At 35.0% G+C, this 72,089-nt stretch overlaps 4 protein-coding genes across 6 annotated transcripts in view; 2 read left to right on the forward strand and 2 right to left on the reverse strand.

Annotated features, from left to right (window-relative positions):
* The window catches only part of LOC131633276 (uncharacterized), a 5,783-nt gene extending 5,329 nt beyond the window's left edge, over positions 1-454 (forward strand). Inside the window, exon 10 of the mRNA XM_058903992.1 lies at positions 1-454. This exon is cut by the window's left edge and continues 614 nt beyond it. Coding sequence (XP_058759975.1) covers positions 1-67 — 67 coding nt within the window. The 3' untranslated portion in view covers positions 68-454.
* Positions 455-10,555: 10,101 nt separating this feature from the next.
* Positions 10,556-13,461, forward strand: LOC131633286 (probable galactinol--sucrose galactosyltransferase 6). 2 transcript variants are annotated; one of them, XM_058904003.1, is made up of 3 exons: positions 10,558-10,770; positions 10,864-10,916; positions 11,004-13,461. In XM_058904003.1, the coding sequence occupies exons 1-3, from the start codon at positions 10,623-10,625 to the stop codon at positions 13,239-13,241; spliced, it is 2,439 nt and encodes an 812-aa protein (XP_058759986.1). In that variant the 5' UTR covers positions 10,558-10,622; the 3' UTR covers positions 13,242-13,461. The 2 variants fall into 2 exon arrangements, with proteins under 2 accessions (XP_058759990.1, XP_058759986.1); XM_058904007.1 differs by lacking the exon at positions 10,864-10,916 and having other exon boundaries at positions 10,556-10,770.
* Positions 13,462-14,338: 877 nt separating this feature from the next.
* LOC131633299 (uncharacterized) lies at positions 14,339-19,704 on the reverse strand. Its single transcript, XM_058904016.1, has 8 exons — positions 19,540-19,704; positions 18,981-19,059; positions 17,635-17,761; positions 17,227-17,340; positions 15,931-16,129; positions 15,773-15,818; positions 15,319-15,394; positions 14,339-14,871 (listed from the first exon to the last, which is right to left on the reverse strand). The coding sequence occupies exons 2-8, from the start codon at positions 19,035-19,037 to the stop codon at positions 14,684-14,686; spliced, it is 807 nt and encodes a 268-aa protein (XP_058759999.1). The 5' UTR covers positions 19,038-19,059; positions 19,540-19,704; the 3' UTR covers positions 14,339-14,683.
* A 9,087-nt stretch (positions 19,705-28,791) lies between these two features.
* Positions 28,792-33,311, reverse strand: LOC131633308 (zinc finger BED domain-containing protein DAYSLEEPER). Of its 2 annotated transcripts, none has more exons than XM_058904024.1 (2): positions 33,149-33,311; positions 28,792-32,150 (listed from the first exon to the last, which is right to left on the reverse strand). In XM_058904024.1, the coding sequence occupies exon 2, from the start codon at positions 32,124-32,126 to the stop codon at positions 29,109-29,111; it is 3,018 nt and encodes a 1,005-aa protein (XP_058760007.1). In that variant the 5' UTR covers positions 32,127-32,150; positions 33,149-33,311; the 3' UTR covers positions 28,792-29,108. The 2 variants fall into 2 exon arrangements, with proteins under 2 accessions (XP_058760007.1, XP_058760012.1); XM_058904029.1 differs by lacking the exon at positions 33,149-33,311 and adding an exon at positions 32,294-33,128.
* Positions 33,312-72,089: the final 38,778 nt, after the last annotated feature.

Here is a 72,089-nt window from a genome sequence, read left to right on the forward strand (position 1 = left end):
ACAAGAAAGCCAGGATGACATTAGAGATTCTGAAGCCATATTGGAGATGTTGAGAAAAATTATCTAATTGGCTTCTGAGAGCTGGTACTATGCATTGACGCAACTTATGAAGGGGGTCTGAATGCCTAAATTATTACTGAAAGAATTCTAATTTAACTTGTGTTGGTAAAACTTTTTTAAAAAACTCTACAGTTAATTTAGCAGGTGCTTTGCGGGGTGGATGGAGGAACCATGACCCTAATCTCTCTACTTTTCACTGTCTTTATAATATTTTTGTCTACTGTATTGTATGTATATAGCATACTCATCATCCAGTAAATTATTTGTATAGCTGTTAAAAATTATCATAAATAAATGAAGTTTGTGTAAAGGCTTAAATATGATTTTAGTCTGCAAAATTGACTCTGCTGCTTCAGTCCTAAAAAATGTATATTTTTTTGTTTGAGTCCATGCAAATTGCAAAAGTGCCTCGTAGTGAAATATAAGTCTATTTTTCTTCTTCTAGTTTTAAATATATGTTACTATTATTTTGGTTATTATTGAAGAATGTTGGTTATTCAGGTAATAAATTTGAATAACTTGGTTATTTAAAAAAAAAAATCTAAAAATCTCAAACTACGGTGTTCATTTCATTGATTGTAAATTTATTTTCGGAAGTGTGACTTTAATTTTTAAAATTTTCAAATTTGTTTTAAGTATTTATAAATTATGCCTTGAAATTTTTTATTCCTGAAAATTTAATTTATATTTGATTTTTTCAGTTTTCATTTCCATGTAAAATGATGGAAACTTTATATTTTTATGGAAACAACTTCTCTTTTCTATTTATTTAAATAATTTATTTTTTATTTAAAATTTTAAATTAAATATATTATATAAACATTCCTAAAAAAATTTAATTATTTATTAAATATAAGGATGGACAGAATATTCCGGTCTAACATCAAAATATAATAATTTCTTATACTCCATTTTCTCGTATATGTGAAATACACCAATAAATATTAGAGGTATTTAAGAATTATGAAAAATTTATTTTATTTTTAAAATTAATCATTTAAGCCGTAAAAATTATATGATTAATCAAATTTTTTTGGGTTAAGTATGTTTTTATCTCTATAAATATCTTAAATTTTATTTTTAGTCCTTATAAAATTTTTATGCATGCAGTTTTAGTTCTTGATATTTTTTAAAAATTTGAAAACTGTTTAATTATCCTTAAAATTTTAAATTTTTGAATAATTTTTTTCATACGTGTTTAGAATATTATAAAATATTTCTTTACCAAATTCTAGAATTTTTTAAAATGAGAAGAATTAAATATGAATTTTTTAAATTTCAAAAGACAATGATAAAAGTAATGCAAATCTTGACTTAGAAATCAAGTTTCGAGTTTCTTTTTTTTCAAGGAACTTTTTATAATATTCTAATCATGTCTGTAAAATAATCATTCAAAAATACACATCGGTTTAACAGTAGGGACTAAAACTACGTGCATAATAATTTTGCTGGGACCAAAAATTATTATTTTTTAATAGGGACTAAAAATGAAATTTATGATATTTATAGGGACAAAAAACATACTTAAGTTTTTTTTTTACTAAATACGATTTGAATTATTAAATTAGATTGAATTTGAACTATCAAATTAAAACAAATTGTTTGTAAATTTTAATCTAGATAAATTCAAATTGATAAAAAAATTGTAAAGATTTTGAATCAAAATTCAAATTGACCAATTCTTATTAAATCGAGAACTAAGTTCATTTTCAGCCTTACACCAAAATTATTCGTTAAAAAAATGGATACGTTTAATTAGGGGTGTATATAAGTTGATTTGAGTTTAATTTAGTCAAAATTATAACTCAACATGTACATGATACTGGTTTGGGTGAGGTAAAATAATCACCCATTATATCAGAAAATTACACCTCGTACCCCTACCATTATACCTCTACCCCTACATTTTTTAAAATATTCCAATTCTATCCTTTTAATTTATAAAATAATTTTATTATTTAATATTTACCATTTCACACCCCTACCAAAGTGCATCGGATAACTTGCACTCAAGTTATCCGGTTAGTAATTTTTCTTCACCGGATAACTTGCAGTCAAGTTATCCAGTTTGTAAATTTTTCTTCACCGGATAACTTGCAGTCAAGTTATCCGGTTTGTAATTTTTCTTCACCGGATAACTTGCGGTCAAGTTATCCGGTTTGTAATTTTTCTTCACCGGATAACTTGCAGTCAAGTTATCCGGATAAATCGTTATCTATAATATTACAAACCGGATAACTTGACTGCAAGTTATCCGGTGAAGAAAAATTACAAACCGGATAACTTGACCGCAAGTTATCCGGTGAAGAAAAATTACAAACCGGATAACTTGACTGCAAGTTATCCGGTGAAGAAAAATTACAAACCGGATAACTTGACCGCAAGTTATCCGGTGAAGAAAAATTACAAACCGGATAACTTGACTGCAAGTTATCCGGTGAAGAAAAATTTACAAACTGGATAACTTGACTGCAAGTTATCCTGTGAAGAAAAATTACTAACCGGATAACTTGACTGCAAGTTATCGAAAATTACACCTCGTACCCCTACCATTATACCTCTACCCCTACATTTTTTAAAATATTCCAATTCTATCCTTTTAATTTATAAAATAATTTTATTATTTAATATTTACCATTTCACACCCCTACCAAAGTGCATCGGATAACTTGCAGTCAAGTTATCCGGTTAGTAATTTTTCTTCACCGGATAACTTGCAGTCAAGTTATCCAGTTTGTAAATTTTTCTTCACCGGATAACTTGCAGTCAAGTTATCCGGTTTGTAATTTTTCTTCACCGGATAACTTGCGGTCAAGTTATCCGGTTTGTAATTTTTCTTCACCGGATAACTTGCAGTCAAGTTATCCGGTTTGTAATATTATAGATAACGATTTTATTTACTTTTGGCCACAGTTTTTCTTTGTTGCCTAAACTTTTTTATTTTTTATATTATTTACTTTTGGCCACGGTTGTTCCTTGTTGCCTAAACTTTTTATTTATTTTTTTTTAATTTTCAGGTTAGTTAAAAACTATGCACCATCAACACTACATTTAAATGGTTTTAGATTTTTTTCTTCTAACAACCCTTTTATGTTTCCATCATATTTTGACTTCATCAAGATTAAATGTAGTGCCTGCAACGCCCCAAACTACTTTTAGGATTACCGACTAACCCCACAAACCAACATGAGGCTTTTCATCATATGTTTGGAGCGTTACAACACTACATTTAATCTTGATGAAGTCAAAATATGATGAAAACATGAAAGAGTTGTTAGGAAAAAATCTATAACCATTTAAAAATGATGATGGCGCATAGTTTTTAACTAACCCGAAAATTAAAAAGAAATAAAAAGTTTAGGCAACAAGGAACAACCGTGGCCAAAAGTAAATAAAATAAAAAATAAAAAAGTTTAGGCAACAAGGAAAAACCGTTGCCAAAGTAAATAAAATCGTTATTTACAATATTTCAAACCGGATAACTTGACTGCAAGTTATCCGGTGAAGAAAAATTACAAACTGGATAACTTGACTGCAAGTTATCCGGTGAAGAAAAATTGCAAACCGGAAAACTTGACTGCAAATTATTCGATGAAGAAAAATTAGAAACCGGATAACTTGACTGTGAGTTATCCAATGTACTTTGGTAGGGGTGTGAAATGATAAATATTAAATAATAAAATTATTTTATAAATTAATAGGATAGAATTGGAATATTTTAAAAAATGTAGGGGTAGATGGATAATGGTAGGGGTACGAGGTATAATTTTCATTATATCATTGGGTCGGTTTGGGTAAAATCACGAATTTATGAGTTGGATTGGGTTGGGTAGTGAGTTACCCAATTTTCTCTCTTTCTTACATAATTATTAATGATGTGTGACATTTTTTTTTAATAAATAGTTTAACATATTACTATTATTATTTTTTAAATCAAATGTCTAAATGCACTATAAAATTCATCGTAAACATATTTGCAAAAATCAAAGTTACATTACACTAATACCTAAAATTGCATAAAATTAAAATACTTGTAATTTACACGAATTAACATCAAAATAATAAAAGTGTGACATTCTAAATAAGTTAAAATCATTACTTACAAAATAAAAGGTGTTCAAAAGGTCGAAATTGAAACAACTAAGATCAAAAACATGAAAGTCATCACTATATAATTATAAAAAAAAGCAAAAAATAGCCACTCAATGACCCATTAATTTTGTGGGTTGAGTGTGTATTTACCCACAATCTAATTATTTTGAATGAATTTTCATTTTTGAAAATCATATTTATCCAATAACCCGATCCAATCCACTTTTTTAAATCGGTTTAGGTGAGTTTTAATGAGTTTATCGAAACCATGTACACCTCCTAAGTTTAGCTATGTTGTGACAAATTAGCCACAAAGATGCTATGGGTATATTTGAATAAGTTATCTTCCAATTTTCAGCATGGCATTCTGACATCCATTGAATTGTTTCAATTTGATTGAACGTATTTTGATCACCTAGGCTCAAAGTCTTATCCTCTCCCACATGCCTAAACCATTTCCTCCAATAATTTAATTCCTTGAAATTTAAATCCAACAAAGAAATAAAAAATCTATTATCCAATCCGTTTGATACAAGTCTAAAACGACTATCAATCAATCTCGAACTTTATACCCAATTGGCCAACTAGATGGACCACATTCATACTCCCATCTCATGTCATTCCCAAGATTTTTCCTACTTGTCTCTGCAAAATCGTGTACAAGTCCCAACTCACTTCATAATACAGTACACTTTTTAATATTGGTGTTGTGCCGTACATCCCATACAATTAGGGTCAGGGATATCAATTGGCAGACATTGGACTACTTGTATAACATATGTTCTCATATTTTCAGTTTAAAATTTTTTTCATATCCGAATTCATATCGACGGGGTAGCAATGTATGTATCCGTATCCGTATTTCATAGGTATTTAAATATTCATATATATATATATATATATATATATATATATATATATATATATATATATATATATATATATATATATATATATATATATATATATATATATATATATATATATATATATATATATATATATATATATATATATATATATATATATATATATATATATATATATATATATTTATTTATTTATTTATTTGCATTTCTAATAAAAAATATATCAATTTATTTATTGTGTCATTTAAAGTTTTTAACCACATTAAAAAAAATTCAAGATGATATTGTTGAGTTAAAAATAAACAAACATTTATATTAAAATGCGTACAAATTTAATAGTGATATATTTTATAAAATTGATTAAATAACATGTATAAAAAATAAAAAATAAATACATATAAATATATATTGTGCTAAAATGGGACGAGGTGGACAATAAGGTACCCGTACCCGCGCCTACACTCGCGTCTGTGTCCGTATTCGTATCCATTTTGCGGGTTTTTACCCTATCCGTTGTAAGTAATTTTTGCGGGTGTCCACTAGGGATGAGTTCAATTGCCATCCTACATACAACCCAACCCATGTAATAATTATACATTTTATATAAACTCTAAAATATTGCGAATTTTAAAATTATTTCATTAGATTGATTCTTTTATTTTTGTAAAAAAAGGATTTTAATCTTTTATCTGCATATTTTTTTTTTTTTTTAAAGTTTCGGGTTTTAATCTTTGGATTAACTGCATGACATGATTTTACGCCTTAGACAATAAGGTAGAAGAAGTTTGACATTTTTTTTAATAAACTTTATGTTATAAGCCATTTATAAATCAATCACACAATAAACTATACACATTTGTCATTAAATAATAAGATCAAATATTCAAACAAAAATGTTACTAACCATACACTAGTGTTTATAAAATATGACGAACCATAATACAAAATGTCAAAATGTTATTATCAAAATACAGAGTAAAAGCGAACTATTGTTACATGTGACGCCCCTGTTCCTCCTCTCCCCAGTACTGTAATGCATGTCGTGCCCCTACTAAGATGACATGTGTTATTTCTCTATAATTTGAATTAACATTATGGTAAAACTAATATAGTAGCAATTAGTTAAATAGGATATATAACTTGTAAGAGAAAACAAGTGGAAGTTCTATTTGACAAAGAAACATGTTCAGTTGATTTGTTTCAACATCTGGGCAACATGTCGAAGAAGATGTCCTATGCAAGCCATTCGACATCGCGCCTGAATCGGAACTGCTGTTGATTGAATTCGACTCAGCAATTAACAGGAATGCAAAAGATTACTAACCAATATTATGCAATCATAGGTGGCGCATGAAAGATCTGGAAGAATCAAATCAGAATATGTTTGAATGAAGACTTTCTTATTTTGGAGATTTATTAGGAAGATTTGATTGAAGACCTATTTTGTAGGAGAATCTTTTGGAGATTTGTAACAACTAATGAAGCTGTGATTAGAATCCCAAGTCCACTTGGGAATAAGTTATAAATAGAAGCTTTGTAACCTAGGTTTAGTAGTCAACCAATATGTAAAATTATTAGGGTTGTGTTGGTAGGTGAAACCACCCGGTTTGTGGGAAAGTCCCTTTGTTCTCACTCAAAAGCCTTTAGGTAATGAGTTGAGTATTCTTCTTGGAAGAAGCTTTTAAGCAACTCCAAGATGGTGTTCTTAGTTTAGAGTCAAGGCTGAGTATGGAGGAACGTGCGGCTTCCTGCCCGACATAGAAGTGTGTCTCCTCATCATGGAAGTGTGTATTCTATTATGTGGATACATGATTGTGGAAATTAGGCCGTTGGTACAACTCATGGGACTGGAAACTGTACAACATCACTGAGGTGATTTGAAGTGGGATGGAGATATTCCATATCTAGGGAGGACCTAGGTAGAGATTACATTGGGTAGGGATTAAGTGGGAAGTTGTAAACCGAAGGTTGTTTAGCTTCAAATTGATACTACTGATAATGGATCTCATTCCTGGCTTGGTATGCCCCCAGAGTAGGAGAGTTGCTTTGAACTGGGTGAACAATTTTGTGTGTTTTTATCTTTTCAGTACTGTTATTTTCTTGCATGTGCTATTAATGTCAGATAAGATGTCTCAACATCCTTATAGGACATTTGAGTCTGCTGCACCAGAATTTCAACATGTACAGTGGTCATATAAGGAGTGTCTTCCTTAATCTCGCCCCTAGCTATGGTCTTGTTCTTTCTCTCAATAGCCATAATACATTGACATATCAACAACACATCAACAACTTGATCTACCCTTGCCAGCTCATCTTTTAAGATCTTCTGATGAGCTGACCTCGGGGAATCTCCCTCTACATCTTGAGCCATGTAAGGATATTACACTCTATAAACCAATTGAATTGACTACAAATCTCCTAATGTATCATACCTATAAACTATTTAATAATGCATGCATGTCAAATTATAAAAGGTAAGGGAATGAGTTAATTACCAAATGTTTGCTTTGTTTGTTCTTGGATTGACTTTAGTGTAATGAAGTAGAACTTCAGAGACATGCTAAGATTCAATGCAACGGAGTAGAAGTTTTAAGAAAGCTTGACAAATGCTGGAAGAAGGGTATGTTTACGAGCTCTGATTTGCTTTGTTTGGTGAAAAGAAAAAGGGATTGGAAAGAGAAAGGTCTGGGTGCGAATAATTAAACAGAAGCGTCCGAATTCCAATCTCTGTAGTAATTTTAAATATTGAAATCCACTTTTTTAAATGTGTGTTTGCGTGGTTCTAAGATTGAGCATATGTGTGGTGTGTTGAGGCGTGTTCAGAGTTCAATATCGGTAACTTACTAATTAATATTTTTTAACACTTACTTTGGCGTGTTCTAGTTTTCTAGAGAGAGTTGTTGTATATTTAGTGCGTCTGAGAATATTTTTGGAATTTTTTTAAAGAGAGTGAATAAGATATTAAGTGTATTGAACAATACTTTTATGTTTAAAAAAAGGAGATGCTCTTTCCACCCTTAAGTACATATCCCACACCCTCAAAAATTTGAAAATGTACTTTAAGCGTATGGAGATGAACCTCCGGGCGCACCCAAATCACACCAAAAGGCGCTATTATGAGATCCACCATAAATTTATCAAAATATGGCCCAGAGATGCATATCCGTATGCTATTTAGATGTGTCCGGAGATGTATATCCAAAATATTCCATGAAAGTTATTAGAAGCTTGTTAATTGCAAATGGAATTATTTCAAAGACGCATCTCCGAAAACCCCTCAAAATCATATCAGAGCAGCATCATTATCCAAACATTGCAATTTTTTGAGGCCAACTTATAATAAAGTAAAATCAAAGTAAAATGAATTTATATTAAAGTTAAATGAAAGTAAAAAGTCACACATTAATAAAAAGTCAAGACTGGACATAACATTTGTCTGAAAAAGATACATCCAAACATAAACTAACTACTAGACATGTCTAACCCCTGTCTCCTCATCTGTTTGTGCTGCATGGCATTCCGTAACTCGACAACGATGTTCTCCACGAGGGCAAACTAGGCACTGCCAACCTAAAATAGTCATGATTATACCTGCTCTACCCATCTCCACAACACGCCGACAAACGACAATCACACTCTCGATGTGGTCATCCTGAGCCTCAAGTACCTATTCGTTTTCTTAACTAGGTGGTCTTCCAAGAACGTCTAATATCATGATAGGGTTTTATACCCTATAGAACCATGTCAAGTAGCCACAGGCATGAGCTCACTAAAAAGGAGCTTGCACAGGCAATACTCCTCTAATACCAAGTAACTATTGAAATTATCCAGTCTCGCACCAAGATCTCTGCGGCGGACGCCAAAAGGAGAGAACTTATAGGGATGTCTCGGAATAATTTGCAAGTAGCCAAATTGGCGCATCGGTTGCTCGGGTATATAAGGATATATAAGAGATGACTCACTTGCAAACCACCCAGAGTATAAGGAAATGACTTCAAACAGACGTGTCAGGCCGTGACCCTCATATGGGCAGAATCAAACGCCATCTAATAACATACAATTGAGAAAGACTTTAAATGGTTCGACCTCACTATTCCCCCATATGGTCCTCGGGGTTGCGAAGTATATTCCCTTTTAAACGAGTTACCAGCAACTCGTGCGTGGTCCTCGTTGCAGCCCTTTCACGTTGTACTTACGTAGTTTGGGAATTACACCTGAGCCTAATTCGACTAGTGTTGTTTTTAGCCATTGCATCTGCATTAGAAACAAAGACAAATATAAACAACATGTCAAGAGAAATTCACAAATTTAACAAAATCAACCAATTTTTTGCCTGAGCCCAATCTGGAGATATATCTCCGAAAATAATGCAGAGCAAATTCGGAGATGCATCTACGGACAAACCTGCGATTGTCTCCCATGACAGAAACGCCATTTCTGCCCTACCAGTCCAAAAAACCTCAATGCATGTTCTTCTAGCCTACCAATTTCCTTTACGCTACTATCTAACGTACCTAAAACAACTAATGTAGCTTAAACGACTAACTACAAATCAAAACATAAAAGTAAATAATTTTTTTATAAAACTTACTAAATCAAATTGATGAAAAGTAAAAAATTGAATGTTTGAGATACTGAAAAAGAGTTGAAAGAACTCCAATGGTATAAGCGTGAAAGAATGGATGAGAAGCTTGAATGAATGGATGAAAAGTCTGAATGTTACAGAGCTCAAATAATTTATTTTAAAATTTTTTTAAAAAATGAATGAGGAAAAAAAAACGTCTGGAGATGCATCTCCGAACTACACAATTATTTGAATAAATGGTGTTTATGAAAATATATCTTCAGACACACTTTTAACGCATACAAATATGCATCTCCCGATTAAATTTTGATATAATAGAAATATGTCTTTAATTTAATATAAAAAATAACTAAAATAGACATCCAAAAATGCATCTTGGAGCTAGAGACCGTCTACATTTTTTTATAGTAGTGTGGGATAACACTTAAATATGAAAAGAGCAACCCAAAAAAAAACTAGTGGGTCATTTCTAATCATAACAACATTCGTGGCATAAGGTATGGGCCCAATGTCGTGTTCAAACCCCAATTATTTTTCCAAAAATTTCAACAAGCCACGGAATTATCCTCCTGAGTCCTGATTAACCATTAATTAAATATTTAAATTCAATCTCAATAGCTTATACGGAACAGTATACACTACTTAATACTTATTACTTAACCCTAACCAAAATAAGTAACGCGGTTATGTATTTAAGCTTCGCAAACCAAACTCGTAATATACGGTATTTCCTCTGCAGATACACGTATACAACCGTCAACAAAAAAAACCATTTATATCCAATGAAGATTATTCATGTGTCCATTACTGTAACATCTTCAACTATGACACATTTTCCCAATCCGTATACTACATGATAAAGTATCCAAGTTGAACTTAATTTACGTGGATCCAACGTGGCAATAGATCAACTTGGACCAAAAGCAATAAATTACTAATATTTATCTATTCATTTAATAACTTTCAACGTTGAAATCAGAGTCTGATTCTGATAGTTCTTGTCACTAAGAAGGAACATGTTAACAATGGTGTTTAATTCATGCTATACTCTTCGTTCCTCAATTCCTATAAATACCAAACTTCCATTTCTTTCCCTACATCAACGCATTCACAATTATCCAAAGATATTATATCTCAAAAACAAAAATCAGCTCTCGTTTTCTGGTACACACCCCTCTTTTCTTCACTCTTCTCAATCTTAACCTAATTTTTCTTTCATTTTGCATTTTATTCATCAATTCCTTGTTCATGTTTCAGAATTTACAAAACACTATTCAACTCCTACATTTCCATTAGTTTCTTTTTTTAAGGTACTATAGATATATTTCATCACAATTTCATCCTTTATTTTATTTTTTTGATTTTTAACTAATTTAGAAATTTGTTATTGGTTGCAGAAAAGAGAGGTTGAGTTTGAAGAAATGACGATCAAAGCAGCGGTTAGGGTTTCCGACGGGAAACTGATGGTGAAGAATCGGACAATTCTTACCGGAGTGTCTGACAACGTGACGGAGACATCGGCGGAGAGAACTGGACCGGTGGACGGAGTATTTTTAGGAGTGGAGACGGAGAAAGAAGAAAGCCGCCACGTGGTTTCTCTCGGAAAGTTAACGGACGTTAGATTCATGGCGTGTTTCCGTTTCAAGTTATGGTGGATGGCACAGAAAATGGGAGATAAAGGAAGCGAAATACCGTTAGAAACTCAGTTTTTATTGGTTGAAACAAAAACTGGGTCCCACCTTGATTCTGATATTATCTATACTATTTTTCTTCCTCTTATTGAAGGATCATTCAGAGCGTGTCTTCAAGGAAACGCTTTGAATGATAATCTTGAACTCTGTTTAGAAAGCGGTGACGTAGGCACCAAAACGTCGTCGTTTTCTCATGCTCTGTTCGTCAGCGCCGGTAACGATCCGTTTGCCACAATTCACAATGCTTTTGCGGCGGTTAGGAAACATCTCAACACTTTCCGGCTCCGTGACGAGAAGAAACTCCCCGGGATTGTTGATTACTTCGGGTGGTGTACGTGGGATGCGTTTTACCAGGATGTTACACAGGAAGGTGTGGAGGATGGTTTACGGTCGCTCGTCGCCGGCGGAACGCCGCCGAAGTTTGTTATTATTGACGACGGATGGCAGTCGGTTGCCGGTGATGGTGATGATTCTTCATTATTGCAGAGGCTTACTGGGATAAAAGAAAACGCTAAATTTCAAAATAAAGAGGATCCAGAATTAGGGATTAAGAGCATTGTGAACATTGCGAAGGAAAAGCATGGTGTGAAATTCGTTTACGTTTGGCATGCTATAACGGGTTACTGGGGAGGGGTTCGACCGGGTTTCGAAATGGAAGAGTATGGTTCAGTGATGAGTTATCCTGAAGTTTCAAAGGGAGTTAGAGAGAATGAACCTACGTGGAAAACCGATCCATTAGCGGTTCAGGGTTTGGGTTTAGTGAACCCAAAGAAGGTTTTCAGCTTCTACAATAACTTACACAAGTATCTTTCCTGGGCCGGTATTGACGGTGTTAAAGTTGATGTGCAGTGTGTTTTGGAGACATTAGGTGCGGGCTTGGGTGGTAGAGTTGAAATTACCAAACAGTACCATCAGGCTTTGGATGCTTCTATTTCTAGAAACTTCCCGGATAACGGTTGCATCGCGTGCATGAGCCACAATACTGATGCGTTGTATTGTTCGAAACAAACCGCTGTTGTTCGAGCTTCCGATGATTTCTATCCGCGTGATCCGGTTTCGCATACTATCCACATTGCTTCTGTTGCATACAATAGTGTTTTCCTTGGAGAGATTATGCAGCCGGATTGGGATATGTTTCACTCGCTTCATCCCGCGGCGGAGTATCATGCTTCGGCCCGGGCTATAAGTGGCGGGCCTGTTTATGTTAGTGATAAGCCTGGGAATCATGACTATGATTTGTTGAAGAAGATGGTGTTGCCTGATGGGTCGGTGTTACGGGCACGTTTACCTGGACGGCCTACTGTGGATTGTTTGTTTAATGATCCGGCACGCGATGGGGCGAGTTTGCTTAAGATATGGAACATGAATGCTTATGGTGGGGTGCTTGGAGTGTATAACTGTCAAGGTGCTGCTTGGAGTGATACTGAGAAGAAGAATGCTTTTCACCAAAGGGATTCTGCTGCTATTACCGGCTATATTAGAGGACGCGATGTTCACCTCATATCGGAGGCCGTTGCTGGAGACGGTGATTGGAATGGTGATTGTGCCTTTTATGCTCACCATTCCGGTGAGCTTGTGATTCTTCCTCATAATGTTGCTATGCCTTTGACACTCAAGGTGTTGGAACATGAGGTGTTTGCTGTTGCACCTATTAAGGTTTTAGGGGGTGGTGATGGACACAGGTTTGCTCCTATTGGGCTAGTGAACATGTTCAATGCTGGTGGAGCTGTTGAGAGGCTTGTTTACGAGGATGGCGTTGTTCGTTTGGAGGTTAAAGGGTGTGGCAAGTTTGGTGCTTACTCTTCGGTTAGACCAACTAGGTGTTTGTTAAAAGACAATGTTGTAGATTTCGAGTATGATAATGATTCTGCATTGCTGAGTTTCGCTATAGATTATTTACCACAAGAGGGACAGAGTGTTCACCACATTCAGATTGAGTTATGAGTTAGTTAATTGTCTTGTTAGTTATTTTAAAATAGCTTTATGCTAAATAGTGCTTGTGTCTTTTGTTGTATACGAAGAGATTATGAGGGGAGGATTTTCATTAGTTTAATTTCCCACATTTCACATCCATTGTTTGTACTAGCTGTGATTTATTATTGTCAATTGTGTATCATTATTGGTGAACCCTCATTTAATGAAATTCCACAAGAGATGATTAGTATTTTTTGTTTTGTTTTGTTTGAAGTTAATAAGTGCTTTCACTGCAACGGTGTTTATTCTTACAGTAAACAAGATACTAAATTTGACTGATCCAAGTTTGCAACTCTATTATATATATTCATTCATTCACAAAAGGTATGAAGTATTTTCTACCTCCAAATATCAAGAATTCAAATGGACTATGTATATCATGTGAAACTGCATGAAATACATGTTTGGCTCTCTGAAAAATTAAGCACAAATTAATGGAAGCCTATATTGTTTTCCAACTAATCAAATTGCACTTGGGTTATCTCGTGTAGGAACTCCTGGAACCAACTTCTTAGATTTCAGTTGACTTAAGCTTATAGAACTTAAGGTCCATACATCATAAAATTGGAGTCATTCCATGAGCATAATTGGATTTGAGTCTAAGTCATCTTTGTACTATGTTTTCTTCTTGCCATCTAAGATTGGCATGTTTGCTAGGAATCTATATTTTTCCAGCCATGACTTGATTCACTAAAATCTTTTGATCTTGGATGAGTATAGTATTTTACTTACTTTCTTCCCTTAGGTCAGAACATATGCTCTAATTACTTTTGTTAGAAGAATTGAGAGATAAGTAATTGATAAAAGTGATTTTACATTAACTGTGTGATACAACATAATGATTTTACATTAACAGTTAATTATAGGCTTATTTCAATTAGTTGGAGAGAGCTAGAGGTAGAAAGATAGAACTAGATATCTCTGTTTCCTTATTCTAACATACTACTTTAACTAATTAACAGTCAATTTGTTTCCTTATTCAAAGTGATCTTTGCAAACATTCACCATAAATAAATAAATTAAAAAAACTCATAATTGTGAAAAAGACTTGATGTACACTGCAAATCAAGGAAAACACAATAGAAGCTCCATTGGAAGAGTTCAAATGTAACGAGGTTGCAACGAATGGCACGTTTAATAAGAGCCAAATAAGAGTATTTTTTTACCCTGCTATAAAATCACGGCTTCCTCTTCGATTTCATGTGAGATATTTACAAAAAAAAAACTTGTGCTAAGCATTCAAATGTGATATTTTACTATACCTATATCTTCTAAGAAAAATGCATGCTTCTTTGAAATGATATACAATTTAAAGCAGGCTTAGTAATATTATGAAACTCCCTATAAGCTAGAAATTATGGCTCAGATGTTAGTCTTCAGTTTTCATTATGCTCATCATCATCATCTGAAAACTACTCTAGAAGAAGAACTTGCTCCAGCTCCTCAACAAATCCATCATCCTCCTCCAATCCTGTTTGTTTATAAAATGTTTGTTTCTGGACGTTCCAATCATCAGCAACCTTCTCCACAACATCTCCTATCAATTCCTTATCTTCTGATATGTGTTTTATGTTTTCGACATCCAATATACCGCTTGCTTCTGTAAGAGATTAAGACGGAGACATTGTCATTTGTTAAAGAGAAAAAAATAGCATCAACTCAAAAATAGCATAAACATAAGTTGTCATTCTTCAAACAAAAAAGACATTCTTTCAATAACATTAGGTAGGTAGCTTTTTTTCTTACATTGTTATCTAGGTTCAGATTAGTTTAGCAAGTAAAAAAAAAACATTAGTTTAGATCTGAACAAGTGACGAAAAACATTCATTTGTAGCAAATGTCTAGCATGAATTTACAGGTCTTTATATAAAGCAGTTCCATAGGGAGAAGGCAGAAAGAAAAGAAAAAAAAATTATTGTAAGTGTTTGGTTTCGGATGACAGGGAAAACACAAAGACTTGGCTTCACACAAAAAAATACACTTCCAAGATATGGAAAATGTTCCTTTCTTAAGCACCTGTGATATAGAGTACAAAAGGAACAAATACCTTTAATTGCTACATTCTTGGCCTCAGCATATTCAGCTGACATTTCCTTCAGCAAATTGAGGTCTACTTCCATTCCCTGGTGTGGAAAGGAGAAAGGAAATTATGTGAAAATAAATCAAACTAATATAAATACAGTTTATAGTATGAGATGAATGATGTACATTTACAGACATACTGATTACTTTCTTAAACTCATCAAGTTCTGTTACCAACAAATAAATTTTTACCCACCCTCAACGATCAAGCTCTCATGATCAGTTCTTATTGAATAGCGATCAATTAAGTTGTGTATCTAAACGCTCACATAAATGGTAATACAGATTATGGACTATTATTTTTGTCCCCTCTTAGTAGGAAAAAGCTTGATTGTTGTTGTCGTCTCCTAATGTTAACCATGTGTGAAAAAGATTAACAATTAAATCATTGTGCAAGTCAAAAAGCAACGGAAAATTACAAGGTCCATGCGAACATATGTTTCAATTGGCGTGCTATCGAACAACCTGTCATACACAGGGAACACATTCAAACAAATAAGTTGTTTGGTTAAAACACTGTCAGGAATGATAACACACAAGGAAGTATACTGAACATAAGTTCAATATGGTGATTTACTTTTTGTATGCAACTTGAATACGAGCCTTCTGTACATTTTGGAGTTGATTTACTGTTTCTGTGACAGAACTTTCTACCAAGTCCACAGCACCAAAGAGGAACGTGTTTCTTTCCAGCATTCTTTTGACTAAAGCAGGCACCACACTAATATCATTTGCCTTTGCATCAACAACAAGAGTTCGGAGATTCTTTAACTCTCCTGTAGAAACACACAAATTTGAGTCTTGAAACACAAAATCGTCTCCTTCTCATAAAACCACGTCGTCTTCATGTTATGACACATTCAAAATTTTCATTCATATTAAATTAATTATCATTAATTTCAAGTTAACTAATTATCAACAACAACAACAACCAAACCTTTTCCCACTAAGTGAGATCGGCTACATAGATCAAACTACGCCCTAATGTTCTATAAAAAACCATGTTTCTATTCAACTCATTTATCTCGAGATCTCTAAATGAAATTTTACCCTACTTAATGTTTACATTTCATAAAATTGCCTGTGTATTACTCATACTCCCTAGTTAAAAATGAAGGAATGTTTTAGTAATAACCACTCTCATTCCCATTTCATTAGGGACACTGAAACAATGAAGTGTGACTCATTGGGGACATTGAATAACATATTAAAAAATAAGAAAGATAAAGATTTCTTGTGTCACCGTGGTAGTGCCTATCATATAAAAAAGGCAGTATCTACCCTACCAAGTGCATGTGCAGTGTCAAAAAATATGAATAACAATGAAGATGTTTCACTAAAATAAAATTCCATTGGACACCCATATTCGAAAGCATTATCAGCACACGTTAACAATGTCTTCACTTAACAATGAAGTTCTTGAGAGAAAAATTTGGGCCCGTCATTAAAGCACAACAACGTTGCAATATGAATATTGAATGTTCTTGATTGGAATGGCCAGACTCAGTATGATGAACAGAACTTTTGAAGGAAGTTAACATGATGCAAAAGCAGGTATATGCCGTTCTACCATCCTAAGTATAAAAAGTAGACTAAATGCATAAATGCAGGCATATTTTAGTTTTACAGAACATGATTATTCAAATACTAAATCACAAATTAAATTGGCGAACCTATGAAACCACAAACAGAAAATAGAAAGATACATGTTTAGCTTAATAAAGCTCAATTGAGTCAATATAAAACCCTAATTAAAGATTATGTTATGAGCAAATCAAATAATATATTTCTTCCAACAAGCACAAATGCATAGGAATTCAGAAACTACAGTCACAGCTAAATGTGATTATGATTTAAGTAAAAATTGGCATACCAAGGGATATGTAGACCTTAAAAGGGGGTTTGAATGGTTGAGTCTCGTAAAGACAATAGAGGCAATAAAGGCCACCCAATCTCTGTGATAAAGAACCAGTGCTAACCATGTAACCTGCATAACAATATAAAGGAGTTTCTACATTGAAATAATAGATAAGGCCAAAATTAGCACCTCTACAATATGACAAAGTTATTGAATACTGTGGAATTTTCACCAATACATGGTGATGTTTAATTATGTTTGCTTCAATGCCTTCTACTTATAGAGATACTTTTCAGCGCAAAATAAAGCAATTCAACACCCAAATTACACGGAAAAAATCAGAACTCAAAGTTGCATTACTATTTCAAGATATAAACATAGTTAAGTAAAGATCAGAACTGCGTATCCCAGGGAAACATGTACCTATACAATGAGCATATAGAGACTGCATAAAGAAGGCCAAGTTGGTAGAAGGACTAGCATCATAAATGTAGGAAAACTTCTTAGAAATCCATACTCTCTTCATATCAGCCAAAGTTTTTGACTCATCCTGTTATTCACCAAAATTGAACAGTAAAAACTGATTGTTACTAATCAAATACTAGGAAACAAGTAGGACTAGTAGAAAAATGGATTTGAATCAAACAAAAACAAATTAGAACACACCTAAAAAAAATACTAGGAAATAAGTTCTTGAACCAAACTGGTTTAGTTTCAAATTTTGATTCAGCTAACCAGTTTTTTAAAATAACTTCACTAAATCAATCAAACCAGTCTCCTTTCAAACTTTAAAGATCAAAACCTACTCTCACAAGCCCTAATCTTCTTTCACACTTTCAAATCCCATCACCGTTCCCTTTACGTTCGGAGAAAGAGAGTACAGAAGGAGAAGGTATCACCTCTCGTATACTATATGTGATGACTTTATAAGTTCATGGTAACGAGAAGTGGTTTTCTAAAAACATTACTATACTAATAAGTACGTCGGGAGGGAACAAGGGCTCGGCTGGCACACGAAGACACTGTGACAATGGTATTCAAGGAATGAATTTCATGGCCCTTCTGATTGTAATATTTGAAATTTAAATTTTTCTCATAACACTTTACCAGTAGTATTCTTATTTTGAGCTATTTCGAGAGATTAAAGTGTGATGCTCTAAATAGCAAATGAGCATTCATAGAATTTCAATGCAAATTTTAAATTTTTTAAATGGATTTTTAATTTCAAATAAATCAGTTAATAGTTTTGATTGTTGTTGTTATAGAACCCAAGAATGAGTTAGTTACTAATACTTCCTAGTAGGTAACCCAAATCATGTTACATTTTGGTTTCATTCAGTAATTATGATATTCTGTTTACTTTAGAGGCTTATTTTTATGCTTCTTTGTCAGCATTTTTTAGTTCACAGGGAGATGGGCCTTTTTTTCAATATAAGAAACCAATCAGGGATATAAATATTTTGGATATATATCATCACAAATATTACAATCAGGGAATTTTGGTTATCTACAACTACAAGCACACCCTTGCAAGACACAGACAACATGGGAATAAAGAAATGCTCAGATAGAGTGCCTAAAGCTTTTACACATCTCAGTTTGTCTGACTATATATTTTACAATTGATATAATCAGTTCTAAAGTAATATTAGTTTTGAACCAAAAACAATGAACCATGTCCACCTCTAGGAACAAGCCCGTTGAATTAACAAAGAAACCAGCACAATGATGAAAACAATGATGATATAGATATATTATTAAAACAATACCTGTGAGAATTGAGCGATAAGTTCATCAATGTCCTGCTTGAATTTATCAATATTCATAGTAGAGAACCCTGATTTGCACCTGATAAAATATGAACTAGCAAGTGGTCAAACAAGATCAAAACTTACATCGTCAAAAAATACAAACTACATATATAAACCTTCAAAAGCAACAATAAGTATTAAAACAATATATAAGACCTAACAATTCTTTATTATGTGGCTACAACTACACCATTAGCTCATAAAACAAAGTGTTGGTCACAAAATCACAATTCAGAGCAAAGGAATATAGAAAAAGAGGTGCGTCATAACTGAAACAAAAGAATGACACTTGTAAAAGGTTGAATTTAATCAAACAGTTTGTGTGCAACACAAGACCGGTAACTTTTCACAATCTCTACTCACAATTCTAGATAAAAGAACAACTACGCTTACAAATAACAACAAAAATGCACAAAATACAAACCAAATTTTAATTGGAAACATATTGCAGCAAAAGCATTGCATACTACGGGTTTTACTTCTCTTATTATTCACACACAGTGAAAATTCAATTTACCAGTTTCCTGAGAAATTTGCGAAAATTCAGTGAGAAGAGGGTAGGGAATATGGGGAAGAGGAGTTAAACGTTTGTGTCGCCATCACCGGTGCCGTTAACTACTGCGTATCGAGTCTATCGACCCACCAGTTGTATTTGGTTAAGTTTTTGTTCTCACGTTAAAAGTTAAAACTGAGTTTTTTTATACTTAACAATTTCGATATTATTTTATCTCCTTCTAACAATGATGTGAATACATGACACCAACTCAACAATAATTAACTTATTATTATTTAATTTTGGGTATAATATAAACTATTACATTTAATATGAAAAAAAAATTTTATTTTACAAAACATTTTACTCTTATTTTATCATCTATGTAAATATTTGTGCTCAACCTAAGAGCACTTAAATGAGATGATAAGAAATTTCTGTTTAATCATAGGTCATGAGTTTGAATTCTGTCCCGGACACAGAGCTGTGTTGATGTTTCTTGAGGGAGAATTTTTTTGTCCATTGTGGTTATTCTCGTCTCATTGAATTAATCTCTACAGCAGCGCGCAGAGGATCCCGATTTTTATCGAAAAAATATTCATGTTCATTGTCTTCAACTAAACCTTATATTAGCAATTAACGACCAACAATTAATCGTCAATGTCATTCAACTCTCCCTATAGCCTTAGTTTGTCGTACTTCCTCTTCATCTCAATTTCATGTCTCACTATTCGAGTTCTACATGTGAGCTGGATCTCACTACTAGAGCTCTATGTGGGAGTTGGAGAGCAGGATGAAAGAGTCTTATCCGAAATTTTTTTTGTCAGGTAATTTTCGAGGGAGAAAATTCTTTTAAGAGGAGGAGAGTTGTAACATCTCAACTTTAATTTATCATTTTTACTAATTATTTGATTTAACTGAGTGATTATATGTGTCTTTCTTAATTAGTGTTATTATTTAAATTATTCTAGTTTATTGAATGTTTTTGGTGTTTTATGAAAATAGGAGTATTTTGATAATAATACAATTATAAAAAATATTTTATAGTGGAGAAAGAAATAGAATTATTTAATTTATTAGAAATAATTAAATATTTTGATTACTTAGAGATAATTAGAGAAATTAAATAAATAAATAAATATAAAATAAATATTTTATAATTTTAATTGTAGAATAGATTTTTGTTAAATAAATATTGGAAGAATCTTCGTTGAATAAAATATTTTTAAAAATCAAATACTTGGGCTAGAAAAGTGTGAGTATCATTGAGACTTTTAGATATACATATATAGTTAACGTGATGGATTTGGGAAGCTACGTGAAAAGTTGGAAATTTGGGAAAATAGACGGATCTGAATTGGAAAGAGAGCGGAGTTTGGAGCGATCGTGAGAAAAAGGAAAGAGTTTCATAAACCTTTAACTTCGAGGTAAGGGAGAATTTCTTTTCTCATGGGTGACTATAGGTGACTATAGTCAGTCAGAATAGTGAGGGGGTCATTACTCTCCTATCTCTGCCATTTTATTCTATGTGATTTTTGTTCATATTTGTGACCAAAAGGGTTTCACCAAAACCGCTGAGGTCACCAATTGATAGATTATTTGTATCTTGTTGTTATGATGAAATATATGTATGAATCTGTAAATGTTGTGTTATGCCCTTTTGGGATTTTTGTGATGATTGAATTATTTATGTGAAATGTTTTGAATTTTGATCGATCCCATTTGGTATGTTTTCCTAAATATCGTAAAATGTCAGAATATTCAAAAATTTAGAAAACTGGAACCTTAATCGTAAAATTAAGAAATAGGGCAAAAAATAGAAATCAGGATTTTGGGGGTAAGGGAGTCCGCGCGGCGTAGCTACGTCGGTCGGCGGCAGATGCGATTACGGAAGAAGGCTAGGAGTCATGCCGAAAGGCTGTGGCTGGGGAACGCGACGCGATTGACAGGCGTTGTGGTAGGCCGTTTCCGTGCATCGTGTTTTTGTGCGGTGGCGACAAGCCACGATGCGGTGGCAGAAGCTGCAGTCAACGGCGAAGCTCGAGCGATGCAATACCGCGAGGGCGCAAGGTTCAACATCCGAGCCCGATAAGGACATGGAGTGGTTGTCAATGCATGAGGTATGCCAATGAGACACCCCTGGCAGCTTCTAGGAAAAAATTGAATTAACATCCGAATAAGAGGGATCCCGAGGCTCTGCAGGTTTGAGATTGCATGGGTGAAGGAAGGCTTATAAGAGTTAATTGATACTACATATACCAATAAGATACATCTTCACTTCAGTAGCCTAACAGATAAGAACACCATAGTTAAGTATGTTTGACTTGGAGTAATATTTGAATGAGTGACTTTTTGGGAAATTTCTCGAAAAGCGTGTGAGTGGGGGGACAAAGCATGCTGAAAAGACACATGTTGGTTTGTGGGATCAATCAATAATCTTGAAAGCAGTTTGGGGCATTACAAATAATATAAGAGTTTAACCTCTCCCAGTACGTTGTGGTTTGGGGACAAACCAAGCGGAAGCTAGTGGACATGTAACACCCGAGGCCGACGAGGGCAGAGAATGATTGTTAGTGCATGAGGCATGGCAATGAGACACTAATGGCAACTTCTAGATGAAAAACCGAATTCACATCCAAATGAGAGGGATCATGAGGCTATGTAGTATAAGACTGCATGTTTAAAGGAAATCTTATAAGGATTAATCAGTACTACCTATACCAACAAGATGCATCTTCTTTTCGGTAGTCTAACAGATAAGAACTCCATAGTTAAGCGTGCTTGAATTGGAATAATATTTAGATGAGTGAACTTTTAGGAAGTTTCTCGAAAATCGTGCGAGTGAGAACAAAACATGCTGAAAAGACACGTGTTGGTTTGTGGAGTCAGTCAGTAATCTTGAAAGCAATCTGAGGTGTTACAAGAGGTGTGGGTCAGCGCTAAGGAGAGTTCCACAGAGGGTCGTTCGTAGAATGGCAGAGCGGCGATGACGATGGTGTTGGTCTAGGGGGCGGCGATTTGGTGTTCTCGAGTTCGATGGACAGTTTGACAAATTTCAAGCAATTTTGGATGTGAATGGCTTTTATTGGCCCTTTTGATAATTTTAAGGAAATTATTATTTTAGAGTTAATTTGAATATTTTAAAGTCAAACTTCCAGCCCTCAATAGTTCAGTAGAGTTATCACTTGGGAATTTGTCAGTGGAGTATTTTTTTAGCACTTTAAAGTACTCTTGAGTATTCTAAAGTTACTTTAGAGTTGTACTGATTGTTGTAGGGTTGTGTAAAGTTCTCTTGAGAACTCTCTTTGTTATAGCCTTTGATGAGTTGTGAGTGTAAAATGAGAATAATAATTACTTTGTTGTGATGTTTTGAGTATATTGATTAGCTTGGTTTGAATTATCGAGTAATGACACAATTTTACTCCATTCTTGATTATTTTGAGCAAATATATAATTATTAAATTTAATTTTATAATTATTTTGAGTTGAGTAATTAAGAGAAATTACAGTGTGACCTTATATTGGCGAGGCAGGCGGTTCAGAGAGGAACTTGTTTGAGTATGAATTTTTGAGAATTGTTATGCTGTTGTTGTTCGAGTTTATGATTGATGTTTCCATAATCATGCACACATGTATCTTGGAGTTAGATAGGACTTGGGTTCAGTGAGGTCAGGTTTATAGAGAAACCATAACAGTCTCATGTCCAGAGAGGGACACTGTTCAAAGAGGAACCAGAGACAAGGATAGATCATTAACACACCCTCTGATGTCCAAAAATCCGGTACCAGATGCATATTGGAGGACGAGTTAAGTGCATTTTGCATTGTATTTATAATAATAATAATTGTTTGTTGTTGCTATGTGAGAATGATTTAAATGATATTTTAATTGTCATGTTTATATTTCACCGCTAACATTTGTAAGGATTATTCTCACCCCTTTCTTGTTTTTTGTGTGGCTTTGTATAATATTGTATAGATAATCATGAGGAGTAAGTGCTGCAATGAGTTGGAAGATGGCTTTGAAACTCTCTTTGTTTATTTATTATTTTTCGCTATTAGATGAAATTTTCTCTGATGTGTAACAATGGGAAACATGTCATTTGTTTTGAGTTGATGTTTGAACATTGTTAAATTCATTAAGTATTTCAATTGAAGAGACATTGAAAGTCTATGTTAATTATTTGAGTTTCGTTGTGAGTTTCGAAACTATTTGGAAAATATGCATGTATGTTTGAATAGGATCCTAAAATGATGATTTTATTTCTTTAAATTAAGAGTCAGGAGTTTAGGGTGTTATAGAAGTCCCCTCGCAAAAGCCACCAACAATCAACATTGCTTGCTATTTTTTTGAGCCACTCCAACTCATCCCCAATTTTAACTTTTGCATGAATGAATTGAAAATGCTTTTGAATGATTTGAAGTTTCATCTTGTCCTTCTTCCATCTTATATCTATACATCTATCAAAACCTCTCACTTTAGTGTACTCATATTCCTCAAATCCTAGTTGATTTAACTTCTTGCGAAGTTTTCCCAGATCAATGTGAGTTTCCATAATGATGAACATGTGAGGATGATTCTCTTGAATGTAATGATCACATACATGAATAAAGGCTTTGTTTCCAACTCCTCTGCAATTCCAAAATATTAATATATTTTGGTATCGATTCATACAAACTATTGTTTTTTTGATGTAGCCCCTTGCCTTGCAATCGACGTCTCCTCCATAAACTCCTTATCTGAGTCATCTTCAACTAAATATTTATCTTTTTTATTTCCTAGCGCTCCATATACCATTTCATCACTATCCCTTTTCAAAATAATTGGGGGATTTAGGCTGATAGAAATTTGGGTGGTCTCCGGTTATGGTTCCTCAATTGCTCCTTGGACCCTCAACAATTTGTCTAATTCATGCATCCTTTTTCCACGTGTTGATCCCTTACTATTGACTTTTTGAATTCCACGTGACACCATTACAAGTTGCTTATTTCTTTTCTTCTACGCACTTTCTATTTGACTCGTTGCTTGGTTGCTTTCCCCTTATGCATTAATTATTGGTCCCTTTTGCTGACTCTCTTTTTCTCTTACTCATTCATCTTCACGCATTGTTCCTTCTGGAATGTCATCTATTTGCTCAACATTCTCGTTTTCCTCCATTTTGTCATTCAATTCACCATTAAGCATATTAAACCTAGATCACTTTCTATTAATTTATTTATTAGCCATTGTTATCTTCCCCAGAGCACTTCGATCTACTGGATCCTTCCCTATTTTTTGGTTTTTGCTTGCGAACTCTTTTGGGTTTATGAACAACTCTTCAAGGCCCTATGTTGGCTAATTCAACATCCCAATTGTTTGATCCACTAGCTTTATCTTACTAAACCACCTATCCCTTACCTCAATTGTGGCTACCTTCTTCTCCCCACATCATTCTAAATAAGGGTTAAATTTTCCACGTGTTAGACATAAGAGATGAAGGCCTTCATATTCAACTTTGTAGTGAAGGTCTTTGATTGAGAAGATAGCAAGCATAAGCATAGTGAGACCCACCTGAATACATAACCTTGCATATGTCCTTCTTTCCCTTGTGAGCGTGTTCTTGTCTACTTTCATTGTTTTTCGAATTCAACCCCCAATGTATGATAGCACTCTGCTATCATAATACTTAATAGGTAAGCCATAAATTCTTACCCAAACAACAAGCTTTTCAATAGCATCCCCTGAAGGAAGAAATTCGCACTCCACTCTCTAACCATTAGATAGTGATCATAGATCAACCAAGGTCCATTCAAAAGCCCAAATTACTGGTCTTCCTCACTTCTAAAAGCGATAAAATAGAATTCCTGTCCAAAATCAACTATGTTGATGATGCCTCTTCTTGGCCACATTTGCAGTAGATAGTTATCCAAGGCCTTAAATTCAACATGCCTCTCTAGTATTTTAACGATAACTCTTTAATGTTGGACAAGTTACTTCAAGTACAAAAGGGGGTGAATTGTGGTATTCGAAATTTGTGATTAATTTTAACATTTTCTCGTTTAAGATCGTATTAGTAATTTTATGATCTCTCACTACTCGAACTATGAAATAATATCTCACTACACGAACTATCTAACAAGCTAACATTACAGTGGAACGATATAGTCTTTGAGAGGAAACAGTTTCTCTTCCGCATGAACATAATGGTCATTTTAATCTACTCAGGTAAAAACACTTGTTTGGAATGTCCTTTAGACTTTGCCCTACCGACTGGATATAAGATATGATATCCACTCTCTATAATATACGAATAGACAGCAGAAATTAAATAATTAAAATAAATAGTAGAAAGTTCAAGGATATGGTTAGAAAGATTGCACCAGATACTTATACCAGTTTGGCCGAACATTGGTCCAGTCCTATCCCCAATAGGTCTTCTTGATATTTTCACTATAGACTTAAAGCTTTTAAAGGTTATGCCCGCGAAACTTAATACAATCTGATCTTGAGATTTTAACACGCTTATCCCTAATTAAAATACAACTTTTACCCCAGGCTATGCTATCGAACCAATTTGAGATTTACGACAAATCTCTTTAACCAAAACAAACCAAAACAAAGCTTTTTCTAACAAAGCTTAATAAACCAATAACATAGATTTTACCACAGGTTGATCTCAAGAACCAAAAACTCAGTCTCTTAAAGGTATCACACCTTTAAAAATTTAAACAACCAGAAGCACTTAAGCAACCAGAAGTGAAATAAGAAAATTTTCCAAAAAGAGGAAGAAAGATAAATTCATAAGAAATATAAAATCGATGGAAAGTGACTTGATTTAAAGTGAGGATCATCCTCCCTTATATAGCAAAATGCTCTAATTGATTAGACAACTCAAGTATAATCTATTGTAAGGCCTAATTAGGAAAGTTTAGATATAGAGTCTTTACAAGTCATTAATGTCCTATCTTTGCTGATTGTATAATCAATTATCATCTTTCTAATCGATTATACAAGTGCCCTATCGATTGGATAGATCTAAAGGTTTTACCAATCGACTGACACATCTTTCCAATCGATTAGATGGTTATAAAAATATGTGGAAAACTTTTAATCACTTGGTTATGGATTTAGAAAAATATTATCAAGATAGAAAGGTATTTTGATGTGTGAGTGTGTGTGTGTGTGTGAGTTGCCTTAGTACTTTTAAGCTACTGCCTTAATTTTACAGTACTTGGTTCACTCAGACAAACTGACGGACATGACTTGACGAGCTTTCACACCTTTCAATAGAGTAGGTTCAAGACTTTGCAAAATAATATCTAATTGTATAAGCACTTGATCTTGACTCTTATAAGATGATTTGGTTATCGTTAGTGTTGAAGGCTATTGTCATGTGTTATTGTCATCAAAACTCCAAATGCTGGTCTTTATTACATGTAAACACATAGATCCACACATTCTTCCATGGTTCAATTATTCGTTGCTCTTCCTCCATCGATAGGGCGAATTCAGGATAATGATAGTCATTGTACTTTCGTTCTTCAATTTATGAGGTCTACCTCTTAATTATCGGCTTCCCCAAAACCTTCACTAGGGGAGTCTTGGACGTTTCTTGCATCACACTCCTCCGTCTTTTCTCCACTCACCATGTTTTTGTATGAGGGTAAATTCACCTGAAGAGTTTGTATAACATTATCTTTCAACGATATTATCGATCCTAATATGGGGTTAGGAAGAAAGCAATCTAACTAATATCTATCTTTAACCTTTTTCCTAATCCTTAACTTCAAGTCATCTTCTTCCACTTAATTTGATCGATTTGCAGAGGCAAACCCTAGAATCAAAAGAAGGCTGATGAGAACCCTTCATAGCCTTGTAGTCAGCTTAATTAACAAAATAAAATTTCCATTTGTTGAAAGTAACTCCTCATCATCTCCCCTAAACACGCCAAATACTATTGTTGGCATTCTCATTTGTCTTCAATGAAAGACCAACATAGTTATTTCTTCACGTTCATTTCAATTCATGCAACCATTTCTTACTATGTTTTCCCTGTCTATATTTAACGCACAATTTATATATGAATTTAATTTGTGATGGTTGATAACCAACGATTAATATATTTTCTTCAATAAATAGAGGCCAAAAAATAATTCATATAATTTGATTAACAATTTTTTTTTGTGTAAGCAAGATATTATATAAGGGAGAACTAATGTTAGTTAGATGACAACTATTAGAGAAAATATATTTTTGTGAAAAATATTACAAATATGTATACATAAAGATTTATATAAATTACATATGTTTTCTTTGAATTTTTTCTTCAACACGTCAGTTTCTATGTATATGAAATTAAACAATAATTCAATTAGGTTTCTTCCATATGATTATACATTTCATTCTTCACAAATGATAAATATTTTCTCCAATAGTTGCCATCTAACTAACATTAAACGTTTTTTTTAATAAAACACAACAAATATAAAATACCATTTCTACAAACTTAAATTGAAGAAAAAATTAAAATAATATTTAAATTAATTAAAATAAAAACTAATTTAAATATTAGTTGTGAGTAAATACACCAGGAAACAAATCTAATTGATATTAAAGTGAAAAAAAATTTAAACAATAAATATTAAAAGGGAAGTAGTAAGAGAAAGTGACGAAAAATAGTTTAGGGCATAATAAAAATTATAAGAAAAAAAGAGTGGGGTTAAGAGATACAGGTTAAAGTTTTTTAATTTTATTTTTTGTTTTAAAATTATTTTGAGGGCTTCCAAAATCAATGGGATTACTATTCCCGCTCTAAGGGTGTGAAAAACCAAAAAACACAGCTATTTTACATCACATACTTTTGTAAATAAGTCGCAACTTTATTTTACTTAAAAAAATAGTTCAGAAATATATTTTTTAAGAGATTTGTAAAACCTAGGCCTCGTGTAAACCTTCATTTACATCTATAACAAACCCAAGGAATAAGACCTATACTACTCACTCTCATTGCCTCTAGCATACTTAAAACTTAAAAGTATAAACAGACTTCTAATATTTAAAGACAATTGATAAATAACATCTACTCTTGTATTCACTTATTTGTCAGACTTTAGTTACAAAGAAAAAAAAAAACTAGACCTTGGCACTTAACAAAGTAAATGTATAAAAAATAATTTCACTGTCGTCCCAACAAAGTAAAATGCTTGAATATGGCTTCAAATATGTCAAAAAATTGGTGGGTGAAAACTAATTAATAATCTGAAAATTGTACCAAGAGGAGCATGTGACGTTTTCAGGTTTCATGACATTCATCGCCATAGGAGCATGAATTTATTTTTATTTGCAAACGAAGGTATTTGTTAGATCAATTAATCCGGAGTTACTGAATGGGGAAAACACAGGTAGTAAATTAATCCCACAAATGGATTTGATGCACCTCAAAGCTATAACTTAATTATTTAAGTCCAATCATCCAAATGCATTTCAATGTCAATAAGAATACTAATAGAAAATTACTAGGAATACTAAGTAAAATAACAGAACCTACCATCAAAGTTCAGCCACCACTCAGGTTCAAACATTGCAAAGAATCCCTGAACCAAAAGAAATTAAATCTAGAATTCAACTTTCACAAGTGCACTTGAGGCTTCCACTGCTCCATAATGCATCCAATCTTTGGCACATACAAGGGCTTCCACTACCTCTGGTCGCAAGGAACTTCGATACTGGTCCATCTCTTTGCTTTTACTATCAAATATAGAGTCAGCAGGAGCACTCGAAACCGGAACAGATAATATATCACGGGCCATCTTCGAAAGAGTTGGGTACTTGAGTTTGTTTAGCTTCCACCAACTCAATACATCAAAGTCTGGTACACGGGGCAGCAGTGATTCTTCCAGGTACTGGTCCAATTCAGACTTCGTCTGTTGGCTACTAGTTTCCATGATGTAGGCATCAAAATCTGTTAATCCATTTTCTGATAACATAGTTCCTCCAGGGGATCTGTTAGTATTGACATTTCCATCTTCTGCATAAGCTGGTGTCAGTGGCAGGGGAAGAGCCACATACTCGTTAAATAGTTCATGAATTCCATTATTAACAATCTTGACAAATTCATGAGCATCATCACCATAGATTTTTGTGAAGCTGAACTCAACAAGCTTCATCTTGAAGCGAGGATCCATAACTACTGCTATTGCCAGAACCAAACTACAATCTCTCCAGTACTTATCAATCTTTTCTTGCATGGGTTTAATAAGTTTGTTAAGGAAGGGGTCCTCCTCATTCATAACAGCACGGGCAAGATCCAGCTGCAATTTCCAAACTTCATGAAAGAAGGTAATGGCAGTGGGATGAGTAGTAGTGGTAAGAATGTTTGCTGCTTCATAAAGCAGCTTCAAATAACTACAGAGTGTCTCAACTAGCTTCCATTCTTGCATAGATGGGCTTCCCTTGTAATCATGATCCGAATCATCCAAACAAGAAAACACTTCCTTCAGCTCAGAAGCTGCCACCAACATTTGGTATGTTGTATTCCATTGGGTTTGGTCATCAATAAAAAGGCTCCTTTGACTGGGGACCTGAAGTTGCTGTTTGAGGTTTAGGAATTTTTCCTCGTGCAAATCTGAAGTCTTCACATATTTTACACTATCCCGGATTTTTTTCACTAGATCTTGTACAGAACTCAGCAAATCATTTGCAATGCTGCTAAAAGTTCTGGCAATGCAACTTCCCACCAACAACTGACCATTGAGGATAAGTGGATTTTTTGCAGAGAGTAATGATCTCAGATTTCCAAGGGAAACTTCACTGAGTGCACGATTACAAGTAATAGAAAACAGCCTGCCATCGAAATTCCAATCAGAAAGGCAAGCAGATACAGCATGGTTGATAGCAGAGTCAGAATCAGGGTATGGTTCCATCACAACGTTGAGAATTCTCTTCTGCAACTTCCAATCACTATCAACAAAATGTCCAGTTATAAATACATATCCTACAGACTGAGTTGAGGTCCACATGTCCAGTGTCAGACAGAAACGTCCTGGTAATCCCTCAAAATATTTGTGAAGTTTTTGTTTTTCCGACAGAAAAGTTGCAACACAGTCTCCTTGGACAGTGTTAAAGGTCACCATATTGAACTGGGGCTGCAGATTTTGGACAAACGCAACAAATCCTGGATGTTCAACCATGTGAAGGGGGTAATCATGCATAATGATCATCCTAGCAATCTCATGGCGGCAACGGTCTTGGTCAAAAATTATGAAAGGAGAACCCCCAGTTCTATAACGTCGCTTTGGAGTACTGCTAGCATTGCCAGCACTAGTTCCCCTTGCTCGGGGGGCAGATGTGTTTTGATCTTGGCCACGCAGAAGAGCTGCGCATGTCCCCTTAGCAATGTGGCGCTTAAGGTGGCTGGTCCCAGCAACCTTTGAACCAGTACTATAGGCAAAACTTTGATGGCATTGCTTGCAGTACGCTCTTCTACATCCGGGATCAACATTTTCTATGGTAAAGTGTTCCCAGACTATAGACTTCTTTTTCCTCCTTTTGCTTGGCTGAGTGTCTGGGGTAGGTTCCTCACAGTTCAGAGGAGTGTCAGCACTTACAATCTCATAGCTGGGTATGATGTTAGCATTGACAAGTCCATAGTGTTCTTGAGAATTAACTAGCTGATTCTCATGCAGTGTTTCACTATTTTCCAGCTCATAGTGATGTAACATTTGAGAATTAGCTAGTTGTCCGGGGGACAGTGTCTCGGAATCGGTTAGCTGATGGTTACACAGTGCCTCAGAATGGTCCAGATGATGATTGTTGGGAACTGTATCATACTGAGCAAGATGATCATGATGCATTGGTTTGATGTCTCTGATGTGACCATCTTCATGTTGTTCAGAACACGGCAATGGATCACAATTGGGTAGAGATTCAGGTTGAGGCAGCTGATCTTCAGGAATCATATGGAAATCAGCATAGTGATGGTTATGAGGGTGAGTTTCAGGATGAGAAAGGTGATGGTTGGGATCAATTGTGGAAGTGGCCAACTCATTTTCAGTCATGGCTTCTGTCATGACCACATCATTGATGTTCTGTTCCTCAGGCATGACCACCTCATTGCTTTGCTGTGTTTCAAACATAACCATTTCACTGCTATGCTGTGTTTCAGGTAAATCCACTTCATTGCTGTGCTGCGTTTCAGATACTACAACCCCACCATCATTTGGAAGCTCCTCGGAATTAACCTCAGCAGCGAACTTCTGGTCAAGAGTAGCCTCAGAACTAACAGGCTGATTGTCAGAGGGAGTTTCAGACTCGACTGATGGATTGTTGGGTGGTGCCTCATAATCAACTTGCTGATTGTTGTCTGAGGCATCAGCATTGCTCGACTGTCCGTTGGGTAGTGATTCTGAATTCTCTGGCTCGTTATTAGGAGGTTCGATAGTGTTGTCCAACTCATGATCGGATGTCCGTCCATTTGCATCACCATCAGAAGCCTGTAATTCAGCTGCAGGAATTTCAATGGCGGGTTCTACTTTGGAATCGGAGAGATCACTATCTGGCTGACAATCAGCACCCGTTGGAGCATTTTTCAGATCAAGGGTCGTATCCACTCTGTCTTCGTCAACAGTAATCATCTTATTTCAAAATGTAGTATCCACCTACAATACTCAGAAGAAACAATCACTAATTAATGGTGAATTTTATCAGGAAACATTTTTCAGAAATGGATGATAAAGTATACACATTAAGTATAGCCATAAAGAAAACATGAGATTACAAAGACATCAGATGTCAACACTACCATGCAAAGTTTTTAATTTGAATAATGACAAGCATAAAATATGCATTAGAGTACAATGGGTTATGAGCCCACTCTGGAGTCTGAAAAAAAAGAAGAACAAAGACATCACATAAATTGCATTAGAATGAACATAAGCATTTTTGTTTTCCTATAACCATATATGCAGACAAAACAGCAATAACATAACAACACTGCCCTTTCATCTTACAATAGCATCTTTACTCTGTTAGGAAAAAGGCCCAAGGAGTGAGTGGCCATCTTATCCCATATAGGCTTTGCATACAGTAAAATCCACCACTGTGTAGTGTCTATGAACCCATATAATACATAGGCCCACATATGGGTCGGATTGGCCCAATTAAATAAAAAAACAAAAACAAACATTTAGTAATAATAATAATATGAAAATAATAACATAACAGAACTCATCACCAGTATCATCCATGGCAGATTCTCGATCAAGTACTGCCCACAAATCTCACATAAACATTGCTTAAAATCAAAACTGGTATATGACATATTACATCATCAATGTACTACGACTGCATGAACTTATAAAATTTAATAAAAAAACGCAATAATAATCAATCTAACAGACCAGATCATAACCAAAATAAACAGATCCAATAAAACCTCAAAATCATGTTCTAATTCATACAAAAAAAACTAAACAACATAAATTGGAAGAGACATTAGAAATCAACAAATTCGAGAAAATCATGAAATTAGGGTTACAGATCTACAAATTGAAAAATAACATGGCCGAAACGCGGATCCGAACCGGAAACCGCGTCAGAAGATCGCCGGAGACAGATCTAGGGTTTAACATAGGAGAGAGAAAGAGAAAGGGCTCACCGGAGAAAGATGGAGATTGGGCCTGGACCTAATTGGACTTTAGAATTAGGGTTACTGCAATATGAAAACTAACTTGGTTGGTTTTCGCTAACACGAGGTAACGGAGTTTTTGAGTTTTTTTTCTCAAAAGTTTCGAAATAGGGCAATTCTCTTTGGATCTCTGAATTTGGACTCTTCAGGTCCATTAATAGTTTTTTATTATTATTTTATTCTGATTTTTTTTTTTGTTATTGTTGTTTTTTTTTAATTAGGGTTAGGACCGAATGAAGTGGACTACTATCAAACGCGTATGGGTCCCGCTACTTTAGTTTTTTTTTTTTAAATATAATTCTTAGCCCAATAATTTGTGGACGTTTTTCTATTCTACCTGCTCTTTTTAATTCTTTGAAATTCAATTTGATCCAACTACTTCTTCCTAGTCTTATAGACATTAAATCTGGTTCTTCTGCTTCAACTACAATGGGCTTCCATTTCTGATTCACAATTTATATATTTTTTGAAGAGAGAAATGTATATCCTTACTTCAGTTGAAATTATTTAGAGATTTTTTTAGGAAAAGTTTTATTATTCATTATGATATCAGATTTGAGTGATTAATTTATATTGTTGTCAAAAGATATCGAGTATACATATTTTTTTTTTGTATAAATAACTAATGATTAGAAAGTCATAAATTATATTTTGCATATATTTCACCATTTTATGTATATAGTATGGTTCTAATTATGCAAATCAGGAAATTAAAAGAGTAAAATCAAACACATTACACATTACTTGAGATCCCCTCACAAATTTCTTTTATTTTCATGTGGATATCTACTTTACTATCTCGTCTCGTGAGTGATAAATAATCAAAGAGTTTTAATGTATTTACATCATCAAGAATGATGTGTAAGGTTAATATATTTCAGTTAGCAACAACAAAATGTGACATCTTTCTCAATTCTCTTTTTAGAGCTGCCTCAACATATTATTTTATAGTGTAAAATAAGTGTGTAGAGTTATAATAGCCTCGTCAACACTATGTGCATGAATCATAAAATTAAATGGAATCATATATAGTTTGATTTGGATTTTAAAATCGTTTTTATTAAACCGGTTTATTTTTTAAATTGATTTACACGTGGGTGGATTTGGTTTTAAACCGATTTTTCAAAAAAATAATAATTTTTAAGAAACTACTTTTAAACCGATTTCTCTCAAAACTAATTCAATATTTAAAATCAATCTATAATATAAGAAAATAACATGTTCTAGAAAATACCCAATTGACTTTTTGTTATCTTAATCTAAATTAATAATTTAGAGGCAAAAAATGTCTTTTGTTGATTTTTTCCAACTCACTTTTTATTTTTTCACTTTTCAACTCACTTTTCACTTTTCACATTTCACTTTTCACTTTTAACTTTTCACTTTTTATTACTTTATTATTATTATTTATAAAAATTATTAATCAAAATATTTCAATAAATTATTTTTTAATAAAAAAACTATCATGATCATTTTAAATGATTGTCAATTTACATTTAAAATAATATTTAATTTTTAAAAATTAACTTTAATAATTAAATATTAATAACGAAGAAATATAATTTGAAATAATTTTTACTTTAAGATACAATACTTTTAAAGAAAATAATAATAATTTTAGTTTGAAATAAATATTTCAATTAAAATGAATTTAAAAATATACTTGAAAATATGTGTTATTAGATAAAATACAAAAGTGTATGTCAGTTATCATTAACTTTAATTCAATAATATAAGAAAATAACATGTTCTAGAAAATACTCAATTGCCTTTTTGTTATCTTAATCTAAATTAATAATTTAAGGGCAAAAAATGTCTTTTGTTGATTTTTTCCAACTTACTTTTCATTTTTTCACTCAGTTATCATTAACTTTCATTTATATGATTCAAAATATTATTATATTAATATATGTCATTAATGATTTAAATATTATTATATATGAAAAATGCTATTTATGATCCAATAAAATTTTTATTCAAAAAATGTAGACTATACGGGAAAAAAACTATTATTTATCTAAATATTTTTATATACGGAAATTTACAATCGATTCAGTTATTTTGTAAACGATACCTAAACATAAATAATATTTGCATATGGAAAAAATCTATTAATGATATAAATATTTTTATATATGAAAAATTGTATTAATGATCCCAAAAAAATTGTATTAAAAAAAGGTATACGGGAAAAGTACTATTATTGATCTAAATATTTTTATATACGAAAATGTATAATTGATTAAGATATTTTTTTAAATGATACCTAAACATAAATAATATTTGTATACGGAAAAAATCTATTATTGATTTAAATATTTTTATATTAAAAAAAATACTATTTATGATCCAAAAATTTTGATTAAAATTTTGGATACTAATTTGGTTATAAATAAATGGTTTTTTGCACACCCATAGTCAGCACATGTTTTCAATTCCAATGTAGCAATGGTCTTCTCTTGTCGAGACTTCCTCTCCGCATTTAAGGAGGATTCAAGTTTAGTAATCCTGGCAGCTAAGACAAAATGGGAACCATGACTTATAGCCTCATCCTGATAAGCCTTAGCATGACTAGTTTTTTTCTAGAGGGATGGCATGTCTTCCTGAAGCTTGGAGCATTTATGTTCCATAGCTTCACACTCCCCTTCCTAGATATCCCTCTCCTCAGAAGGATTTTTCATTTTCAAGACATCTCCCCGACTATCAACATCAACATCAAGGGAGAATAAAGAAATCGACCTGTAAATTTAGAAGGTGGCTTTAGAAAAAAGTTAAATCTTTTCTGTCTCAAGGAGGTTCTGAAGGTGGGTCAGATCCTCTTCAGACATGGGAGTATCAACCTCTTGGGAAGTGCAAGAAATTCAAGTTGGCATGATAACCAAGAGCTTGATAAGAAAGTTGGTCGACCCTTAGGCGGTACCCTTAGACAAACGAGTCTGTTTCACTAGATCTCCCCTTAAGAGAGGACTTTGGTCTTGGCCCTTATCCCTTTTTGTAGTGGGAGAAGAAGATTGAGTCTAGTTTAGTAGTCACAACAATATCTCCAGAAGAAGGTGGTAGGTAGGACAAGATTTGTGGGAGGGGAGTAGTGGTTTGAGTCGAATGAGTGATTTTAACACCCCTCACCTCCCGTTCCTTAATAGCATACATCTTATGCATGGCATCCATCTTATCTGCAAGTATAAACACCCATCTTAAAAAAAGAAAGAAAGAGGGATGACTCCATCCTCACCAAAAATCTCTTTCCTCTCTAAACGACCGACCACACCCACAATAATGTGAGTATCAATTGACTGTTTCCTCTATGAGGAAGTCGTCACAACACTATGTTAGAACAAGATTTGTTTTGATCAATATTCTATGTTTTGATGATAACATTATATATGAATTTTGTATAAGACAATGTGGTACTCTAATCCTTTGCATTTTCCATTTCAGAAAATACATAAAGAGTATGCACAAATCAGCGCTCAGAAGCACTGACTCAGAAGATTCTGGATGGCTACATCAGAACATGCTCTGGCAAGACATCAGAAGATGGTCAAGCAGAATCAGAACATGAACTGAAAGCATCAGAAGAACGAAGTCAGAAGTAGAAGTTTTGAATTGGTATCACGCTCAAGCTCTTCAAAGTCATAAGATAATTCAGAACTTGAGCGTGATACCAATTCAGAACTTGAGCGTGATACAAATAATTGTCAACAGCCCTTTCTTCTGATGCTTGAGCGTGACACAAGAAAGGGGGGTTTGAATATGTCTGCACCAAGCGTGACACAAGAAAGGGGGTTTGAATATGTCAACAGCTTGGTGCCGACTTATTCAAAAATAATTGTGTTCATTGTTTTTATCTTACAAGTTTTTGAAGTCACACTTATTCAAACCCCCCTTTCTAAGTGTTTTTCTATCCTTCACACTAGTGCCAAACCCTCATTCATAGCCAAGTCCCCAATAAAGAGTTTCTAGATCTATCTGCGTAATAACTTCTTCAGGGGTAAGAAAATCCAATTGAACACCAAACGAATGAGGTTCACGATAAACATGGACCAAAGCCCAGTATTTTCCGAAATCTATTTGTACAAGAGTAGAAAGACCCAGTGATACTGGAATAGGTTGTGGAGTGAGCTTTTAGAGTACATGGCCTCACCACCACGAAACGCCCTCAAAAGTCTCCATAGTTTTCAGGAAAGGGGCTAAATAAAGGAACATGATGGCGTAGCACGATAAACTCATGATTCCAGATAATATACCTAGAGGTATGAATTATAGAAAAGATACGGAAGAACAACCGATAGGAAAGTTTCTAAGACATATACTCGGCCAAACATTAGAACACCCATTACTACAAATAATACATTTCATGACGAAACTTTCACCTTAGCCCGAAAAAAAAGGTATTATGCCTAGGGGCGCTATGTTTTATTTTTAATAATAATAAAAATAACATATTCCTTCAGTTTTTAAGAAAAACGAGGGGAAAGACAAATTAGAACACGCTTCGAATCCCAGCTTTTGCAGTTTATGTTTTTATTTGTTTATAAGTGTAAACTAAATGAACTAACCCTTTGGTTTTTTGATATTATTGAGGGATCAAATAATCATATTTCACTATAAAAGCACTCATAAAAAAGATTTTAACCTAATCCTTACTTATATGAAGCCCCCTCAAACTCGTATGCATCATTCTTTGAGATGAATTGCAAGACAGAAAAATATTTAATGTTCTTCTATCTAGAACAAAACATTTTATCTGCCCTTGCAATTTGTCTCACATAATGGTGTTGATGTTGTTATTGTTGTTGTATTTTTGCTCATTTGATAGATTGCATGTGCAAAAAATCAATCTTGCTTCAAAAACTTGTTGTACATTTCTAACCAAAGAAATAGTTTGATATTTCTTGTGTACTCCTCTCTCTTTAAACAAACAGACTGCTAAAAAATGGTGATTTTGAATGCAAAGTTCTGACATTCAAGCACCATTCTCTTAGAAGTTGGAGCTTAAACAGAGAAGGGAACTTCAACTTACACAAAGATGGGAGCTTCAACTTACACAAAGAAGGGAGCTCAACCTTTGAAAAGATATGTCGTAAACAATTTATCTTAATATTATGTGTAAACAATGTAATATTTTTTTTAAAAAAAGTTATCCACCACGATTTTAATCCAAAATTGAGGTGATAGTTTAAAGGGGATGATAGTTTACCTCGATTTTATAGTTAATCAAGGGGTATAATAATCATATTTTATTATAAAAATATTCGTTAAATAGATTTTACCTTAATCCTAAATAATGTGAAGCCGCCCCAAAGAGAGGAAATATTTACCACCGCTACAACATATCTTTGGGATGGATTGCAAGTGCAGAAAATAAAAATTCTCATTGGTCCTGGAAATAGATCTCTAACATCTTGCATGGGACCTCTAGCATCTAAATCTTGATATCATCGAAGATTTGTTGTATACAATGTATTTTTAATATTCAATGAAAATAATGTAACTAAAAAAATGTGCATTCACCTCAGTGATTTGTCATGATCGAGGTGATAGTTAAGCGTTTTTCTCTATACTATATACACCGGCCTTAACAAATCTTTTTCCTTCATTTAATAATTATAAAATCTTGTTGAATAATGAAAATCTAACCTAAATGAAACATGTGAAGCACTTGAAACCAAATGACGCTTGGAAAAGTTCTCTATGATGGATGCAATAGTAGAAAATTTTATGGGTTCAAGGTTTGTTTTCTTAAATATTTATTCAAACCGAAAAATGAATTAATTTTTTATATTAATCATCTTACCCTTTTTTTTCATCAGAAAAAATTGCATGTAAGATCCAACAAAATATTTTCCCTAAGATTCAATAATTTGAAGATCTAAAGTCTAAATCTTGAGGGAATTTGATTTTTATCTAGATCCCTAGGGAATTTGATTTTTATCTTGAACTCTAGGGAATTTGACTTTTATTTTAATTTTAACATTCTGTGTAAACAATGTAATATTGGATAAACAATATATCATATTATGGGTAAACAATGTAACTGCTTTTAAAAAAAATCATACCCCTCAATTTTTTGAATAAACTACGGTAAAAGATACACTAGTTTTAAAAATAATAAAAGTGCAACTGCTGGGATTCAAACCCACGTGCATATAACTATACCCATCGGTTTTTTAATTACCGAGGTGTTAAGTGGAAACTTTTCATGACGCCCTTCGTTACCTCGCTACTTTAGCCAGGGTAAAACCCATTTCGCGTCTGAGGTTAAAAGTGTTATTTATTGTAGTGACCTTTATAAATGCACATGCACCATAATGGAGTTGTGAGGGGACAACCTTCAAAACTTCGGCACCTCCACTTCAAACTTAGAGAGGGGCAACCACAGGTTTATCCGGGTGAATAAACACGCATAGAAAGGAATAGAGTCCCTCTAAAAATGTGTTGCATACCATCGTGTCTCCATAGTACTAAAAAACAGGGCTAAATAAAGGAACATGTTGGTGTAGCACGATAAGTCCATGATCCTAAATACTATACCTAGAGGTATGAGTTATGGAAAAGATACGGAGAACAATCGATATGAAGGTTTCTAAGACGTTTACTAGGCCTAACATTGGAACACCTTTATAAATGCCCAAGCACCATGATGGAGTTGTGACGAGGCAACCTTCAAAAACTTTCGTACCTCTACTTCAAACTCAGATAGGGGCATCCACAGGTTTATCCGGGTGAACAAACACGCATAGAAAGGAATAGATCCCCTCTATAAAGTTTTACATATCATATTGTGAGATTCCACAAGAAGAATCGACCAGACAAAAGGGTGACTTACTACGATTTTACTTGCGCTTACGACCGCTTGGTCACTTAAAACATAAGGGGTTCCCACTATCTATGAGTTCATCTAACTGTATTTGTTTGTATTTTTTGGCTCTACTAACATAACTCTTTTTATGGGTATCTAATTGGACTTAAAGATCCCGAAGGGATTGAGCCATCTGACACCATCTGGCCGAGCTCCACGTACCAGATGATCCTTAATTTCAGCATCACTCGAATCCTGACCATAAACATTTTGGTAAGTCTTGACGAAAATTTTGACATCCTCTATATTCAAAATGGCAACATCAATCTCTAGAATTAGCTAAGCGGGATACTGAGGCTCATGCAGCTTCACATGATGTAAGCGTAGAGTCGACTGCACAATCATCTCCCGCATCTCCATTAGAAATAAATCATCAAAGAAGGACCCGCTTATGGAAGCTACCTTACTTCAGGTTTCACTGGAAAGATCCCTCGACTCTGAGTCATTAGATACATGTATAATTATGGGAAATGTATGAATATTAACTAACCAACGAGAATTTGGATTAAAAAACACTTCTACCCTAAATAAAGGAGATTAATCACTACTTCCTGAATCACTAGAGACTAACTTACAAGGTGATCATTTGTGTTGGCCATGGTAAAGTAAATACTAAAAGTAGGGGTGGCAATAAAATCCATTAAGAGAATATCCATCCAATCCATCCTATAATTTATCCATCCAATCCATCCATTAAACAAAAAACAAGTTTAATGGATTGGTTTAATCCATCCATGAAACTACATGGATGGATTCAATCTATCCATCTCATTTTATAAATCCAATGGATTTTAGTTTATTATTTATAAAATTAATTTTTTACTAAAAAAAATTTAAAATTAAACCATTTCTAAACATTTTTTTGACGGTATGTCTTAATATTTTTTATTCTCCCAATATTCACCCCATTGATTTTCTTTCATGTATCGTAATATGAAAAAAATTAATATTTGTTTGTAATATAAACATGAAAATATATATAAAATCAAATAGTATGGACAAAATATAATATGTATAGATCAGGACATAAGACACCAATAACTTGTTTCTTTATCAACAATTTTACTATTTTAGATACTTCATACTTGTATACTACAGTACCTATGTGTGTTTAATTTAATATGTAGAGAGTGGTTTGTTGTCTATATTTAATTTAATATTAACGTTAAAATTGCTTAATCGATACGCATGCATTGAAATTATTTAATTTAATATTCACGTTAAAATAGGTTGATTAGTGTGCATTGAATTTTAAATTTTTTCTGATAGAATTAGTTAATGGAGAAGTTAATTGGTTAGAATTAAAAAGTTAATCAAAAAGTTAAGTTATTCAAGATGTTAGTTGATTAGAATTAAATATAGAGATAAAAATTTATAATTAAAAGAATTTTAAAAAAGTTTCATAAAATAATTGTTTTTGTAAAATTAATCAAAAATTAAAAAAAAAAATTTAAGTTAATTTTTATGGATGGATGGACATCCATCCATTAGAAATACCTTAATGGATGGATTGGATGGATTATATCTCTTAGCGGATGGATTGGATTGGATTTTTCAAAAGAAAGTTTAGTGGATTGTTAATGGGTTAATGGATTGTTTTGATCCATCCATTAACAATCCAATCCAAATCCATCCAATCCATCCATTTTGCCACCCCTAACTAAAAGTATGAAGCAAACTCTATAACTACATATTGTAACCTAAGAGAGGGGGAATTAGGTCAAATGAATTTATCTTGTTATTTTGAAGTTGTTTTTTACTTTTTATTTTTCTAGAATAACAATGATTAACTTATGAATAATAATGCAGAAAAATAAATGACACCGAGATGTATACTAGTTCCTCTTATCAACCATGGGTTTGTCTAGTCCCTTCACACCCAGTGAAGAATTTTCACTATGTTATATCTTTGTACAACCTCACTCCAAGAACCTATTACAATATTCTAACAGTAGTAAGAAAGCACACCACTTTCTTTGATTACACAACTTAGAGAAAGAACAATATATTCGCCTATACTTGTTTGTTACAGCAAATTTGGTGAACAAGTTACAAAAGAATGATATAGATATATTGAGTACAAGAGATTTTGGATGCTTTCCGAAATTCTATAATTTATCTTCCCTTTCCAATACACAATTCAAGAGTATATATAAACTATAAGGAATTAAAAGTTGAAGAAATTTTTTCTCTGATTTATGAAAAATATGCAGTAAAAGTTTCTCAGAAAAAGTAATTTATGAACACTTTGAAAATCAGATGAATTGTTGAAATTTAAATGGAAATAGGTGAATTGAAATCTAAAAGTTCTTGCTTTAAATACATCAAAATATGCCTCCTGAATGAGTAACATTGGTTAGAAAATGTCCATGATTGAAATCGATTTCTATACAGTGTTTTAGGAAGAAATCGATTTCACTCTTGGATTAATCCATTATCCTATGTGCAACGTTTAAAAAGTTTTGCAAATTTCAAAGGAGAAATCAATTGCTTCTATTGATCAATCGTCTGTGGGATCAAAATTTCAAGTAAAATAGATTCCCAATTTCGTTAGGAAATCACAAACACGCAATCGATTGCACTGTAGGGTCAACTGATTGCACTCTTTAAGAATTTGAAAATTTGTCTTTTTAAAGGTGTTCCTTGAATGAAAATCATGCATAGATGTTATGGAACTTTTAGAGTGTTTAAATGCAAGGTTTTGAGCACTTAAATCTTATACATAAATAAATTGCTTATTTTACCTTAATACAAGATCTAATCCATTGATATCCATAAGTTTGAGCATGATAAAACCCTGTCTTAAGGCTTCTTCACTCAAGAGATCTTTTCCTTCGTTGAATCAATTTGTCTTCATGAAAACATTATTCCAATAAGGAGTTTGTCTTCACAAGCTCAGGGTAAGATGATACCTGGAAAGGGTATAGTCTGATGAAAAAGGTGAGTATTAGTGAGGATCAAAAAGCTTTATTCTATAAAAACAAACACTCAGAGAAAACACTCTTGAGGAAAGAATGTCGAAAGTTCTCTTAGAAATCAAGATACCTTATTTATAGAGGAAGGCAAGCAACATACCAAATTAGTAGAAATGAGAAGTTCCAAATCAACTTCTGAATTTCACATAGTAAATGCAAATGAACTCAATGCACTCGAATTCCCTAAAGGAATCATCGTATCTTAACCTACTAACCTAAATCCACGCGTCTGGAAAAAATAGCGAAACATTTTAATGATGGGAGAACATTTAATGTGCTTTCTCCTTATTACTTTGGTAACTATTCTACGACCTCTTTGCTTTTCATTATGATCAGATATAATCACTAAAGGTCGGCCACAATGTTGAAAGTGTAATCTAAGTTAAGTAACTCAAGCCCAAACCCAAGTTAGTTATGGTTTGTTATATTAGTTACTTATTATACAAGCCACATACTTGTATATATACACATTTTTGCAATTCAACAGCTTTTAATAATAACAATCCTCAATTACCTTTCATTTTCTCTCTCATCCATTCTCTCATTCAAAGTGCATCAAGGACTAACACACGACAATGAAAGACTTCCCAACCAATAAACTTTAGGCAAGCCTTTGGGGCAGTTGTTCCGGAATGGCCAAAGGCCTAAGATGAAGGCTCGATCATGCATAGGCCAAACAGAGACGATCCAAGGTATATAGTTTGCACACATAAGATTCAAGGTACATTTTTCTAATCTCCACTTTTCAGTATATTCATCTTGAACTCTATAATTGACTTATGCGTTAGAGTATTAACTTTGCAAGTCCACCTCGTGTCACCATAACATAGATCACACATCACCAATTCCAAGGTCCTCAGTCAACAATCAACACCAAATTTGACTCCGATACGAGAAACTAACAAATATTTTACTGACACTTTTTAATAACTTATAATCATACAACTTTATAAAAAAAATAGTGTATTTAATATATTGAAAAATAAAATGCTTAGTTTTTGAAAAAAAACACATTTTCTTAATTTAAATTTCTTAAAATTATCCTTAAACACTTGTTAGCAAGTATGAAAAAGAGAAGAGATAAGTGAGAGATTGATAACTTCTCTTATAACTTATAAGTAAGGAGAAAAGTTGAGAAGAGAAATTAAAAAACAATGACTCTGACAACAACATTTATGATTCTCTTCAATTTTGCAGAGAAAATGAGAAGAAATCAACTAAGTAGAGGAAGCGACTATATTGTCTATTAAATCAAAAAAAGAAAAGGCTCTTTTTTATTCTAGTTTGGTTCTACATCATATTTTATTTTTATTAGATATTATTAATTCACGTTAAGTTGTTAAATTATATTATTAATTAATTAAATTAAAAAATAAAATAAATTAAGTTTTATATTTTTTAAGGATAAACTAAATTTACTAAATATAAAATTAAAATATATTAAACAAAATTATACTATATATTAATTTTAATTAAGAATATATTTGACATTTAAAAAAAACCTTTTTTTTTTAATAATCTCTTCTTTCTCTTATGAACCATGCATTAAAGCTACATTAATTCTCTTATCTTACTCTATTTCAGTTTTTTTTTTTCTTTGTTCAACTTTTTCTCAAAACTAAGCATAATCTTAAATTAAATGATTTTTCAAACACAAAATTGATTGTTGAATAATTTAGAAAAGCAATGAAGGTTGATTGGGTAATCGGGAAAGAGGAAAGACAAAGTCATGAGTTAAATCAAATGGACAAACTTTCTTTCATCGTGTCGGGCATGTGTGTTTGGTAGATGGTGTCAGTGAGTGATACACTGACAAAATAGTACATACATCCATGCAATTGTCGCTAAACCTACACACGTGCTCTCACTCTTTAACGTTTCAAAACAAACAACCAACAAGTAATTTGGTTTTTGTAATTCCTTTTCATACTGGTATTAACAAAAATGTGCTTAAGATCATCTAATTATGCTGCTTAGTTCGCTAAATCACCTTAATTGTAAATTAATTACCACGAATTATGAAATTGACACGTGGTAATTAAATTTGTGACTTTGTAGTAAATAAACAATTCATTCAGAGAGGTTGACTTGAAAGTATTTGTTTGACATAATGTCTTCTTTTCGCACAGCCAATATGCAGTAGCCGACTAGCCAGTAATAATTGACCGTTTTAATGGGTTTTCAACAAAACAAAAGAGTATTGACTCTACCAAAACTTTTGTTTTTTCTTTTGTTTGCTTGGTTAGAGAGGTTATTCACACATAACTATTCCCATAGTAATATATTTTATATCTAGTGTAAAAAATAATACAAAAAGTTATATAACAGGAGAATTATATATTAAACGAGTACTTTTATATTTGATATTTTAACTAGAGAATTGTATATTAAGCAAGTACTTTTATATTTGATTTTTTTTTGTTGAAAAGATTTAAGTTTTAGATCGTCAAAGGTTCAATTAGCAAAATTCAATCGGTCTCAACTCTATTTTATCCGACCAAAATATAAAAGTGGTTTACATGCGATATGAAGGTATATATACTCATCTTGAATATTAAATTAACTGGGGCGCTTGAGTGCTAACTATGCAGATCCAACCTGCTCCACCATATAAGAGATCAAAGTCACTGTACAAGATTACCGTTATCCAACTCTCTTCATTTCTAGTTCCTTCGTTGAGCTTGAAGATTCATTTTTGGTTCCCGAACAAATCAATAATGTCGTTTGTGGGAATCGACTTCTGATTCCTATGATTTCCACGATTTCAGATTTAGTATCTGTGTCATACCCCAAAATTTGCCCACACTATTTCTCCTATTCAAGTTTCAAATCCATATGCAAAGCTCCTATACAAATTCTCCTATACAAAGTTCTAAACTAGGGTTTGAATAATTCAGAGGAAAATCATTGAATCAATGGCTCAAGGTGGTTCCATAGGGTCACCAACATCCCAAAGAATCTCCATGTAAAGTTTCAAATCAAACAGAGCAAGTTGAGTCCCTCAAATCTTGATTAGGTCAACAGTCGACTCCCAAGGGCAAAACAGTCATTATACAGTCAAAACTCAAGATACTTGGTCAACAACATCCTCATAACCCTAAAATCATCATTTGATCAAGGGTTGATCATGATGATACAAGAAAAGATCAGAAAAGTCAAAAGTTAAAGGTTACTATCTTGGGCATGAACTGAAAAAGTCAACCAAACTTTGAAAATTCACCAAGTATTCATACTTCATCAGAAAAATTCCAACCAAAGCTCATTTTGAAGGGAATTCATTCCTCTATCCAATGGTCCAAGAATCAAAGCCCATAGGTCAATGGTTTAAGAGATATGGCCTTAAACATTAGAGGCCCTTTTCAAAAGTCAACAAAAAGACACCTTTTTCAAAAGGACATAAAATGAAAATGGAGAATAATTTTGATATAAGACCAAATACATTGGATAAAGGACTCTCTAAGGTTTCCAAAATGTCCTAAAACACCTCCATACCTCAAAAATTGAGGGAGATACGCCTTGTCAAAGTTAGGTAATTTTGGAGGGAAAAATGTGAAGGAATTCAAATATTTTGCAAATGGGCCCAAGTTCTTTTGATCCAATCTTGCTATACAAGTCATCTAGAAGCTCTATTGTCCATGTCACGAATTATGGATGATTAATTGATTTTATATGAATTTTTATTCATTAAAAATTCAATATTAATCAAATATTTTGAAAGAAAATAAGAAAAGCTTGATTTTATTTTGCTCCAATCAAATTAAATCATCAATTAAGTCCCATATCTGATTTAAATTCGTGGCCAAGAGAATTGGAAGAAAAAGATTGAGATTTGGCCATATTTAGGAACTTATAAAATCAAATTTCAAACAAATTTCTTCAAGATCCAATTTCAAGATTCAAAGAGATTTGATTCAAAAGATTCACCCTAAACCTTCCAATATAAATACCTAATTGATCAAAACCCTAAGGGGGACGATTTTGCAGCCATAGAACTCTGAACCCGAGCCAAAAAAGTCAAGGAAAATCTCAAGTTTGAATTGGAGATATAAAGCGATTCAACTGGTTCTAGGCATTGCTACGCGTTCCTTGGACACCATTGAAGGAATTCCAATCCTCATACGCAAAGAATACGTTCAGAATCGCTTCTAATCACCCACGGTTTGCAACATCTTAAACTCAATCGATTAGCATCTTTCACGCATCATCAAAGGTTTTAATTCCTATATTTGTGTTCTATATTGTGTGATGATCGATTCTGGATAGTTATACGCGTTTTTATGCTGTTATAAACGTTCTGCCATGTTAGGGTTTTTTGCTCGTTTTGGGGCTTTTATCCACAGGTAAAATTGGACTCAATTGATACCATGACCGTGTTCATGAGGGTGAGACGAATCTAATGGCATAGGTGCGCCTAATTTATACGAGCGTTTGGATGTATTCGCTATTTTCAATTTCGTATGTAGGTTTTTTTTACAGCGCTTCAAAGCCAAGAACGCTGTAATAAGTGCAGCTGCAAGGTCTGGAGGTCAGGGACGACTGCGTGGCACGCAGCGATTGGCCCGTTCAAACTCCCATTGGCGCGCGCGCGTTTTGGATCCCAGATGGATCGCATGTGTTATGAAACACGCGTTACGGTGTTCCCTCAGCATCCCGGCCATTCGTATGTTTCTCCATGCAATCCAACGAGCCTCAGCCTGCAGGCGCATGATAATCCTTACGCGAGCGCCACACAGGATCGACCAGCTAAGTTTCTAATTTTTTTTTACTTTTAATTACATAATCCTTTTCTATTTTATTTTAAATTCTTATATATGTATATATATCATTTTAATTCTTTTTTTTCTTTCTTAATAGTATTAAAACTATTATAAATTTTTATTTTTTAACTTTTATCTACACTTTATTTATTTTATATATTTATAATATTTATTTTTTTTACACCATTAATATATAAACATAATAATAGTTATTTAACTTAATTTAATTATTAAAAATACTTTTAAAATTCATATTTATTTTGTATGAACACAAAAAATTCCAAAAAAATATTTTTACATTCGATTTAATTTTCTTTTCCCGATCTAATTAATTAGGTCGTGAGACCAATAATTAATTAAATCATCTATATTCTCTTATTTTATTTCGTACCCTAATCAAGGTTTACAAAGACCATGCCCTACACTGAGTATTTTTGTTTTGTGTCTTCTTTTCAGGTTTGACTTTTCAGGTACACTCCGATTACACGCCACGTCCGTCACAAAGCTAAGTATTCTATTTATTTTAATTTAAAAGTTTATTTGGTTTCCTTTTAAAAATTAGGTTTGCCTTGCCTTCATCATTTTGCCTTTGTCTTTTTCAGGGTTAACCCTGAGATCTCTCCTGACTACTAACCATATCAGATCAAATACAAAAGGCTAAGTACCTGTCATTTATTTGCTCATTTCAATTTATTGTCTCGACCTTCTTATTTTAGGGTTAGAGATGTTCGCCTCTGAATTAGCCATACACTCACCCTACTTTTTATTTTGCCTTTTCAGGGTTTGTAGATTGCCAAAGCTACGAGTTTGGTAACCATAAACTTTACCCTCTATTTTTTCTGTTTTATTACTTGTATCAAACCCTATTAAGGGATCCGCTGGTTTCATTGTCCCCTCCCCCATATTACTGTTTCTTGCCTTATATTATCTGCGTGGTTAGTAAAATAGGGAGTGACAACCTTGAATTGAATTAGCCTCATTAATTACAAGATAATTTAATCGAATTAACCACGTGATTGTTGCACCCACGCACACTTTTGGGGTAACCTCTTTGTTGCTTCGTTGCCTGTTGCTCTGTTGCCTGTTGCCTGTTGCCTTTGTGTTTTTGCAGAATAAGCCATGTCCCTCGAATATGAGGATACCTCAGCCATGCTGCCTCGATAAATAAAGGTCATACGACCCTAAATGATGCTGCCTTCGATACACAAATATGACCTCGACCCTCGGAAGTCGCCTACGGAAAAAGGCTGAGGTATCTTCTGGTTGCCTAACAAAAATGGCTTATTCTGATCCTTGCCTTAGACTACCTGCCCTCCTATGGCATGGGACAGTCTTATGGCAAAGGATATTTCGACGACCCTTCAACCTCCAAACGAAAGGCTTCCTGCCCTTTTATGGCAAGGATAGACCCTTTCATTCTGAAAGGCTAAAAAGAGACCTATCATCTGAGTTTAAGGTAATTGCCCCTAATTGCCTTGCCATGCTCTATTTTCTATATTCTTTCTCAAAATTCTTCAAAATCTGGCTACGCTCATTTACGAGCTAAAGTCCATTTTTTTCCTCTTTCATCTACATTTTCTGAAAACGAGCAAGCAAAGCAATTAAGAGCCCATGGAAAACCATGGATGCAAAGGGTGCCTTACACCTTCCCTTTGCATAAATTACCCCCCGAACTTAGATTTCTTTAAAAAGGTTTTTTTTCTGTTTCTTTTTGCCTTTCTGATTTAATTTGGATAAAATAAAAGTCGGTGGCGACTCTTGCTAACCGCGACATTTCGATCGATAAAAAGTCAGTTCACCGTGTTACAGAACTGGCGACTCTGCTGGGGAAGTTTCGATAAAAGAGGGGTTACCTTAAAAGTTTAGGAATCACTTAAATGTTTTCTATTGTTTGTTTTGTTTGCTTTACTTTTGCAGGGCTGTTTTGGGTATTCTGCTGTGTGAAAGATCCTAACCCGGATCTGAGTACCTTAGGTAAATGGCATGAGATCAGTGAGACTGCACAGCGTATACTGATGTGGTTGATCTGATGGCCATCGTTAGTGTGACACATTGGTTTGTCCTGGTGTTCCTTGGGATCCGACCTGAGGAAATGCTTGGCTGCCGCGTGGTGTCATTAAGCACTAATTCGCCCTTAGAACCTTAGTCGAACTTGACTTTGGCCTTTTAGAAAGTAGCGAGATGGCTGGCTTTGGTTCCGACTGGAGTTGGTTGATACTCGAAGCTACACTCATATGGACTGGACTTTCAGGACCTTTTCGGTTGGCGATTCGATTGCCGAACTGAGATAAGCGCCTTCGAGAAAGGTCAATGATATGAGCTCCCTAGAACCCGATCTTTATATAGGACAGGTTTGAACCAACTAAACTTCAGGGGGAGGGTACATACCTTTGGGCCACGTGCAAGCCTAACCATAAGGAAAAATTGTGTGACATGTGTGACTTGTTTGTGTTTGCTACTAACCTTCATTTCCTTGCAGGTTTTGTTGAAAGGACCTGTTTGTCCTTACAATCTCACACTATGCCTAACAAACTTCATTCGCATAACATCATGACATTATGACATCATAAGCATAACATGATTAACTAACCCTTTCAAGGATCTTAGGAATTTAGGGCGCACAAATTCAGGTGCTCTTATCAAGGACTGAATTCCTATCTAGGTGCAAGAGGATTTATTTTCCTCTGGCCACGTACCTTCCAATTCAAAGACTCAGTACCTATCAAGGGGCAAGAGGATTTATTTTCCTCTAGCCAGGTGCCTTCAAATTTAAGAGTATCTCGAATCAGAGGCTATGACCCACTTGATATGGTGAGCTCGATTCTCAAAAGAAGGATGTTCAAAGACAAAGTTCATATTTCTTCAAACGAAGATGCGACCAAATCATTTCTAATGTTGCTAACTAAATTCCCAAGGATCCTTGAAAACATTTCATTTGCATTCATAACATCGCATAACAGGTTTCCTATGATGGGTTTCTCATCCTTCCTCGCTGTTTATTTCAGCATCATGGATCTCGAACAATCAGTTAAGGATCTCCAAGCTCAAAACACTGAGTTCCAAGCCTTAATTCTGAATTTGTCCAAGGGGCAAGAAGAGCTGAAAGCCATGCTGACTAAAAAGAAGGAGAAGAAGGGTAAGAAGACTAAGGTGAAAAAGCTTAGACCAATCTTGCAACTTAGGGATGCTGAAACCTCTGAAGACAGTGATGAGGATGAGCAAGATGATGATGCTAGTATCAAAACCGATGCAAAAAGTAACCACGATTCTGCCAAACTCTCTGAAGAAGAAGAGGACTATTACCATGAGGACGAACATCCCGATGACAAATACAAGATGTTAGAAGAGCGTCTGAAAAGTGTGGAAATTCAGAAGGTACCTGGGCTGGATTTTGAAGAGCTTGGACTTGTGCCTGGGGTCGTTATTCCTCCAAAATTCAAAACTCCCGCCTTTGCTAAGTATGATGGAGTCTCTTGTCCTAAACTACACTTGAGGTCTTATGTAAGGAAGATCCAGCCTCACACTGCTGATAAGAGGCTCTGGATCCATTTCTTTCAGGAAAGCTTATCTGGAACTCAACTCGAATGGTACTATCAACTGGAAAGTACCAACATCCATACCTGGGAAGATTTAGTTGTTGCCTTCTATAAGCAATACCAATATAATTCCGATCTCGCACCAACTCGCATGCAACTACAAAGCATGTCTATGGGACCTAAGGAAAGTTTCAAGGAGTATGCTCAGAAATGGAGAGATCTAGCTGGAAGAGTCAAACCTTCCTTGGCCGACAGAGAGATGGTAGATATGTTCATGAACACACTGACTGGTCCTTTCTATAGTCATTTGCTGGGGAGTTCATCATATGGATTCACTGAGCTTATACTGACCGGAGAACGTGTTGAAAATGGTATCCGAAGCGGAAAAATTCAGGAGGCTACTTCTTCCGGTACTATAAAAAAGTCATACAATGGGAGGAATGAATCTGACACTGTTGGGGCAATTTTGGTCTCTAATCAAGCATCGATACAACAACAAAACAACCAACGTAAACAAAGCGCATCCAAAAGACAATTCACAAAGATCAACATGTCTTTGACTCAAGCGCTGCAACACTTGTTGAAAGCAGAATTACTTATACAGATAGCTCCTCATCCAAATCCCAACACTTCCTCCCCTCGCTATAATCCCAACGCGAGGTGTGCATATCACTCCAATAGTCCTGGACATGACACTGACAACTGCTGGACATTGAAGAATAAGATCCAAGACATGATCGATGCCGGGGAAATCAAGTTCGATCCTCCTCCAACTCCTAACGTGATCACTGCTCCCATGCCTAATCACAACAAGAGTGCTAATACTGTGGATGGCTAGAAGGATGAACTTTTTAGATCATTAGATTTACTTTCATTTGCGATTTCTTTTCCTGTTTGTTTAAACATTGAAATTATGATAGACATTATCTGTTTTAATAATCATTATCAGTGCATTGCATATGTTTGTCTTGAATAAATTATTTCGTTATCACTCATTTTAAATTATGTTTTTACTTTGCATGTGTTTTGTGATTCAACTCCTGCTAAAGTTGTAAGCCTTTTAAGGGAGGATGATGAGAACGATACCGCAACCTCATATAGTATGCTTTTGAACAGACTATGCTGACGATGTACAGGCATTGTTTCAATTCCTAAACAGTGGAGATATAAGGATGTTAATCCCTCGTTAACCCCTTTGAGCCTAAGAAGTAGAAGTTTTCTTTCTTGTACTAATTGAAACCTTTGATTATAACCTGGGGCAGGGTAGTTCTCAGTTAATTTGGCTATACATTCTATTTTAAGAGAATCATTTAGTACACCTTTCAACAAAGGTTTCAATCACAAGCGTTCATCCGCACACATCAAAGAAGTGTTGGAGATGTCAATCAAAAGACAATGACGGTTCATCAATCATCAAACAAGGCAGTCAGTATCTTTCAAAAAGAAAAATGATGGAAAAAACATATATACAAAGAAAAGCCTGCTAAGTCAAAAATCAAAAAGATGACTTAGGCAAAAATCAAGGCATCCCGCTGACTGTAAACTCAAAATGAACAGTTCAGGCAAAAGTTAGGGATATCGAAAAGACGAAAAAAGAGAAGTCAATAAATTCCTGAACAACACAATGCTGTGACTACTAAAAGAAGGAAGTGACTGCCGTCTCAAAAGTTCTCTTTGCTCGTGAACCATCGTCATTACCAAAGGTGTAAATCCAAAAGTCTCTTGGAATCTGAATGCATAAGACAAATCAACTGAGCTTAGGACTGAAGATCATCACGAAGAGGGGTGGGTATAAATAAACTTTGAGCCTTTAACCTTTGTTTCTTAAACCGTGAACCAAGCCACGTTACAACCCTTGAAAGTCCTAATTGAAGCATGGTTAGTTCGAAAGCATACTGTCACCAAAAAGGTATCCTGACTCCTTAAGGTTTACCACAAATTCCGAGTTGATATCACGTTTTTGCAAACATCACATTGTTACAAATATCATGTTTTTACAAATATCATGCTTTTTACATCTTCTGTTTAAATGCTTTCAAAAAACGAGACAAACATATGCATTGCATCTCATGAATACATTATTAAACATATTCTGCTACATAATTTCAAATGTTAGCATCAGAAAGAACTTGCACAGGGTACAACTAATGACTGAAAGTTATCCCGACAGACAAGATTACTCCAAGAAGCAATGTCTCCTATGCATACAAGGGGCATGGCACGCTTTGCCCAATCAATCTGGGGCAATCAGGTCAAGATTCCGAGAATCTCTCATGGATGCTCGAACAATCAGGGGCAAGCATTCAAAAATATCTAAAGCTACTCCCCAATCAACGTGAGACATTGTCATGAGTCTATGATTACTAGGGGCATGTCGCCCAAAGTGCACATCTCATAAAGTCCTCGCGAGGCGAATCTTTCCAAAGTTCCCACTAACTGGGGCAAATCTATGCAAGTCCAAGTTCAACATCTTGATCAATACTCAGTGGCGTGTCCTGAATCAAGTAGTAAGTTACTATGATACTGGGGGCAACTTTCAAGACACCCACATCTCCCCACAGAGCCAGGTTCATAAGATCATATCCCCACAAAGTAATCCTCAAAAAAGACATCTTCAAACATACTCGTCCAACAAAAGATATAGCTCCTCAACAGAGTCCACCTCTTCAACATTGCCGGTTCCCCAACATGTTGCTCTTCTCCAACATGGTTTATCTCCTCAACCAGGGTACATCAAGTCACTGATCATCCCCAAGCAGAAATCATAAATCCCCAGCTAAGCCTCTCTAAGAAAAGATCAAAACATCAAGCTCTCAATGACATAGAGATGTATCTTCTCAATCAGACGATTCTAGCCACACAAGTCATAAAACATATATCACAAGTCATAAACATACATAAACAAATATCATAAGTCATAAACACATTCATACATCATATACATATTCCTCATTTATTTTGAGAAGTATATAACTCATGCATCATGGCATTGCATGAAAAAACTAACAATGTTTGACAGGTGCATTACAAAGATTCAAATCTTATTCAAAGCAAAACGCCTGACGCATGGCATTCCAGACATCTACGGATGCAATTTGGATAAGTCTAACGCACGACTCATCCACCGACCTAACGCACGGTCTTCCAGACATCTGAGGATGCAATCGGGATTAGTCTAACGCACGACTCATTCCTTCAACTTGACGCACGGTTTTCCAGACATCTGAGGATGCAATTGAGAATAGTCTAACGCACGATCTATTCTTCGACCTAACGCACGGTCTTCCAGACATCTACGGATGCAAATTGGGTAGTATAACGTACGACTTATCCATCAACCTAACGCACGGTTTTCCAGACATCTGAGGATGCAATCAAGATTAGTCTAACGCACGACTTATCCATCAGCCTAACGCACGGTTTTCCAGACATCTACGGATGCAAACTAGAAACAGTCTAACGTATGACGCATTCTAACTCTCGAGTTCATCAAGTCAGATGGCATCTTTAAGCCCATCTCCATCATATATCTTTTCTAAATACCTGGATGGCATCTTTAAGCCCGTCCCCGACAAAAGTCCCTACTTCAGCTAGGGCAAATTTCGTGGTATTCTAGTGTTCAATCACCTTCCACCTTCAGATACCGACTGGCATACAAACCACTCTACATCTTCAGGTTTAAGATAATTGAACAGGGGCAGCTGTCATACCCCAAAATTTGCCCACACTATTTCTCCTATTCAAGTTTCAAATCCATATGCAAAGCTCCTATACAAATTCTCCTATACAAAGTTCTAAACTAGGGTTTGAATAATTCAGAGGAAAATCATTGAATCAATGGCTCAAGGTGGTTCCATAGGGTCACCAACATCCCAAAGAATCTCCATGTAAAGTTTCAAATCAAACAGAGCAAGTTGAGTCCCTCAAATCTTGATTAGGTCAACAGTCGACTCCCAAGGGCAAAACAGTCATTATACAGTCAAAACTCAAGATACTTGGTCAACAACATCCTCATAACCCTAAAATCATCATTTGATCAAGGGTTGATCATGATGATACAAGAAAAGATCAGAAAAGTCAAAAGTTAAAGGTTACTATCTTGGGCATGAACTGAAAAAGTCAACCAAACTTTGAAAATTCACCAAGTATTCATACTTCATCAGAAAAATTCCAACCAAAACTCATTTTGAAGGGAATTCATTCCTCTATCCAATGGTCCAAGAATCAAAGCCCATAGGTCAATGGTTTAAGAGATATGGCCTTAAACATTAGAGGCCCTTTTCAAAAGTCAACAAAAAGACACCTTTTTCAAAAGGACATAAAATGAAAATGGAGAATAATTTTGATATAAGACCAAAGACATTGGATAAAGGACTCTCTAAGGTTTCCAAAATGTCCTAAAACACCTCCATACCTCAAAAATTGAGGGAGATACGCCTTGTCAAAGTTAGGTAATTTTGGAGGGAAAAATGTGAAGGAATTCAAATATTTTGCAAATGGGCCCAAGTTCTTTTGATCCAATCTTGCTATACAAGTCATCTAGAAGCTCTATTGTCCATGTCACGAATTATGGATGATTAATTGATTTTATATGAATTTTTATTCATTAAAAATTCAATATTAATCAAATATTTTGAAAGAAAATAAGAAAAGCTTGATTTTATTTTGCTCCAATCAAATTAAATCATCAATTAAGTCCCATATCTGATTTAAATTCGTGGCCAAGAGAATTGGAAGAAAAAGATTGAGATTTGGCCATATTTAGGAACTTATAAAATCAAATTTCAAACAAATTTCTTCAAGATCCAATTTCAAGATTCAAAGAGATTTGATTCAAAAGATTCACCCTAAACCTTCCAATATAAATACCTAATTGATCAAAACCCTAAGGGGGACGATTTTGCAGCCATAGAACTCTGAACCCGAGCCAAAAAAGTCAAGGAAAATCTCAAGTTTGAATTGGAGATATAAAGCGATTCAACTGGTTCTAGGCATTGCTACGCGTTCCTTGGACACCATTGAAGGAATTCCAATCCTCATACGCAAAGAATACGTTCAGAATCGCTTCTAATCACCCACGGTTTGCAACATCTTAAACTCAATCGATTAGCATCTTTCACGCATCATCAAAGGTTTTAATTCCTATATTTGTGTTCTATATTGTGTGATGATCGATTCTGGATAGTTATACGCGTTTTTATGCTGTTATAAACGTTCTGCCATGTTAGGGTTTTTTGCTCGTTTTGGGGCTTTTATCCACAGGTAAAATTGGACTCAATTGATACCATGACCGTGTTCATGAGGGTGAGACGAATCTAATGGCATAGGTGCGCCTAATTTATACGAGCGTTTGGATGTATTCGCTATTTTCAATTTCGTATGTAGGTTTTTTTTACAGCGCTTCAAAGCCAAGAACGCTGTAATAAGTGCAGCTGCAAGGTCTGGAGGTCAGGGACGACTGCGTGGCACGCAGCGATTGGCCCGTTCAAACTCCCATTGGCGCGCGCGCGTTTTGGATCCCAGATGGATCGCATGTGTTATGAAACACGCGTTACGGTGTTCCCTCAGCATCCCGGCCATTCGTATGTTTCTCCATGCAATCCAACGAGCCTCAGCCTGCAGGCGCATGATAATCCTTACGCGAGCGCCACACAGGATCGACCAGCTAAGTTTCTAATTTTTTTTTACTTTTAATTACATAATCCTTTTCTATTTTATTTTAAATTCTTATATATGTATATATATCATTTTAATTCTTTTTTTTCTTTCTTAATAGTATTAAAACTATTATAAATTTTTATTTTTTAACTTTTATCTACACTTTATTTATTTTATATATTTATAATATTTATTTTTTTTACACCATTAATATATAAACATAATAATAGTTATTTAACTTAATTTAATTATTAAAAATACTTTTAAAATTCATATTTATTTTGTATGAACACAAAAAATTCCAAAAAAATATTTTTACATTCGATTTAATTTTCTTTTCCCGATCTAATTAATTAGGTCGTGAGACCAATAATTAATTAAATCATCTATATTCTCTTATTTTATTTCGTACCCTAATCAAGGTTTACAAAGACCATGCCCTACACTGAGTATTTTTGTTTTGTGTCTTCTTTTCAGGTTTGACTTTTCAGGTACACTCCGATTACACGCCACGTCCGTCACAAAGCTAAGTATTCTATTTATTTTAATTTAAAAGTTTATTTGGTTTCCTTTTAAAAATTAGGTTTGCCTTGCCTTCATCATTTTGCCTTTGTCTTTTTCAGGGTTAACCCTGAGATCTCTCCTGACTACTAACCATATCAGATCAAATACAAAAGGCTAAGTACCTGTCATTTATTTGCTCATTTCAATTTATTGTCTCGACCTTCTTATTTTAGGGTTAGAGATGTTCGCCTCTGAATTAGCCATACACTCACCCTACTTTTTATTTTGCCTTTTCAGGGTTTGTAGATTGCCAAAGCTACGAGTTTGGTAACCATAAACTTTACCCTCTATTTTTTCTGTTTTATTACTTGTATCAAACCCTATTAAGGGATCCGCTGGTTTCATTGTCCCCTCCCCCATATTACTGTTTCTTGCCTTATATTATCTGCGTGGTTAGTAAAATAGGGAGTGACAACCTTGAATTGAATTAGCCTCATTAATTACAAGATAATTTAATCGAATTAACCACGTGATTGTTGCACCCACGCACACTTTTGGGGTAACCTCTTTGTTGCTTCGTTGCCTGTTGCTCTGTTGCCTGTTGCCTGTTGCCTTTGTGTTTTTGCAGAATAAGCCATGTCCCTCGAATATGAGGATACCTCAGCCATGCTGCCTCGATAAATAAAGGTCATACGACCCTAAATGATGCTGCCTTCGATACACAAATATGACCTCGACCCTCGGAAGTCGCCTACGGAAAAAGGCTGAGGTATCTTCTGGTTGCCTAACAAAAATGGCTTATTCTGATCCTTGCCTTAGACTACCTGCCCTCCTATGGCATGGGACAGTCTTATGGCAAAGGATATTTCGACGACCCTTCAACCTCCAAACGAAAGGCTTCCTGCCCTTTTATGGCAAGGATAGACCCTTTCATTCTGAAAGGCTAAAAAGAGACCTATCATCTGAGTTTAAGGTAATTGCCCCTAATTGCCTTGCCATGCTCTATTTTCTATATTCTTTCTCAAAATTCTTCAAAATCTGGCTACGCTCATTTACGAGCTAAAGTCCATTTTTTTCCTCTTTCATCTACATTTTCTGAAAACGAGCAAGCAAAGCAATTAAGAGCCCATGGAAAACCATGGATGCAAAGGGTGCCTTACACCTTCCCTTTGCATAAATTACCCCCCGAACTTAGATTTCTTTAAAAAGGTTTTTTTTCTGTTTCTTTTTGCCTTTCTGATTTAATTTGGATAAAATAAAAGTCGGTGGCGACTCTTGCTAACCGCGACATTTCGATCGATAAAAAGTCAGTTCACCGTGTTACAATCTGATTCATCGACTCGTAACATGCTCAGACAACCGAATCAAGAAGCAAGTAACTTCCAATTTATATGTTTCCACCAAATCCACGTTCACAGTTCAGTTCCATTGGTAACAATTTCCTCGGATCTTAGAATCGAAAATGTTCAGAAGGAAACACAAAGATCTATCGTAGTTGCTTCTGTTAAATTATCGTCTCCATCTCAATCCCCCCATCAAGATCTTTGATTTTTTTAGAGAAATCTGCATAATAGAAAAAGAAAGGATTTCCAATCCAAATCTAGGGTTGCGCCAGGGTCCAAAGGTAATTTCCATGAAAGTCGGTCGGGCCAAAGCCTCGCAAGACACAGTCCGACCTGGCTATGCTTGTGCTCCCCATCAATGCCAGGGCATTCGCTAGACGACGCCGAAGATACCACAAGTTTGTAGTTAATGACGTCCGGTTACTACAAGTGTGTAAGTAACGTCGGACGTTAATCCGATACTGGGGTGTATCATGTGGATACCCTAGGATTTTCACTTGATGCACCAAGGTCTCAACCGATCGGATAGTGAAGCAGAGGTCTACTAGAGATACCCGGAGAAAGGAATCCTAGACTCTAATTGAAAAAAGATCGGTTGATATTAGCATCCGACCACCGCTCAACATTCCCGTTCTAAAAGAAAGACTAGACAAGCTTATTAAAGGAGCCCCAAGTATATTTTAGGTAGATATCCACTCCGGAGGTAGAAATAGGTCGGAGAATCTTAACCTTGTTGCTCGAGAAGCGCCTCACTAATGCACCAGACAAAGCAATTAGAAGAGCCCAAAGATCACTGACCGACGTCAAGCTACACCACATCCAACCAAGGACGACGCTTCAAAGCGTAAAACACATTATGTCTGGAGCTTTAAGAAAGAGCAACGACTAAGACCTCATATAGCATCCGACCATCCCGAGGTCATTGTTGAGAGTTATCCACCTCAACCATTCTTTATTAACACGAATATATATATATATATATATATATATATATATATATATATATATATATATATATATATATATATATATATATATATGTAGACACACACACGCCAATAAGTACAGGTGTGTGTGTTTCCCTTGTAAAGGGTATAGATACTCAGAGGCCTTAGTAGGTATATTACGTTGTATGATGTTTAGGGCTTGCCCATGGTGGCAAGAAGACTTTATGGTGTTGTTGCTGGCATTCTAAAGGACCCGCTCTAGTGAGGTGAGAGGTTGTGTATGTGAATAGTGTGCTTAGATATAATCGTATGTGAGGGTTGATCTGTATGAGTTGAGATATGTTCTTTCTCCTCCCGGAGGGAGGTACCAATAGAGGTTTCTTAGGCCTATAGTTTGGGTAACCCTTAGGGGCGGCAACCGCTCCCTCATGATCAGGAAATTTTTCTGACCACCTAATCCTTATGGGGTAGTGGTGGACTCTCTCTCCTTTGATAAACGATATTGCACACATCATTAGTACCAAGGGAGAGCCCTCTGTTCTTGCGAGGATATCGTCTAGAAGACACCACTCTTGGGCGAGGGCGCCCTGCTTAGTACAATCACAAATATAACACTACATAGTCCCTCAAACACGAGGGCTTTGTTATGGGCAACAATTTTTCAAGGCCTCTTTCATTTTTGAGGTACGCCCTTCGCCGAATCCCTCAACTGATGGTGACTATCTATTTAAATGGCGAGTCTCTCTAATTGGGAAGAGTTCCTCAACTGAAGGTGATTATTTAGTTAAAGAGCGGGTCCCTTAGCTATGGGCGAGTCCATCAGCTGATGGAGACTATTTATTTAAAGGGTGAATTCCTCATTTTGGAGCGAGTCCCTCAACTGAAGGTGACTATTTTCATAAGCCCTTAATTGAGGGGTGAGTCACCCTTTAGATGTCTCCTGATTAGCTAAAATATGTAAGCTTATAATGTCAATCAATCATTCAGCTGGTCATGCTTACTTCTAGTTAATGTAAGAATGATGATTTGTTTTTGAGACCTTTAACGCTAGCGTCACGTGTTAGAAACATTGTTGAGTTTTTTCAAATTCATTAGGTAGTCAAAAGGATCCCTTCCAATCCCCTATAAAATATTTCTTCTATCATCTTATTTGTTCCATTTCGCTCCTTATTCGTGCAAGCTCATCTGAATTGCTCAACTCTTCATTTATCATGTTTCCTCATTCACAACCTTGTTCCAAGTACGAATTTCCCCTTATCTTACTTTCTGTAGCAAATATGGTTTATGAAGATACATTAAATATGTGGTTTAGGCTAAGCGTATGATCCTAGATTTGTTGCCCCGTTAACGATTGCAACGGTGGTGGTGATTTCTTTTTGTCCTTCAATTTTCGCAGGAACAAAGGGACAATGTCTACCTCTTCTGTCATGTCTAAGGATGTTGAAGATATTGGATCTTGTTATAATTTTGATGAATAAATCCTCCTTTTTCGATCAAGAGTGGAGGTTTCTTCTTCAGAGGATGAAAACCAGGTTATTCTTGAGGCTTGCTCACCATTAGAGTGAGCAACCACGTATGTCTCCTTCGAACCTCCTTCCCCATAATTATACTTTTATCTCCCTTTCATCAAGTATATGTGGGTTATTTTACCCCTTTCTCCATTTTCCATGGAGGTCTTAAGGGTCCTAAACTTTGCGCCTTCCAAGTTGTTCACTAACAATTGAGGTTATATTAGGGCTTTCGAGATGGTATGTGAGGACATGGTCATTACTCCAACTGTGGGAGTTTTTAAATCATTATACACCACGAAACCCATGAAAGGTAGGTGGGTGTCTTTAAGTATTTAGTAGAGAAAATATCTTTCTATGCCTCATGTGAGGGGGTGAGGTGACTTTCTCGAGGTGTTGGAGGTTGACGGGGGACCCTTCATTTGCAAGAAGAAAACCACGGGTGCAATAAGGGTTTAGGCTCTAAGAGGAGTTCAAGTTCCTCGTGTGTTCTTGTTCTTTGTGTCTCTCATGTATCTTCTGATACATTGAGGTGGACTAAGTGTTCTCACTCTTGAAGCTTTTAAGCAAGAGAGTTGAGTATTGTTCTTGATTGAAGCTTTAAAGCAAGATCAGGTATTGTTTATTTGAAAGTGTATTCTTTCTATTTTAGTTCTTCTTGTCACAAGGTTTGTGGTTGAGTTTATCATTGTGGTGATTGGAAGTGAGATGTCTGAAGGATAAAAAAACACTTAGAAAGGGGGGGGGGGGGGTTGAATAAGTGTAGCTTTAAAACTTGTAAGATAAAAACAATTTGCACAATGATTTTTATCCTGGTTCGTTGTTAACTAAACTACTCCAGTCCACCCCCTTGGAGTGATTTACCTCACCTGAGGATTTAATCCACTAATCACACAAGATTACAATGGTTTTCCACTTAGACAACTTCTAAGTCTTCTAGAGTATACTGATCACAACCTGATCACTCTATGAACAATCTGCTTAGATACCCTCTAAGACTTTCTAGAGTATACTGATCAACAACCTGATCACTCTAGTTCTTACAACTTAATGTAAACAAATTCTAAGAGTTACAATGCTTCTAATAAAGCTATTATCACAACTGTGATTTTCTCTTAAGTTTAAGCTTAATCTCACTAATATATTACAATAGCAATGTAGTGAGTTTGATGAAGTTTGAGAGCTTTTGATTTGAACAGCGTTTCAGCGTTTTTGCATAAGAGTCTTGTATTCAGAATTCGTAACTTAGCTTCTCATCAGAACTTCATATTTATAGGCGTTTGAGAAGATGACCGTTGGGAGCATTTAATGCTTTGCGTATTCCGTACAGCATTGCATTTAATGTTTCACTCTTTTGTCAACTACCTCGAGCCTTGCTTTCGTTGTGTCTACTGACGTTGCCTTTCATAGCTTTCAACGTTCCTTTTGTCAGTCAGCGTAGCCTGCCAGCTAGTACTTGCTTCTGATCTGATGTTTGTGTGAACAACGTTTGAATATCATCAGAGTCAAACAGCTTGGTGCAGAGCATCTTCTTGTCTTCTGACCTTGAAGTGCTTCTTAGCGTGATACCATGAGAACTTCAATGCTTCTGCTTCTGATCTCAAGTCCTTCTGATGCTTCCATAGACCCATGTTCTGATTCTGCTTGACCATCTTCTGATGTCTTGCCAGACCATGTTCTGATGTCGCATGCTGAACCTTCTGAGTCAGTGCTTCTTGCGCTGATTTTGTGCATACTCTTTATATAATTCCTGAAATGGAAATTGCATAGTATTAGAGTACCACATTATCTCATACAAAATTCATATACATTGTTATCATCAAAACTAAGAATATTGATCAGAATAAATCTTGTTCTAACAATCTCCCCCTTTTTGATGATGACAAAAACATATATAAATGATATGAATTTGCAATCAGAATATCAGACGGCTAAAGACAATTACACAGCTATAGCATAAGCATATAAACATAGTGCGTGAATATGTCTCCCCCTGAGATTAACAATCTCCCCCTGAGATAAATAATCTCCCCCTGAAATAAATACTGGAAGAAATTTTTAAATAAAGGACTTCCCTGAGTATTTTCCATTTCAGTTGAGACGATCACATATGCTTAGATCTTCAGAACATTCATAGCTTCTGATTCTTGCTTCCATAGGACAGCTTCAGAGCTTGAATTTCTTCTTGAATCATTGCATGCTAGATTGTATCAGAACATTGTTTAATGTACCAGAGCATCATCAGAAAATCTCTACATCCTGAAATGTTACAGAACAAACTAAACGACAACAGTCAGAGCATGAATGAATCAGAACATAAAATATGTATTAGACATATAATATGTATCAGAGCAAAAACAATAATGTTTCAGAGCATATTTAGAACTAAAACATGCATCAGAACATATAAGGAATAAGAATGTGTTAGAGCATATTCTATCATCAGAATATCAGAACATTCTTCCTTCTTGCTTCTGATCTTGAAGCTTTACAGCACTCAGCTTGCTTCAAATTCCATGAGCTTGATTCCATACAGAATTGCTTTTCCACATGTCTTTGCTTCTCATGTTGAGCTTTTAAGAAGATCTTCACTTCATGCAAAACACTCAAAGACATAGAACTTGCAAATTCTTGTTAGAAATGTAGAGACTTTCTCCCAGCAACTGATAATATAAATCAGATCATTTATCACATTTTCTCCCCCTTTTTGTCATAACATCAAAAAACATAAAAGATTCAGATGAAAGAACAAACAATATGAGAGAAGAAAAGATAATATTCATTGATTAGCAAAAGGAGAATTTTCAGAAGTACAAGTAGGATGCATAGAAAGCAGATGCAAGAAACAAAGAGAAACTACTAAGACACAAAGACTAAGACGACCCTAGCTTAGATATAATCTTGGCCAACATGTCATGAATCCCAGCATTGCTCTCAGTCTTCCTCTCCATGAAGGTGCGGAACTCAGCATTGATCGTGCCTTGCTCGTCCATGCGAGAAGCTAGCTCAGCCTGATTCTTCTGAATAACCTCAAGAGTCTTCGCCAGAAGAGAGGGTTCATCAGAAGAAGCTTCACAACTTCTTTCCAGAGGGACAGCATTCTGAACCGCAGCTTCCATTGTCAGATCATCACCTTGATTTTCCTCAACAGGAATAGTTCCAGCAGGATGATCTTCAGCATCAGCTTCTTCCATAGAAGCATCTCCTTCATATTCTGCAGCAGGAATATCAGAATCTCCATTCTCAAGAGCTTGAAGAATGGCAACAAGATTCCTTGGGGCAGAAGGACCTTTAACTTCTGGCGGGTCAACAACTTCTGGAATGACCAAGTTGGGGTCTTCCTCACAAGGGTTTTCCCTCAGAAAGTCGAACAAGGACTTGAAGTCTCCAGTCAGAACTGGATACTTAGGTCTCCATACCACAATATCCCTACAGGGATTGTCCAGCAGCTCATCAACAAACATCTTCTCCTCAAGAACTCTCATGTTTCTGATAGGATGATTGTCATACCCCAAAATTTGCCCACTACAATTTTATACTCAAGCTCATTTGAATATCAGAGTCTCAACACTTGATTGAATATGCACTCTCCCAGACCACAACCCGTCAACTAGGGTTTCGCCTTTTTCAAGGAAAAGTCAGGTTCTGATACCTCAAAGGGAATCCATGGCCTCTCATATGATTCAAATAAACCTCATACCATGTTTCAAGCCCTGACTCAAAAGATTGCTCACTCAATGGCCCGAACGATCAATAATCGACTAGTTGACCTAAAAGTCAAACTTTGGTCAAACCACAGTCAAAACTTCTGATTTTTGGTCAATATCCTCATTATGAAGTTTCATTCATCATTTGATCAAGTATTGATCATGATTCATCAAGAAAAGTTCCAAAATCAACAATTCAAAAGGTTTCTAAATTAGGGTTTTGTATAGGAAAAGTCAACTGAACTTTGACCAGCCATAACTCTCACATGGAACATCAGAAATTTCCCATCCAAAACTCATTTTGAAGGAAATTGAATTCTCTACAAAATTGTCTCTCACATGCCAAGTCTAAAAATGCTTCATTTAAGAGATATGGACCAAAACACTATAGGTCCTTTTCAAAAGTCAACAAAAAGACACTTTTTTCAAAAGGACATAAAAGGAGAATGGAAAATGATTTTGATATGAGACCAAAGACACTGGTTAGAGGACTCTCTAAGGTTTCCAAAATGTCCTAGAACACATTCATACCTCAAAAATTGAGAGAGATAGACCTTGTCAAAGTTGGACAAATTTGAGAAGGAAAATGTGAAGAACATGCCTCAAAATGGATTTTTCTTGTAAAGGAACCCAATTTCTTTTGGCCCAATCTTGTTCCACAAGTCACCAATGAGGTCCATATCCAATACCACGAATTATTGATAATTAATTGATTTTATATGAATTTTTATTCATTAAAAAGTCAATATTAATCAAATATTTGAAAGAAAATAGAAAAAGATTTGATTCATCTTTGATTTCCAATCATTCCAATCAACAAAATATCCCATAATTGCTATCAAATTCGTGCTCACACATATTAATTTGGAAATATTGAAATTGGATGAAGTTTTAGAAAGTTTATATTCAAGATCCCATCAAAATTCAATCAATGATTCAAAGAGATTTTGTTGAGTTTTTATTGACCTAATACATCTTCTATAAGTACCTAATGTGCACAAATCATAAGGGTTGGTTTTTGGACAAGATTTTGCAGAAAAAGAGCACCATAACCGAGTTCAAAAACTCAAGGAAAAATCAAAAGTGCTCTTGGATTTTGAGATTAATTCAAGACGTTCTAAGGGTTTCAATTGGTTCCTGGGAGATTATTGAAGGAGTCCCGATCGCTTACGAAGGTTATAGCATCCAGAATCGTTCACAATTGGTCACGGTTTGTCAAGAATAATTTACCTTCGATTATGCCAAAATATATGTGATAAATGATTTTTGGTTATGTGTTTGAGTTTGCATGATCATAAGGAACGTTTCTGGACTGAAAACTCGGAGTTTCGTTGCAAAACCATCGATCCGCCATTGATAGGGTTCCGAGTTTGAAATTGGGGTTTTTCTAAATAACCAAAATCAGGCCAAACGAATGGTACCATCGTGTTCAGAGGGTCAATTCCAATCGATCCATGGTCTTTATGTAAATTTATATCGCATATTTGTATGACCTTGATGATTGCAGGGATAACGCCGTCGCGAGGAAGAAGACGATCCCAAAACCAGGCGCGCGCGAGTTCTCATTTGAAATCCTGGATAAGTCTTTGTTTTTGTATATTATGTTTTGCGATTCAAAGATTAACAGCGAAAAGATGATGGTGCAGTGGCAAGTCATGCGCGCGCTGTACCCTAAGGTCACTGGTTCGAATCTGTTCAGTGACATATCTTTTTTAATTCGTTTGTTCCCTTGTCTCAGTGATCAGATGCCACGTCTCCCACACGCCACCACTGTGCACCTCTCATCAACGACCATCGGATCAATGGTTCGTCTGATCCAATGCTCACCAAAGCGCCAGTCCACTATGGGAATTCAGACACGCACCATAGTGAATCACAAGCTGAGTCTTATTTTTTTTATTTTATTTTATTTTTAGTCAACAATAATTATGTTTAATTTATCTCTTATATAAACTACTTTTAATTTCCTTTTTTCTTTTTCATATAAAATCATAATCATGATAATAGTTATTTTACAATAATAATTTTGATTTAAATTATTAATAATGTTTATTTGATTTAAATAATTAATTAAGTTAATTCAGCTATTTAATTGTTTAAAATTAGGTTAATATTTTTATTAATTAATTAAATTATTAGGGTTAGGCTATTTAATCGAATTTTATCTTTTATCCATAATTAATTAAATTTACTTCTATTTATTCTATTAACCAGGGTTAACTTGTACCCTAATCAGGGTTTACGAAGGTCATGCCTACACTAAAAATATTACTTTTTCTGTGTCTTTTTCAAGGTTGACTTTTCTAATGCCTTCCGGTTAAGCGCCACGCCCTTTACAAAGATAAGTTCTGATTTTATTTTTCTTTTAATAATATTTGCATTACAAAATAATTATCAGGGCTAAAAACCTCGAGATTCAATGAACACTTTCTGCACTCACTTCTTCTCTTGCCTACTTTTGTGTATTCTTTTCAGGGTTAACCTCGAGGCTATTCCCGACTGCCAACCATATCAGATCAAATTCAAAAGCTAAGTCTCTTTTCATATTTGTTTAATTTCTCTTTGCCGTTTTTGTAGTAAATTAGGGTTAACCCTAATTGTTGTTGAATTAGCCATACACTCACTATTTCCGATTACTTCTTTTTCAATTCTCTAAATGGTCAGGGTCAATGCTTCGTGCACAAGGCAAACCTTTGCCCATCAACCTTCATCAATCGAAGCTAAGTTTCTTTCGCCCTTTTCCTTTTATTGTTATTGTTATTGATTAATGTTAATCCCGATTATCATTTGAACCGATAATGCACTCACCCTCTGTTTATTATTTCTCTTTCAATTTTCAGGGTTCGTCGACTGCCAAAGCTACGCGTACTGGTAACCCTAAACCTTGATTTATTTTTATTCTTATTATCCCGCTGGTTTCAATTCCCCTCTCCTCCGCTGGTTTCATTTTCCCCCTTCCCATAAATTGTTTATATATTGCGTGGTTAGTAATTTAGGGAGTGCAAATTTAAACTGGATTAGAGTCACTAATTTACAAGATAACATAACTGAATTAACCACGTGATTGTTGCACACACGCACTCTTTTGGGGTAACCTCTCTGTTGCCTGTTGCCTGTTGCCTTTGTGTTCTTTACAGAATAAGCCACGTCCCTCGAATACGAGGATACCTCAGCCATGCTGCCTCGATAAATAAAGGTCATGCGACCCTAAATGATGCTGCCTTCGATACACAAATATGACCTCGACCCTCGGAAGTTGCCTACGGAAAAGGCTGAGGTATCTTCTGGTTGCCTAACGAAAAATGGCTTATTCTGATCCTTGCCTTAGACTACCTGCCCTCCTATGGCATGGGACAGTCTTATGGCAAAGGATGCTTCGATGACCCTTCAACCTCCAAATGAAAGGCTTCCTGCCCTCTTATGGCAAGGATAGATCCTTTTACTCTGAAAGGCTAAAAGAACATTTTTCATCTAACCAGGTAATTAGCCCTTAATTGCATGCTCTGGTTTAAAAACATCTTTCTACTATTTTCTAAACACTTTCAAGGCTACGCTCATTTACGAGCTAAAGTCCTTGTTTCTTCATCTTCTATACATTTCTAAACTTTTGGTTTCAAAACGAGCAAAGCAATTAAGAGCCCATGGAAAACCATGGATGCAAAGGGTGCCTTACACCTTCCCTTTGCATAATTACCCCCCGAACCCTATTTTATTTAAAAGGTTTTTCCTGTTCTTTTAGCCTTTCCGATTTAATTTGGATAAAATAAAAGTCGGTGGCGACTCTTGCTTACCGCGACATTTCGATCGATAAAAAGTCAGTTCACCGTATTACAGAACTGGCGACTCTGCTGGGGATTAAATTCGATAAAAGAGGGGTTACCTTAAGAGTTTAGGAATCACTTAAATGTTTTCTATTGTTTGCTTTGTTTGTTTTATTTTTCAGGGGCGTTTTGGGAATTAACTGATGGACGAATCCTATTCCCGGATTCAAGAACACTTAAGATTAGGAGTGGCATAGTCATGGCGACCTCTTTCACATATGTGGGAGATGAGTCAATATGAAGTTCACACTTGAGTTAGGACTCCATAGCATATGCACACCTTTCTCAAATGAGGGGGGTCTATGTATGTGTCTGTGGGTGCGCTGGAGCTCAAGGACCTTTAGTTACCCTTAACCCATCCTGGCCTTTAGGAACGTAGTGGGGGGACTACTCTTGACAAATGTTAAGAACTAGTCGCTACCCGATGCTACAATTCAGATAGGTTCTTTCTCAAAGTATCATTGCATGGTGCAAATGCATCATGTCCGAGGGTGCTTTAGAAGGGCTTACAATTCTGGATAACTTGTAGAACCTGTTGCTGAAATCTCCTTATCCATAGAAATGCCCTTGGGAAGGACACCTGATCTAAACTCCATGCAAGCCTTAAGCCAAAAATTGTGTGACTTGTGTGACTTGTTTGTGTTTCTAACCTTCGTTCTTTGCAGGTTTTGTTAAAGGACTTGTTTACCCTTACTATCTCACACCATGCCAAATGAACTTCATTCGCATAACATCATGATATCATGGCATCATAAGCATAACATGATTAACTAACCCTTCAAGGATCTTAGGAATTTAGGACGCACAATTTCAGGTGCCCTTATCAAAGACGGAATCCCTATCAAGGGGCAAGAGGATTTATTTTCCTCTGGCCGCATACCTTCCGATCCAAAGACACAATACCTATCAAGGGGCAAGAGGATTTATTTTCCCCTAGCAATGTACCTTCAAATTCAGAGATATCTCGAATCAGAGGCGATGACCCACTCGATATGGTGAGCTTGATTCTCAAAGAAGGACGTTCAAAGACAAAATTCAGATTTCTTCAAGACAAATATGCGACCAGATCACTTTCCAATATTGCTAACTAAATTCCTTAAAGATCCTTGAAAACATTTCATTTGCATTCATGACATTGCATATTTCTAACTTTGTTTTCAGGTTCCGCCTCGACAATCATTCCTCTCAGATATGATCGAGCTGGAGATTCATTCTGACAAGCCTTTTACATTCCAAAATTCGTCAAATAACTCTTCGACTCTAATGAGCTAGCATTCTCTATCAGATATGGTCTAATGTATGACCCGTTCCGCTATTTCTCAACCAGATATGGTCTAATGTATGACCCGTTCCGGTATTCCTCTTCAGATATGGTCTAATGAATGACTCGTTCTGAAATCCTTCATCAGATATGGTCTAAATGTATGACTCGTTCTGACGTTCTCCTTCAGATATGGTTTAATGAATAACTCGTTCTGACGTCCTACTTCCAGATATGGTCTAATGTACGACTCGTTCTGGTATCCTTCCTTAGATATGGTCCAACGTGTGACTCGTTCTAACACTCTCCGACGGATATGGTCTAATGGACGACTCGTTCTGATATTCCTCCTCAGATATGGTCCAATGTATGACTCGTTCTGACATCCTTCAAAGGTCTAAATGTATGACCCGTTTCTCTCGTCACGAACAATGTTGTGCACAATCTGAAAGGTCGCAATGGACACAGCCAATCTGTAGGGGCACCCTGAATCTCTACACCAGTTCCACAACAACGAAGAAAGCCAGACGTACCCAAGCATCAATTCACCGAGATCAATATGTCATTGGGTCAAGCATTACAACATCTATTGAAGATCGAATTGATTACTCAGAGGGACCCTCCTAAAAATGCTAACACCTCCACTCCTGACTATAAACTCAACGCGAGGTGCGCGTACCATTCCAACAGTCCTGGACATTACAAAAACAATTGCTGGACATTGAAGAATAAGATTCAAGATCTGATCAATGATGGAGAAATCTAATTCACCCCTCTTGAGACTCCTGTGGTGATCGCCGCTCTTATGCCTAGTCATGACAAGACTGATTGACGTCTAGACGGACAAAATTTTGGATCATTAGATCTACTTTCATTTGCAAGTTTCTTTTCTGTTTGTTTAAACATTTGACTCATGATAGACATTATCTGTTTTAATAATCATCATTAGTGCATTGCATATATTTGTCTTGAATAAATTATTTCGTTATCACTCATTTTTAATTATGTCTTTATTCCGCATATGTTTTTGTGATATTCAACTCCTGCTAAGCTGTAAGCCATTTAAGGGAGGATGACGAAAACGATACCGCAACCTCATACAATGTGCTTTTGAGCGGACTATGCTGACGATGTACAGGCATTGTTTCAATTCCTAAATAGTTGAGATATAAGGATGATAATCCCTCGTCAACCCCTTTGAGCCTAAGAAGTAGAAGTTTCTTTCTTGTACTAATTAAAACCCTTGACCATAACCTGGGGCAGGGTAGTTCTCAGTTAATTTGGTTGTGCATTCTATTTTAAGAGAATCATTCAGTACACCTTTCAACAAAGGTGTCAATCACAAGCGTTCATCCGCACACATCAAAGAAGTGTTGGAGATGTCAATCAAAAGCCAACGATGGTTCATCAATCATTAAACAAGGCAGTCAATATCTTTCAAAAAACAAAAATGATGAAAAGACACATATACAAAGAAAAGTCTGCTAAGCCAAAAAAAAAAAATCAAAAGATGACTTAGGCAAAAATCAAGGCATCCCGCTGACTGTAAGCTCAAAATAAACAGTTCAGGCAAAAGTTAGGGATATCAAAAAAAAGATGAAAAAAAAGAAGTCAATAAATTCTTGAACAACTCAAAGTTATGACTACCGAAAGGAAGAAGTGACTGCCATCTCAAAAAATTTCTCTCTGCTTGCGAATCATCATCATTATCAAAGGTGCAAATCCAAAAGTCTCTTGGAACCTGAATGCATAAGCCGAATTAACTGAGTTTAGGATTGAAGATCATCACGAAGAGGGGTGGGTATAAATAAACTTTGAGCCTTTATCCTTTGTTTCTTAAACCGTGAACCAAGCCACGTTACAACCCTTGAAAGTCCTAATTGAAGCATGGTTAGTTCGAAAGCATACTGTCACCAAAAAAAAAAAGGTATCCCGACTCCTTAAGGTTTACTACAAATGTTAAGTTGATATCCTGTTTTTACAAACATCACATTATTACAAATATCATTTTTTTTACAAGTGTCGTGTTTTT

Source organism: Vicia villosa, linkage group LG1 (genome assembly GCF_029867415.1).
Source record: "Vicia villosa cultivar HV-30 ecotype Madison, WI linkage group LG1, Vvil1.0, whole genome shotgun sequence".
Taxonomy (NCBI): domain Eukaryota; kingdom Viridiplantae; phylum Streptophyta; class Magnoliopsida; order Fabales; family Fabaceae; genus Vicia; species Vicia villosa.

Excerpts from the sequence above, each read along its gene's own strand:
- LOC131633286 (XM_058904003.1), top strand. The coding sequence starts at position 10,623 with ATGTTAACAATGGTGTTTAATTCATGCTATACTCTTCGTTCCTCAATT. Across the intron at positions 10,771-10,863 it reads AAATCAGCTCTCGTTTTCTG|AATTTACAAAACACTATTCA; the intron begins GTACACACCCCT and ends TTCATGTTTCAG. Across the intron at positions 10,917-11,003 it reads CATTAGTTTCTTTTTTTAAG|AAAAGAGAGGTTGAGTTTGA; the intron begins GTACTATAGATA and ends TATTGGTTGCAG.
- LOC131633299 (XM_058904016.1), bottom strand. The coding sequence starts at position 19,037 with ATGAATATTGATAAATTCAAGCAGGACATTGATGAACTTATCGCTCAA. Across the intron at positions 15,819-15,930 it reads ATTCAAGTTGCATACAAAAA|GTTGTTCGATAGCACGCCAA; the intron begins GTAAATCACCAT and ends TGTGTATGACAG. Across the intron at positions 14,872-15,318 it reads CAAGAATGTAGCAATTAAAG|AAGCAAGCGGTATATTGGAT; the intron begins GTATTTGTTCCT and ends AATCTCTTACAG.
- LOC131633308 (XM_058904024.1), bottom strand. The coding sequence starts at position 32,126 with ATGATTACTGTTGACGAAGACAGAGTGGATACGACCCTTGATCTGAAA.